A 68,006-nucleotide genomic window follows, 5' to 3' on the forward strand; every position below is an offset into this window, starting at 1 on the left:
AGCCGCAAAAAGGGGGCAGACTTATAGGTGTATGCGTGTAGTCCGTCTTAATCATTTGTTGTCTGTTTTGTTTCAGTTCCGTCAAGGCTTTGCCAATGTCCAACACCGAATGTTGTGTATGTGAAAAGCGACGCAGTCACCTGCCAGCCACGCCCCGAGCCTCCATGTGGTTGCCAAACCACACTAACAGCCATCACAACCACAATTTCATCACAACAATAGCACCGGACCAAAATCAACACACAAAACAATAGAACAGACATAACGATTACAACAACGATAGACATACCGACAAACAACACAGACATACTCCAACATCCAATACAACCGAGTATGCCCGGGATAAGGCAAATCGCAAGGAGGAAATGCCTTGTGACAATTGTTATTATCGCTCAACACAAGCGGTGTTGAAAATACGGCACTGCCGTCATACTATAAATTAAATAAAAAAAAATAAAAGGTGGCAAAATCTTTGAACCAAACCGACAAAACATACCCTTCTATAAAGCAGCTCAAGCTTGTCGTTCAATGGGAGGCAATTTGGCCACCATCGAGTCAGCGGATGAAAATTTAAGAGTGTTCAGACCCATAAAAAACATGACAGGACCCGAGATAAACTATTGGTGGTGGATCGGCGGAACGGATGACGGTCATGAAGGAAAATTCGAGTGGTACCCATTGCAAAAGCCACTTTCGTATACAAATTACGCCGCAGGTGAACCCAATAACTCAGGCGGCAATGAAAACTGTTTAGTAATTAACGGTTTAACCGGTAAGTGGAACAATGTACCTTGTAATTTTCCTGTGCAAGGTTTCATTTGTTCGTTTGCAGTCTGATAAAACTCTCAAAGACTTGCCATGCTTTTATCGAAATATAACATAAATGCGCTTTAAGGAAAGCTATAGCTTTAAGAAAAAAACGAACAATCCTCTATATTACAGCCAAGTGTTCCAAGAAAGAAAAAAAAACATGTGTGTCGATATCATAATGAGAAACAGTCGTCTTATATTCGCGGTACCGCACAAATAACAAATAAAACAAAAAGAATTAGAAGTTTTTTTGTACATTTGATAAAATAAAATTATCAAAGTCTTATAAAATGAAACAAAAGCTGATCGGATGGCTTTTGGAGGGAGTGTGAAAGGAAAAAGGAGCGGTCCGTTCATACTTCTGATGTTTGTTCTCTTTAATGTTCAAATAGCTCTCAGACGACAACGGCGACAATGGAAGCGCAAGTAAAGGATTGTGTTTGAAACAGGTTCACAAGGGACTGGGCGTCTCCATAGGAAAAAAAATTATTATCCGTGATACGCGGATCAAGAGTTCCGAAGAAATATTAAACATATCGCTTATATGTTGTATTAAGAGACCGAATACTTCTTTCTCTGGTTCAAGGCACATACATAGATAATTGATATTTCTACGTTTATTAAGAGAATTACAGTAAAATTTTATGTACAGTAATTTTTGTACTAATGAAATGAAAAATGAAACATCTTTTTCAGGTCATATGACGTTAAACTTCTGAAAATTTAAAAAAAACTGATTTCTATAATCAAAAACCAAGCGAAATCTCGAAATTTATAAAATCCACGTATCACTTAATCCGCGTAAGTCGAGAAACGCATAGATCGCGTATTTACTGTAGAGTTAGATATATATTTTTTCGATTTTATTGTTCATTTGGTGCTGTACATGAACATGAAACATGCACCTGAAGCCAAATCAATAACTCGAAGTAGAAAATGAATTTTGTGTCTAGAGTGTCTATTATAATCTTCAGACAGACTTAATTTCAAGAGATTAGACGCTATAAAACATAGCAAATCGTTGTGTTTCAATCGTAAACAACTGATTGTATACACAATTTGGTTTAAAAATGAATGAACCACGACAAATTGGAGCTAGTAGACAACAGAAAAACTGGAAATCTATGTAGAAGGTCCTCTTTAAACACGGCAAAATAAAGATACTGATGTTGCTGACCGTGGAACCGTGTGCGGTTTATAATAGTAAGATGAAAAATTGTTTACGTTTATTTAGGATGTTTCGATGTAGATCAAAGATGTACGCGTACAAAGATGTTGGAATAGTGGAATGGTAGTTGGAGCACAATACTAAAAGGATGTTCGCCGTGCTTTAAGGGGCCTCACACGAATAGAGTCGAATACAAAGACTTTTTACACTCTAGCTATCTTTGCAGTCCCCCTTAATGACGGAGCTTTAAGTAACACTACATCGAATACCGTAGAATCCGCCAATGGTTGTTTGTTAATTTGTCACTTGAAGTTCAGCCCTATAAGAGACCGCTTAGCCCGCTCTTCGGAAGATCTGCCTCTACGTAGCAACATCTTTGTATGTACGATAAACTCAAACAATTTTCCATCTAACTGCCAAAAACCTTCCATCGACTATTTGTCATTTTTCTCTATATGCATTCACCTGTATCCTATACAGCCTTTGGTGTGTAGGTAGACACATAGTAGACAAGGCAATCGATAACTCAAGTGATCAAACAAACCTTCATTCTGTATATATATATCTCTATCCGCAGAATTCGATGGAAGAAGTAGGGATCTCTTCGTTTTGATCGTCTTCGCTAGATAGTGAAGACCGGAACACCTGAGCCAACATCAGTATTAGAGTATAAAACAGTTGAGTACAGCATTATGGAGTACAACAGTTTATTTCGCAACGCATTACTGGAACTACAGTCAAAACAATGACATTCAAAAATTTGTGTCTATTACTGTGTTTGGCGTTGTACGCGATGGAAGCACATGGTCAGGACACTTCACCGCCGTTTTGTTGCGTGCACAACTAAGCTTGTTTTTTTTTATTTATTCCCCTGTACAGGTGGCAGATTGTATGTACAATACCGTCGAAACACACCCTTCTTTCAAGCCGTTCAAGCTTGTCGTTCAATGAATGGCCATTTGGCTCCCATCGAGTCATCCGAGGAAAATTTACGAGCACATAACAGCATAAAAAACCTGTCAGGAGTCGGGAATAACCCGTGGTGGTGGATCGGCGGATCGGATGAAGGCTATGAAGGACACTTCTCGTGGTACTCTTTGCAACAGCCATTGGAATACACAAATTACGCCGCAGGTGAACCCAATAATGCAGGCGGTAATGAAAATTGTTTAGTAATTAACAGTGTGACTGGTAAATGGAACGACGTACCTTGTAATTTTCCTGTGCAAGGTTACATTTGTGCATATGTTTAGCTTGCTAAAGACAGTTGTTTTGCGTAGTGTAAGTAGCATATCAGTCATGCAAACATAATGAATTTGAATTTGTTGAATTTTATGATTACAGTACAGCCACACCTATTTTACCGGAATAAAACATTAATGCAAAAACTCACATTTGTAATATAAATTAAACTTCGTTACTGTCGCCATGTAATATGATCGCTCTGAAAACGCCCTTACTGGAACGTTGGAGACATTGTTGCCTTACCACGGGTAGAGCGGACTTTCAAGGTTCTTGAAATGAAACTAGACGAATAGTTATGATAGATAAACTCTAGTCCTCACACTCGATCGACAACTTCTGGTCTGATTGAATGATCGTCCGAGTCTCTATGCCACGTGTCGGCCGCACCGCTTTATTTATACCATTTCTGATAGGTACTATTTTGTATAATTGCTTAACGTTTGTATAACTTTTGTAAATAAGTGCTTTCGCTAATTGTGTTATAGTTATGATGATTACTACACTATGTTTTATTGTTTGGTTTCGTACAATTTCTGGGTTCTCTTTCTCAATTATTGGTTAATCATTGGTTTGGTCCCTAGTCAAAATAATTTGATGTAAAACTAGCAACAATAATACACACAGGGAAAATAAATTTTACTATAAAACAGCCCTAGTATTCATGATTCATTATACGCTTATTATTACCCAGTTATCCGGTAACCGTCGAGTCCCAATGAGCATCGGATAATCGGCGCTCAGTCGGAGTCTGTATTTCTAATATTTTTTTTCAAAAATATGAAGATTATTAATTGGACTACAATTTTCTGCATTTACAGCGTCAGGGAAAGACTCTTTGAATTGGAATCACTTTTGATAACTTTCATACACTAGAGAAAACGCCATTTTCAAAAGAATACGCGATTTTTGGAAATTTGACAGCTGAGTTAATTTGAAGCACAAAATCTTAATAAAAAGGCGCAAACTGGTCAAAAATATCTTCCTTTATCATATAAAACAATTGTTTTTAATTTATTCCCCTTAATTAGTGGAGGGAGGCAGAGCACGACGAAATTCCAAAGTAGGAAGCACAATAATTTGGCACCGAATACCACAAGGGTGGTGAAGACGTAGTAATACGACCAAGTGGTCGCCTAACGCCCAGTACGCATATAAAGATTTTGCAGCCTTTCAATTAGAGGAATCATATCAGATCCAACTGAGTACCACACAACACTAGGATATTCCAAGATAGGACGCATAAGCCCACAGTATTTCGTTTTTAGGCACGCCGATTCAGACATCTCAGAGGTAAGACGTTTATCGAGCCAAACGTCCTGAATGCAGAAATTAACAGCTTCCAGTTGTGATCATTGAAAATCATTCGAGTATCCAACGACACACGAAGATCAACAATCGAAGACACACGATTGATACTAAGGCCATTTATGAAGTAATTGCCATGAACAGGAAGGACAAAGCGGAAGGAACGGGAGTCTAAAAGAAATTGGAGTAAGAAACAATCAAAAAAGTATTGGGATGGGAAAAGAAATTTGAGATCATCAGCATACAGCAAATGGCCATCGATTGGGAGGATAGTTGGTACATCATTCACAAGCAGAAGGAATAGTAGAACATAATATCCTGAAGAGCAAGAAAAACTGGAAATCAGAAATCTTTTCACGGCGGCTAGCCAGGTAGGAATATAACCATCTAATAGAGACATTGGAAAACCAGAGCTTCGACAGCTTAGCCAGAAGAAGGTTAGCACAGACACTGTCAAAAGCAGCTTGGAAGTCTGTGACGATCACGTCAAACCGACTTCCATAGCTGCTTTACTATGAAAGAGGCAAACGTGATAAGATTCGTCGAGGTAGATCTACCAGATATGAAACCTGATTAGGAAGGTCTAAACCATGATTTGTACGAGAACGAGGTCGGAGGAGAGATCACTAATTCAAAACGTTTAGCACTAGCGCAGACAGATAAAATACCACGATAATTTGAAATTATACTACTAGTCCCTTTGTTTAAAAAGGCACTAACCAACTCACTTTCTTGTTTGATTGCTCGTTGACCATCGTTTGATATCCAAGTGTTTTGTTTGACCATGGGGGTTTAAGAGGCAAAGCACAAGCAAAGCGTTAATAAGCGGAGAACGGACCAGAGTGACCTAGGCAGTAAAATACTCGTCTACTCCACTCCAAATATTGTAGCTTCACAAGCCTAGTCAGTCCTTTTAAAGTGAAGAACATTCGACGAAATAACCTTACGCTAAAAGGTGGTTGATGCGTGTCGATCAATATGACCGGTGAAACAACAGACCAGGATAAAAAAAAGTGCCCGAGGATGCTAACGCCAAATCCAGACAACGATTGGAACAATTCGTTGCAACAGTCCACTGAAATCCATAACATTAGTAACATTATTACCGAGGGCATTGTATGAAATCATTCCATGAGTTCAAAATTTTCTATCGGGCCGGACGAAATCTATAGACCTGCGGACACCGTGAGAGACAAAACCCGTTTGGCCATCCGTCGGCTCAAGAATAATGAGCCAAACTGATCAAAAGTAGAGGTGTAGCACTAATAAGAAATCCATCGAATTTTTATTGAGGTATGGGATAGTGAATCGATGCATTGCGATTGGAATCTAGGTATCATCTACTCCATATACAAGAAGGGGGACAAGCTAGAGTGCAGCAATTAGAGAGGTATTACGGTTTGGGCACTTTCAAAATATTCTCCCTTGTACTACGATATTCGTATTTCCCCATTGGTAGCAGAGATAATTGGAAACTATCACACGGTATTCCGAAATGGAAATCTCCCACTGATCAGATGTTCATCAGGCGGCAAATCTTGCAGCAGATGGCGGAGTAGCAGCTACACTCTTTCATTGACTTCAATGCCGCATACGATACAACAGGAAATGCAACAGCGAAGTCGAACACGGCTCACTATGAAGAACCTCCATCTTCAAGACATTTCCACAGTTAGGGAATGAGATGAGCCCTGCGACGGCGCGGTAAAGACGGTGATAACTTGCACACCAGACACACTCCTGCAAGGAATACTCAGGAGTACGCTTCTCAGCGCATTGGCAGGGTTTTATCAGATCGAGGAGTGGTTTAGTGAGGTTGTGCCAGGACGCTATTTCCTTTCCATCCGGAACTAGCGGACCTGGATGTCGCCTCTCCCGCACTGTTCCCTGGCCGGTAGCTTACAAACGCCGAAGGCAACCGTATCCTTCCTCCTCTTGCATTTTCACCCATTCGTCTTATAGAAATTCATTCCCTGTTGAAACATACAACTAAACAAAAAATAGTGTCTGTGTCTATCTGTAACAGATTTCTTGTACAGTAAACTTACATTCAGCTTAGCAAATAAGCTGGTGTCTCTCGTCTGGTAACTGTTCTACCAAACTGTTCTGGGTAAACGTACTATGCAAAATCCAGTTTCTGGGAGTATGCAGAATTCAGTAGAAATTTAAGCCATTTTTGGTGTTTATTTTTCTTTTAGCTGTTCTAGTCGAAAACGTAAGCGTTTGACGAAAAAATGAAATAGCTTTTATTTACTCAACTGCAAAAGGAATCGAACTGGAAATACTGAAAATGGTTTCATCGGGAATAACAATTTAAGGTGGAATTTGGGCGTATTTTGTTGTGTTGGTTTTACTTTTGCTCGATACTGAGGCAACCCAAATGTGCACTTAGAGAGAAAAAAAACCCCAACTTGATTACTCAGCTGCTTTATAAATTTACGTGTGCTATGTAAATCTGTTATACTGAGAAATGAATGTTTTGTTTTGGTTCAAAAATGCGCAATTTCAGCCAGACGTATAAAGTAAAGAAATGAAGCAGTTTTGTATTAAAAAATAGAAATATTAGTTCTGCTAACTTTTACACAATAAAAAAATGCCACATAAATATTACATCAGCAATAAGCCGACGTCGTATAAGTAGCTTTACGCTGGTTGCAAATTTTCGCGTTATAATAGTAACGTTATTTGCATAACTCTTGAACACGCTGGATAATTTTAAGATGGGGTTTGATGTGCTGTATACGTTAGTTAGATAGTCGTTTGCCTGTTGTATGCAAACGTATTCCGACTATGATTTTTCGAAGTTACTTCAACACGCTTACCTGGACCTGGGCTGCTCTTATTAGATCGGAGATTGCTTTTACTACGCTACTAAGTCACTGCTTGGCGAAATTGATAGAGCATCCCGAAAAGCCCAATTCTTGACTTTAGAAAATCTAACTTATACCAACTTCCACCGGGCTTCCATCGAGTCTGCCGCGGAAAATTCTCAACTACATAACATCATAAAAAACAGGAGCCGGGAATAACTTTTGGTGGTGGATCGATGGAACGGATGATGGCCATGAAGGATACTTCTCGTGGTACTCTTTGCAACAGCCATTGGAATACACAAATTACGTCTCAGATGTACCCATTAACGCAGGCGTTAATGAAAATTGCTTAGTTATTATCGGTTTATCCGGTAAGTGGAACGACGTATCTTGCGATTTTACCTACAAGGATTGATTTGTACGTTTGTATAATAATAAAGCTCTCAAAGATATTTTCTCTCCGTGTTGTGTGTAGCACAGCATCCGTGCAAACATTTTTGCACTTTTTTGTTCAATTTATTGAGCGTGTGGATGTACATTTCTTTTACTTTAATAAAATATTGGGCAAATGCCAACAGTGCTAATTGAGATATCCGCATCGTTTTGTTCATTGCGTTATGGGAAAACACGAGTTATGTATAGAGTAGGCGGTGCCATAGCAAGAAATTATAGCAATAGTGGGCTCATATTCCATGCTGAACGAAATATACTCGTTCTAAAATTAAGTACACTTTAATATCATTAAATATTATCTTCTTAGTATTTAACTAGGCTAGCTTAAGGTATTCATTTTGATGACAGATTTTACTAAACGAAATTTTAAAAAACTTAACAATTACGAGGACGAATCCGTGGAGTTATGATGGTCATTGCAGAGTGCATTACATCTTATAAACGGCGGGGAGCTCAAGACCTAAAAGCCGGCAACGAGCACCATAACACGGAAGGTTGACGCTATATCGCCAGGGTTGGAAGCATACCGTAAGCGATATCGGCTCGAAAAACCAACAAAACAGAACACCAACGATCAATGTTAGAATCAGTTCAAGTGAAGCTGAAGTGTTAGCAGTGGCAGATCAATCCCCTTGCAGGCCCTCGGTGGAATGATAGTTGGACGTTGAACCCTCCGTAATTTTAAAAAGGGGGATGGGAGTGGTATGATCGAATTTAAGAAATTGATAGCGGAGATGGGGGGGGGGGGGTTGCTCAAATCAAGCCCCTCAAATGTTAAAACCTTTCGTTGATGAAAAATATATTTGTCGAAAATGGATAAGATGTATTTAAAACGTAGAGGACTGAAGGGATATCACGAAAATCTACAGACTTTACAATTTAGTATGGTTATTCATTTTATTTGCTTTCCAACGGTTAGTATTACAAACTCGAACGAAACGGACGAATACTACGGAAAAATAGCACAAAAAAACATATACGTTTGATAAATTTGACATCGAAAACTAAAAGTTGCACGAACATTCACCATTAACAAGTTGTGGAATTATGATGTTCGTTTCTGTATTCGAGTAAGCCTTTACAACTTCTACAAGCAACGAAACGAATAATTTCGTTTTGCGCAGGCTGGTGATTTTACAGTTGAGCTACCAAGTTTGTAAATTAAGTTTGCTTCGTAAGAAACTGGAAAGTTCCGTAAGTAGTCACAAACCTACTACACGTAACTCGAATTTTCATATAAGTCAAATTGGGAAGGGAGGACACTCAAAACTCTTGAAATGAGAAGACATATAGTTTGGATGAGTAGTGTTCAGCTCAGACGCTATAAACGATACCAAAGCGTACAAGCTAATGTATCTTTATTAATATTCAGTCATTTTTGTTACATTTAAAACTGCTTTTTGCCGTATTATCAACCATACATTGACTGAGGACAGTAGAAATGTCTAAAGTCATTTCCTCCTTATCTTTTTCCTTATTCGGGGCATTCTCGGTTGAACACTCAATATTAAATAGTGGTTATACTCTATTTCTTCAACTCTGTTAAAAAGCCAGTAAACCAATCGGACTGTTTACAAAGAATCGGATTAAATATGCCGAACTCATGTGTTAGCATGTGTTATCACCTTTAGTGTATGATATTTACAAACAACCAGGCGTCCGCTTCAACGTGTCCAACAGGCAAACACATACACAGCAATCTGTAACCTTGTTTCTCACACAAATCGTAAGGACACACAGTGTGAGTGAGCTCCAAACGAAAATAGGGAATTCCCCAGACTGCGAGAGCCCGATGACTCATCTAAACAAATAAACAAAACATAACTAAAGCACCGCCACCCGCTTGATTCGACTTCGGAAACCAAATGCATGCGGTTGGGCAACCAAAGTAAACAATAGTAACATACCTCGAACAACAAATAAAGTCTATCTTTTTCGATGCGGAAATGCTGAGCGTGCCGGCAATCGTTGACTGTTTAGCAGGTGGTCGCCCACTGTGTTCCCCAACGCTGCACACGACCGGAAAGCATTATGACACACACTCTACTACAGGGTTGCTAGTGCTAGTGAGAGGTCGGTCAAAACTGTCCGCCGGTGTTAGTTGTGCCCGTCGAAAACGCTTTCATTCGTCTGTCGGCAACGCAACCGATCGCGTGGTGCATACAAAAAGGAAAAAGTACGGTTTCGTCAGTGGGAAAACGTGAACTTTAATCACTGTTGGCCAACAAATCGCGACTTTCGGAACAGTTGTGAGAGATCGTAATACTGTTGTGGGGGTGTTTGGGTGTGTTTTGTTTGTTCATTTGGTACAATACTAAGCGAACACTCCATTTCAGTTCAGTGAAACTTGTTGGTGCAGTGCATCAATTGAATCTCAACACCATCACTGGGGCGCTACGTTCATTGCACAGCTGCAGACAAATAAATGCGTTCCTGTCTCTTTCCCCCTCTCTCTCTCTCGCTTGTTTGCTATATTTCTTTCACGCACATGCATCAATATTATCATTCTCGCTTTGTTGCTTATTGTCAAACGATAGAAGAAAAAAAGTTTGCTACTTTGCACCGGTGACTCAGCGCTCCGAACGTCTGTCTGTCCCCATACAGTGGTGTCGTGCGTGATGTCACTTCCTTATCAAACATTTCAACGGGTTCTTCTTTTAGTGTAACCGTTTGGCAAAAAAAAATATGCAAAAGTGTTAATATTACGCGACTGAACAGTCATAAGCAAGCCGGTGTAGACGCACAACGCGATGTCTCAACATTATGTGACAAGTGTATTCCGGTAAAATTGGGAAAGTAAGCAATAAAAGCATTTTCAATCAACCGGCAGCTGTACACTATTCCGGCAAGAGAACTATTCACGCTGACCGCTGAATGTTTCGAAAAATGTCCCGAACAGACTATGTGATTGTGAAGGTAAGTCTGTCTACGCGTTAATACCTTCCTTGATTTATAGAACCAACGATTGCAAGCGTTCCAAGGGATTTGCACTGAAAGCCCGAAATGAATTATGAACCTTGCTAGACACCGAACCCTCCCAAACCGTTCGAAGGATTACACTGGACTAAAGTGCTCAACGAATACATACGGTGCTTGGTGTTATTTTCAAGTTAATTTTCCACACAATAATACCGTAATATTTTAGGGTTTCGATTGCTCCACTTTTTTAGTAAGAAATTTTATACTTTTTTCGGTTCTTTAAGTAAATAATTATCATTCAAGTAAATTAAGATACATTGCATAGCGTAATGCAATGGTGTTTCTTTCGCTTTACTGATTTATTTGATGGAAGTAAAATAAAATAATCTTTTCCACATCTACAATTTGCATAACCCCATATAATATTTTAGTTTGTTTAGCAAATTTTTACCTTTGCGATAGAATTACAGTTTAGAATAAATATTTGAAATTTAATATTCTGTTTCGATATTGTTATTCGTTTTACATACACATATTCGTTTCAAAGTGTACTTGGTGTTTGGCAGTTGTTTTTTTTCATAAGGCATCAGCACAAAGCTCGAGCAGATCAAGAGATTATCCTCTTATGGCACGAGAATTAAGAATTCATTTTTTCGAAAGAGAAACTGTTATCGATGTAGCAGTCACAATATGTGTAACATGGCCAGGAACAGAGTCTAACATGGTATCCCAAATGCTTCGTCCGTGATGATTTGTTACGCAATCTCCAAACGTGGACACCTCTATTCATATTCTTTGAAAAGCATCATCGCGCCGTACTTTTACACTTAGTTTTTAGTGTAGTTCATTGTCTCAAACCATCAAACTTGAAGCTCGGTGAATCTCGTGTAGTAATACACAGAACGGGTTTTTTGTCCAAAGATATATTGTGCACTGCTAGACATAACTATATACACAAATGTTTTTCGAAATTTATTTAAAATCTTTAAAATTCTTAAATCCTAGATGAAAACAATGTTAGAAAAACTTTTTCGAAATTTTATTCTAATGTGCTAAAAAATACTTTGAGTTAAGATTCATATCAATATTTGTTAAACAAGCCACTGGTATTTTTTTCAGAGTTTTAAACCCATAAATCGTTCAATAATTATCAGAAAACTAATAAAACAATACGGAACGACGAAAAATATAATATCAAACAAGTTTTTTTTAAAACCAGCATTCATGTAGTTGTGTTAATTAGTGTATAAGCACCAACGGTATCGGTATCGTGTGAAAATCGTTTAATTTTTTTTTGTTCAACGTATTAAGAAAGTGATTGAATTGTTTTTCTTTCTAAAACTACGGTTGTAATTCTTTATTACTTGAAATTTTTGAATTTTGTTCACTTTTGAGTTGCTAAGCCATAAGCCGAATAAGAAAAAAAACATTGTACAAATTTAGTAGTACATTGTAAGTTAAAGTTACTGGTTTATGAAATTAATATTAAATGTCCCCCATCTGCTGTAGTTTGATTACACTTTTACGGAATCCACTCAAAAGATGGACTCATCTGGATCACCTCGAGCAGGACTTGCGATGATCGCCCATAAACTCTACGATATCCAACGGTGTAGCTAACTAGTAAATCATATTTATTTTTAACGGTATCGTTGAGCTTTCGATCGATCGATTAGCCTTTCACTTGTCACTATGAACGGTTGGAAGAGAATTTTAGAAAACGCTTTTCTTGCTTCTCACATTAAGTTATTTCACGGAAATGCCTGGAATATTTCATTCGTTTGACGGACATTACAAATATTATTAGCCACTTAATCATACTTTGGGAAGTATCAAACCCGTTTTCTAACTTTTATGCAGTTTACTAACGTGTTTTGCTTACCTATCTCTATTGAGGTAATTTGCTATCCATCACAGTTCTATTGCATGGATGCTGAGTGTTTGCAAGGTTTCAAAAATAAATGCAATTTACAAACTCATCATTGGTATAGGGCTACGTTCGTAAATTACGGAAAGGAAGGAACGGAACGGAGCAACGTTTAATTATTCCAAACACAAACAAATTACAACATTGTTTAGAATTAAATTGAAGATTGTTTAGAAGGTTGGAAGACTTAATTGAAAGATGTTTAAAAAACATATACGGGTTTCCTTTATTTTTGTAAAATGAATGTACTAGTACGATCATTAGTGACCCGAGAGACCCTATTATAGCGGACCGCAATCACACATAAACAATCCGGGATAAAATGATTGCTAGTACAGGCAGTCATTTTTTCCAAAAAAGCAAAACTGTCATTTTGAACTGTGATGATAAAAACGAACCCACATGAGGAACTTTCAACACTTCATTATAAACCCCTTGCATCAACACACAAACAAAGAAATTTCCCATCACCCTCAAATGTCATCCAACAAAACATCTCGATCAGTTCGGGGAAAAAGTAATAAATAATATAAACACTAAGTAAATAGCGCTTGCGAAATTGGATGTTGTGCGTATAGTGGTGTTCTAGCTGCTTACTTTTTGCCTTCCATTGAAATCAAACTAACGCAATCCCGAAGCTAGGTGGCAATGGGCTGTGATTGAATCCGATTGTGCATGCGCGTTACAGGAGTACAGATAGATAGTCGTGGATGGATCGCGAATGCCAGATGTACAAATTCCTTTCTGGAATGCGCATTGTTGTGTTGTTGTGAATGAGATCACGAGCCAATAGTTTGATTAAAACAAATAGGTAGGCACGATTCCTTCGTTTCAGTCTGTACTTGCATTAAAATAAAGATGATGATAATGAAACAAGGGTTACAATAGAAGAAGTTTGCTGCGCATGGATCAAACGTCAATTATGTCCAATAAGGGTGAACCATTCTTGTGATAAAAACCGTATCAACCCAAGGGAATCGTCCGTGGTGTAAAGAACAACCTGTTTTACTGCACCTTTCCTGGCTGATGCTTACATTCTTAGTTCGATACTCCGCACTACCAAGAACGACAACAATTGAGTTTCATGAATGTGCCATTTTTAATTTATAGACCAAATCCTACATCCTAAGGATGAATCGGGAGGAGAATCTGTGCTGGTTTCATGGAAAAATATCCCGTGAAGATGCAGAAGACATTTTACGTCGAGGTAAATGCTTTCAAATGTATGTCCGACCGAAACGGACTCATTCGTTCGATATCTTTTTGCTTTGCGATTTTGTAGAAGGAAGCGATGGGGTGTTTTTGGTGCGCGAAAGTTCCACCTCTGAAGGTGATTACGTGCTGTCGGTGCTGTTCAAGGGCGAGGTGGTACACTACGCAATCCGACGGCACGGGGATGATGCATTCTTTTCCATCCACGATCATACACCGATTCACGGGCTGGATTCGCTGATCGAGCACTACCAGAAAGATAAGGGCAATCTGGTGACTCGATTGCAGGTAATTTGTCGCAGTGATCCACCACCGCACGATGTACGCAGCCATGGGACCACGAACCTATTACACCGGGCCACAAAAGAAAGTAATTACACCGTCGTATCGGAGCTGCTCAAGTGTGGTTACAGGAACATTGATTCCAAAAATCAAGACGGCCAGACGGCAGTCCATCTGGCGTGCTTGCACGCGGACGATAAGATTCTATTGAAGTTAATTGAACGTGGTGCTAATATAAATAGCCGCGATGCCAAAGGCAACACGCCACTGCACGTAAGTGAAATCGTGATCGATTGTATTCAAGTTAATACTAAATCTTTACATTTAATTTACTTCCCCTGTTCACTTTTAGTATGCTTGCGCCAAACGGAACGGGTTGGAGATGGTAAGGATGCTCATAAAAGCATCCGCTAGTCTGCAGGCTCGGAACAGCGATACTGGTTGGGTGCCATTGCACGAAGCAGCAGATAATGGAAATATGGATGCGATCCAGGAGCTACTACAACACCGAGTTCCACATCGACCACGAACAAATTTTGGTGAAATCCCGTCGGATTTAGCACGCCATCGCGGTCACTATCAGGTGGTCGAGTTTCTGAATGCCTATGAACCATCTCGACCGCAGACTCATCGTGACCTCTGGTACCATGGAACGCTAGAGCGTACTACGGCAGTGGATTATCTGAAGGACTTTGCAGCCAAATTGTTACCGAATCTAGCTCACAGGCAGCAGCAGGAGCGCGACAACAACAAGGAGAACAACGAGTGTCTAGATGGACTGGAACAGTCCACCTCCGGCACGTACCTGGTGCGCTACTCGGCCAAGCAGAACGTAGACGTACTGACGATGCTGTACGACAACGAACCGAAACATTTTATCATCCAGCGGCAACAGGAGTGGTTGTACATTGACGAAGGTCCTTATATGAATTCCCTCGAACATTTAATCGAACACTATACGCGCTTCTCGGACGGGTTACCGATAAATCTACGCTTTCCTGTCACACCCGGACCAAAGCCGCCGATACCGGCGTTCGAAACCATACCGAAATCAAAGCATCGCATGCAACGCTCCACTACATACGGCGCTGCTGCCGGTACAACATCCGCTCAATCCTACCTTGGATCGTCCCACCACAGTATGAACGGTTCCACGCTAGCGGCCGGGTTGACAAGCATGTTTCGCAAATCGAGCGAAAATCACACCACAAGCACCACCTTGCCATCGAAGGGACTACCCACGAGAAACCTGTCCGTCCCGAACGATGCAATGCTGCAAATGAACCAAGTTGGTCTGTTCGATCGCAGCCCGGATCGCTGTGCACCGGATGCTCCTCGCTGGTCAGGGCCAGTATCGCCCAATGCAGATGAACCAAAAACTAAACCAACCAGCAGCAGTAACGCTTCGCCAACGTTCAAGAAAACGTTAATGGATGGGATGAAAAGTTTGCGGAAGAGCAAACAGAAGCTAAAACCAGCTGCCGGCGAAGCTGACGGAGGTACGGCCGTCGAATCGATTTCCACCATCACCGGAGCATCCATCGAGCCCACCGTGAGCCATTCGAAGCTGCTGCAGCAGTTAAAGTTTTCGTCCGATTTTAATCTTGTCGCGAGCTGTGCCGCGTCAGACGATATCTATAAAATTCCCACCAACAACTGTGCCATCGTTGATATCGACATTGGAGAACCGCCGGTTGTTGTTGGTCCGGTAATGTCTTCCACTCTACCACTGGATAGAGACGAATCCGAGATACCGCCAGCGATCCCTCCGAAGCTATCCTCACCAGCGCTCGATACCGTAAACAACAACGAACCAGCGGCGTTAGATTACTTCGTCCAAAGCGATAATCCGCTCCGATCCGACAAGTTTCCGGATGACGAAAGTGAAGAGATTTATTTTGTGGAAGTCCCAATTCCACCACCGGCGAGAACGTGCAATGAAACACCATTCGGTGTAACTGCAGTCAACAATAATGTTCCTACGGACGGTGGGTTGCCGATCGATGGTCAAGCGACACGCAGTACCATGCCGACCAACTACATCATGACAAAAACCGTCCCGATCTTTAGCAGTGTTTCGGTGGAGGAATGTCAAACCCCGACCAGCCCCACAGGTCAAATGCGTGCCAGCAAGTTGTTCGAACGGCTCGACTCGAACCAATCCTCGTTCAGTCGTACCAGTGTGCTGAGCGGGGAGAGCGTTTTCTTCGCCATGTTTCAACAACAACAAAATCAAACGAACTCTTCGTCGCCATCGGACGGTCCAAACTACTTCATACCGAAGGAATGTATCCACGCCGAATCGGTTCTGGGGCGGGGTGAGTTTGGCTACGTATATCAAGGTTTCTTAGAACCTTGGCCACTGTTGGAGCTTGGAAGCTATGCGAGTGGAAGCGGGGGTACTTTGAAACCAGCTGCCGGGCCGCCTGTAATGGGTCGCGTTCCGGTGGCCATTAAAAAGGTGATGGAGAGCCAGGAGCGTCGTGAACGGACAGATTTTCTCCGCGAAGCGAGTGTTATGATACGGTTGCGGCATAACTGCATCGTGCGATTGATCGGTATCTGCAAAGGACCTCCGTTAATTATGGTGCAGGAGCTGATCGCACTCGGGTCGATGCTGGTGTACATTACTAGAAACAAAACCACCATCAATCCGCAGCAAGAGATGATGATTTGGGCAGCACAAATTGCCAGTGGTAAGTAAGATAGAAATTATAGCAAATTTATATGTTGTTTATTATATATAACATGAACATGTTTCAAGCATCGCATTGAGCTATATTGTAACCACTGCGTTTTGGTTATAGTGATATGATCTTACGATTGTGCTAATATTATAAACAACGCCTCGTTCATTATAACGTTTATGTTTTGAGATGAATGTGAATCTAGAGAGCCAATACATTTCTATTATTCCTTCGTGAGGAACGTCGTATCCGCCAGATAATAATGCTCATCTAGTATCTATAATACATTCGTCCATCAGAAGCAGAACCGAAGTCCCGTACCATGGCTACTCTGAAGATGAAGATATTACGCCAAAATGAATAATCTTCCTTCATTCTTCCTGCATGTTGAAACAATTGCCTAAGTACTAAAAAAATATCTCGACAAGAAAGACTTTGTTACGCGGAATTGCCAGTTGAGTCCAGTCGCCTTGAGGCAACTGGCGATCTGTCAGAAGGATAGAAGATTCGGACGCTACATTTCCTTATGATCGTTTATCAAGAGAACATTTTCGTCGACGATCGTCAATGCTCCCAATGGAGTATAGACGTGAAAATAGACTTTTATTGAACAAACCTCAACCGGTGATTCAAATCGAATAATTTCGAGTCTAAAACGGGAGTTGCAGTTGATCCCTAAGGTCACGAAAACGAAATTCAAGATCTGACACACACTTTTGTGTCGACCTTTGCTAAGGTTCCGATTGAAAGTTGTGTAGAGCGGTCTATTTTGTCTTATCCGAAGTTTAGCCTATATTAATAAGAATAAGTAAAGAATTAATAAGATCAATAGATTAATAAGACCTGATTTTTGGCAACTTATCAAAGGGTGCTCTAAAAAAGTTGTTAATGAATTATTTTGTTGATTTATGTGAGTCGCCCCAGGAATATATCTTTTGGCCATTTAATTGACCGTGCAATATAAACCTCCTTAATTTCCTTTGCGAAGAACTGCACTGAACTTAGCGCCATGTTTCAATATTTGCAAATCTTGCACTAAATCAAATTGCTTATCATTGAACTTAAATTAAAGTGTCTTGTATTTTTCTTTTTCTCAGGCATGCAATATCTAGAGGAGAAACATTTCGTTCATCGGGACCTTGCCGCGCGTAACATTTTGCTGGCGAACAAGTATCAGGCCAAAATATCTGATTTTGGTTTGTCGCGTGCAATCGGTGCCGGTCAGGAGTACTATCGCGCTAGTCAGGGTGGCAAGTGGCCCATCAAATGGTTAGTATGCAATACATTTTCGTTTAATTGCTCCCTCCACTAAATTGCTAATCAAACAATATATTTTACAGGTATGCCCCGGAGAGCTTTAACTACGGCACATTCTCCCATGCGAGTGACGTCTGGTCATTCGGTGTAACGCTGTGGGAAATGTTTTCGTACGGTGCACCACCCTACCACGATATGAAGGGTGCCGATGTGATCAAGCTGATAGAGGAAGATCAGCGGCTGTCGCAACCGGACACCTGCCCGGACAAGGTGTTCGAGGTGATGCGCAACTGCTGGCAGTACAATCCAAAATTGCGTCCCACGTTCCGCTTCCTGCACCGTTTCTTTTCCGACGATATCGAGTACCAGAATCTTCAGGAACTGGTCGGTACGGGCTTTGAGATCAATGCTAACACGACGACGGTATCAGCTGGTGGAACGAGCATCCCGGTTGCCACCACTATCAACCCAATTTTTAGTACGGTGGATGCGACTATCCCGGAGCCAGCCAGCGATAGTTTAGCTGCACAGGTGCCCTACTGAACGCGGCATTGTATAATAAGAAAGTCTTTCCGCAACTATAACCGTATTACTCTTCCACGAGAGCTTCTATTTGCAACGATTATCCTAGTATTGTCGATTATATTGAAAACACGTTCATCAGCGTTGTTGTCAGCGGTTGTGCTTTCCGTTTTTATATAATTTATGCACACTCTATTTATTTCCTCTCCAAACCATTCCGTTTTTTTATTCGTTTACGTTATTACGTTTCTGCAGTTTAAAATTTGTTTATGTTAACATTTTCACTTATTATATTATACTTTTTTTTGTCTTCATTGTTAGTTCCAGCGAGTGCAATGCTAAATTTGCCACAAAATGAAACATTTGTTTCGGAATTTATTGTGACCCATTCGAACAGCAGGTTAATAGTTAAGCAAGTGTTTGTAAAACATTACACACAACACAAACTACACTCGACGCTCGATGTTCAGGTATAAGTGAATTAGTCATTTTTTGTATTTAATCTTAGTCTTACTTGTTCTTAGATGTAATTCTTTCTGCACAACGGATGATAGCTTCACCTTGTAGATTATGTGTACCGGAGTACGAATTTGTGGAATAATTCTTCTCGCCATCAAATAGAAATATCGTGAATGGATGCTGTATATCACAGCCGATTAGAAAAGGCAGGAAGCTTCGTATTAAACCACAGTGGCATAGTGCAACCTATTGGTGCCATGGATAAGGATTGTCGTTTCCAGAAACTGGATGCTTTTATATCATCATTTGAGAAGACATGTGTAAATAAAGGTGTGCCACGTGAAATGAAGCAAAAATTGTTAACAAAGTGCTGTAATAGTAGAATAATTCGGACACCGTCGCTAAAACGCGCAAGTAAGCAATTGCAGACGTAATAAATACGTAATTCGAGCAAGAAAACCTATACCCCCTTTCCCAGCAGCTTCCTAATTTCGCATCCTCATCAAAAGCGATTCACCAGTAGGAGAATCTTAAAAATATGCTCACAATCTGAATTAACAAGAGTTTAGATCAAGCAACAACATTGAACTTCTTTAATGCTCTGATACAAACTGTTTTTTTAAAGATCATTCTGTACTCCAACACGCATATGTTGTGCCCCCGACGGGAACTTCCCTTGTATACATATAAAAAATACATAAAAAAGCACACTCCGGAACGGAATAAATTGCTTATGAATGGTATTATGAAATGATATTAGAAGAAATCATTTATTTGTACCGCATAGATCAGTTTGGTGAAATAAATATAAAATTTTTAAAGAAACAGTGGTTCACTAATAGCCGTTTTTTATCCTAATGCAAGTAGTTGCATCCGTCGCGAAAGAAACTTTGATCAATTTTGACGTTATTTACAAGCTTCGGATGCTGGTTCCGGTGCACTAAATCACGTAAACTAAACGACATACAAGACAACAGCGACCTACAATAGCTTTATTACAATGCACGTTATTTTCTTAATAGTGGGACAGAAACCCATTCGCGAAAGGTCCTCCTCGCTTGCAAACAAATAGCTACATGATCACGAATGAATGAACTAAATCTTAACAGTGAAAAAATGCAAACAGCGCACAGATTAGTTTTAAAATGAGAAGCTAAACTCATCATAAGTTGCTTCCTTCTACCAATACGTGACCCAAATCGACCAGCCACTGTTGAGCTCTCTAAGCAATCTGAACACCACTCTGCGCACAGTACTTTTGCAGCGCTTCCTGGTGATCGGCCGGCAATGCAGCTATCAGTGTACCTACCTTACCCGCGTTCGATTGCGCCAAGTTGCCGATATTCTGTACCAGATATTGGCGCACATTTCCCACATCCTGCAGCGGATCGACCGGTTTCGATTGGGCAAAGTTTAGCTGCGAGTAAGCGGCCTGATAACCGGGCACATCTTCAATCTCGATAAAGTTCTCCCCGTCGATGGCTGACTCGTCGGGGGGTAGCTCAAAGATCTGTACCACCGTCTGTAGCAGCTTTGGCCAGAACACGACATACGGTTCGGCAAGCATTTCCGGACATTCGCACAACAGCTTCGTTATGCCAACGGAAACGATCTTCTGCTCGAGCTCTCCCGAAACTTTGTTGATATCTGGAATGAACACGCGCTCGACCACCATGCCGAACATTCTGCAATGATCCAAAAACAACCGTAGTTAATCAAATATTCTTAGTGAAGCAGATCATTCAATACTCACTGTGCTTGAATGCTTTCTATCATCTGCATCAGCGCCTGGGGACCAACGCGGGCAGAGTAAAGGCAGAGAAAAACAATGAAACTTCGTACAAACTTGGTCGTTTTGGAGGAACTAAGCCGCTGAAACAGTAAGGAAAATATCTGACGCATACTTCGGCCAAGCTCCTCGCTAGAAAGATAAAACAATTTTTTGTTGATATTGTCCCCATCGTGTTGCAATCGATGCACGGATGCCTTACGGTGGATAGTAGAGGAGCAAGTTTTGCAACAGATAGAACCCTTCATGATCGTTATTCTTCGAGGCAATCATCTTCTGGAACACACCCAGCACACCATTCAGTTTGTCATCGGCCGAAATTTGCGCGGACGCTTGTCTCACAAACGCGCACAGCAATCGTATCAGTGGCGTCACGTTGCCGGGACGCTCCCATAGAGCTGGCGTAAGCAGACAGGGAAACAATGCCAGATACGTTTCAGGAATGTTGCTTTTTCCCTCGCGTATTTCCAAAAAGAGTGATAACATCTGGAACACGTACGGCATAAATTCTGGAAACAATAGATGAAAAATTACATCGTTGCTTGGAAAAATGAGAAGACCTCCTTCGTGTACCCACCCAGCACGTCCTGTTGCAATATGCCTTGGAAAACGGGAAATAGGGCCTCCTCGAACGAACTTACAGCATTTGGATCGGCTTTACAGACGAGTCTAAAGGATTGAAAAGAGTACACCATGTGTTAATAAGAAAAATGTGAATTTAGAAGACTTCAACTTACTTCACAGAGAGAGAAAGTGTCTCGAACAGATAGTGATTAAAGTGAGGTTTCGATGGGTTCTTCGCAACGGTGGACAGTATATCGGTAAGACGTGGCAATACCACAATCATGAACGGTAGCGATGCTTCCTGCAGCGTGTTTAGCACACGCATGATGCACTTCATGATGTACTCGTTCTCGTTCGAGCCCTGTACAGTGATCGCCGCAAACAGACCCGCTATCAGTTCTGCACTGAGCGGCGACAGGATCTCCTTCGTCACGATCGGTTGCTTATCCGGGCCGCGCATCGTGAGAATTTTGTCAATCGTGCAAGCTGCGTACGTGTGCACCACAACGCTTGCCGCGCCTAGATGTTTCGCAACAAGTGGCATCGTGGCGACGATAATTTGTGGACCCAAAATCGTACGGAATGTCATAATGAATTTAAGTGCATCCGCTTTCAGTACCGGCAGCTGATTGACGTCAGCTCGCTCCAGCTCGGGAATAATCTGCTGCTGGGTGAACTGCGGCAGCGGGACCAGCTCGGACGTTTGCGTAACGCCATGCTTCTGCGTTTGACCTTTCGCTGCCATTGAGGTGACCAAATAGATGGCGGTATCTTTCGCCTTCCAGTTGTTGGCCGTATTTTCGGCATACTTCGCCAGCAGGACCTGTAGATATTGGCCAAAAATTTCCACTATCTTTGCTTCGAACTTTTGCAACAGTGACTTCACCAGATCGCAGGCAGCCCGTCGCCGTGTCTCCACATCCGAACCCTCGATATCCCGCCGGATGTACTCCTCCGGGTTGTCCTCGAACAGTTCCTCGTCCGACACACGAAAGTCCATGTTTGGTATGATCACCTTCTCGCAGATACTGGCCAGCACATTCGGATCCTCGAACAGATGGCGATAGTGGCTCCGTTCCGCGACAGTGCTCAAAAACCTGAGCGCATTCGAAACGAGCGAATCGTACTTTGTGTGGATGCGGGTGTTCACAAGCAACTCCCAGACGGCGGTCACGAACTGCGGCATGTACGGTCCAAACTCTTCGTCGTACTTGAGCGCGTACATGCACAGGTTTTCACAGATTTGCGACCGCAGATGTTCGAGTACGCCAGCGTCCTCATCATCGTCCGTCTTCAGGCACGGTACGTCCACCGTCAGCAGCCCATGGAACGCTTTCATCCACGTTTCCATGTTATCCTCGAAGAACTCGGGCAAATCCTGCGAGTTGAGCGAAAAGAACACCTTGCACACGAGCACAAGCGAGTTGTAGATGACCATAAGCGCTTCCTTATTGCCAGCGTGTGCCTCGGCCAATCCAAGCGTGGCCTGCAACAGATCGGTGAGCGGTTTGGCCATCTTATCCAGCACGTACTTAATCTCTTCCCACAGCTCCTGCGATTTGAACTCGTACCGGTAGCGTTTGAACAGTGAGTGGGCTGTTTGCAGCACCCCGTTAATGATGTGAAAATCCCCAGTGGCAAACTTTTCAATCATCTCGTCCATCAGCTCCGGCCACTTGGTCGGGAAGTCGTACTTTCCTATGATACTGACCGCATCGCTCAGTTGCTTCTGTATAGCGGCTGGGGACTTGAGCATCATCGGCACAATCAAACTCTTGATGCCGCTCCGATCCGACTCGCTCACCTTGTTTGGGCCGTCATTGTCCAGATGGAAGCCCCAGTTGCGCTTGACGAAATTCTTGAACGCGATTGCGGCCGCCACACGGATCGTCATGTCCACCTGGGGCCGATCGATTAGATGCAAACATAGCAACGGATAGTTCTGGCTAACTTCGATGCTTTCAATGAACCGTTCCGCTGGTGGAAGAAAGATGTAATCGGATCGTTAATAAAACAATCAGCTACCTTCTCACAACAACAATAGTAGCAACCACACAAGGAGGAACCACATGCTAACCTTTTCTGCGGGGCCTAACCCTAAACCTTCGACAATCCTTCTCTCTACCTACCTGGACGGCGCACTTCCGGATCCGGATTGAGTGTTTGCTGCAGGTAGTTGCCCAATCGTTCGAAATTATTCTCATTGATCTCCATTTTCCTCTGTAGAAACCCGCCTCACTATCGTCCTACGTAATGACGCGTTTTCTTACAACCGCAACAGCACAGTTAATATGTACAACGTAACTTTTTCCTACTTTACGAACTTTCGCAAGATAGTTAATATTGTTTGTGCAAAACGCAGTGATGAGTAAAATATATTGCTTTGCGTAGCGCCTGAAATATGAAGCGGCAAACAGTGGCGGCCGGCGGTTTAGTGTTTTTTTTTCTTTTTGCCATAATTCTGAAGTTTGACAAGCGATCCCATATTCACCACGCAGTATGCACGCATTCCGTTACAATTTAAAATTGACGAGTTCCGTTTAAAATTTAATCCATTTTCCGAAAAGTTTTGTTGCAGTTGTACTAGTTTATATGAGAAAAAATCCAATTTAGTTGTATTAAGATGTATTAATTAGAGTCACGGATAAATACTGCAAGTTTAATCACATCTTTAGCTGAATATCTACCAGACCCTGTACAGGCGATAGATTTGTTTCGTTCTACTCCAAACATTAAACTACGCTACAAAGAAAAACGACAAATTCACAAGAAAGAGTAAAAGCTGCCTGCTTAGAAAAAGGGAATCAAATGAATTAAAACTGTATCTTTCGGTTCCAGGAAGGCAAACGAATTCGTTTGTCTCGAAGCAAAGCGATTGTACCGACAAGATGACGTTTGATGGGTGAATATAGACTTCATGGTGAATATAGGTCCTGTCAGATTGCCTCGATGGCGTCAGAAAACGCGGTTTTCTGCTGGCGTTCTTAATTTGTTGTTACTGATAAGCTCGGCACGGCAATTCGAGAAAACCAACAGTTGCCCACTTTTGGAAGGACTTGTTCGCACTGTTGCCATCTTCAAAAGTTCCGAATTGGTTCCGCTAAACGCTGACATGCTGAAAACAAGCACCACATCGAACGATAACGGCACAAACAAGGTTAGCGAATGTAATGTTGTCGATGAATCACCGTCTCAACGTCAACGCGAAGGTCAGCAACCACCAGTACCACCAACCGAACAAAGCACGGGCGACGAAATATGTTACGATCTGGCCCACTTTCGTACCGTGCGCGTGCTGAACAATAACAGTACGCACAAGTGTGTCGCCCTGCTGGGGCATTTCAGCAATCTTTCGCCAGACAAGCAGGCCGTCGTCGTGCTCGAGAAGCGAGCCTTCACCGAGGCCGAGATTACGACAGTGCCACCTAGCACCACTCCAACGCAGCGTGAAGAAAACGTAGACAGTGAAAGTGAATCCGCGCGTAGTAACGTGGGCGAGAAAACCGATTCATCTAATAACGGGAGGACGTTTTTCACGACGTCATCACGTTTGCACAAGGAGTTCGTTAATGATGTGTATGGGAACTTCCTTGCCTCGGTGGATCCCGAGCTGAATCGTACGTACGAATTGAACGACCGTACAGACCAAGTTCAAGGTGATAATAGAATTTGCTTTCCTTTTAAGGTATAAAAGTGTCCATCATCTATCCTGCTTCGGAGAAACATATCGTCAAACATTGTGCCCAACTTCGGTACATGGTCGATGAGACGATCGAACAGTACAAGAGTATTACATTACCACATCTGGAACGAGAGCAACTAAGCCTAGAGGTACGGATGTTCTATGGCGTTACGGTCCTCTTTGTTTCTTTTGCGTAACTGTCCTTTTTTTCGCAGTGGCTTTACAACGTACTTGAACATCGCAAAGAGAAGGAACGTATCCTGTACGAGGATCCTTGCGACGAAAACGGATTCATCCTGCTACCCGATCTAAAATGGGATGGTAAAACGGTCGAACAGCTGTACCTGTTAGCCTTGGTTCGTCGTCGTGATATTCTTTCGCTTCGCGATCTAACTCCGGCCCATTTGCCACTGCTACGCAACGTACAGTCGCGTGGAATTGCCGCGATCGAGAAGCGGTACGGCATCGGTGCGTCGCAACTGCGCATCTATCTACACTACCAGCCCACATTCTACCATTTGCATATGCACTTCACCTACCTGCGGTACGATCCACCAGGCACGGGCTGTGAAAAGGCGCATCTCTTATCGACAGTGATCAACAACATTGAGCTGGTGGGTGATTATTATCAGCGGGCAACGCTCTCCTATTCCTTGAAGGAAACTGACAAGCTGTACGCAAAGTTTCTCGCTGCTGCAAGCGAAGAGCCTGCAACAAAGCGCGCCAAAACGAATCTTGATCCATCTCAGTAAACTGGCAGCTTGCTACAAAACACGCCTCGCTCACTATCGATCTAATATCGTGAACAAACAGTGTCAAGGTTTGGTAAATATTTGTTTGTACGTTAATTATCGTCGACTGGGAAGTAAAACCAACAACATGATCCCGTCCACGGGGAAGATTGATCGGTTGCTGGTCGAGCTACGGCCACGGCTACAGTGTGCCAACTTTTTCATATCGTTCCCACGAAAGTTTGCCGACATCGAATCCACCACTATCGAGCTGGCCACCGATCGGATAACGATCGTGATGAAAGGTGAACGAGAGCGATACGAAATACGTACCGGCGACTACTTCCAGCTACACACCCAAACGCTCAGCTCACTGGTGATTAAGAATCGGTACATTTGCTTCCGGGTTAACACCAACGAAAGTGTGTTCGGTTCCGAACGACTATGCACCGGTCAGGCAATGCAAGATAGCATCCCGGATGAAGAGCCTTTCCGGTTAGCTTGCAATATTGAGGCTGGCAAACCGTATCGTGTGCTTTGCAACAACTGTGGCGGACCATTGATTCAGTCGACAACCGATCAAAACGAACCAGAAGTTTCGTTCAATCGCGTACTGGAATTACCCTCCGAGCAGCTAGATACAGACGACTGGTTCTGTCACCGGCACGATCACTCTCATGATGGACAACAACAGGGAGATAGTGGTCATACGCACGGTGAATCCTCCAACACTACCCTGAGCACGAAGTTCGAACCACAGCAGCACGATCTTTTCTACGGTACCTACTACGCGCTAATGCATCGTTCCCTCTTGCAGCGAGTTCATGTACGTAAGGAACGTTTCGTGTACTGCAAGCGATGCCTGCAGTATCTGGGATCGACGCGAAAGAATCGCACTTCGGTGAAGCTTTGGTACGAAAATGTTCGCTTTCAACTGGATCGCTCGATACCGCTTGCACTCTTCCGGACGGATGATGCATTGGAGTTGTTTCACCATCTCGTCCGAAAGACAGTGCGGGAGTTCAATTTCGTCACACACCTCGGTCTACCGCCATCGATAAAGCTGATGTTTGAGCTACGTCGCCCCGGAATGGAAGGCGATGTGTTTTATTTGCTGATGCAAATCATGGATTGTAAGCTGAGCATATTTCGTGCAAAACAGAAACGGACCGGTTCCGGTTCATCTGAATCGTGCTCGGACGATGTCGACGATGACCGAGGCAAGACGAGCGCACCGGAACTGGACGCGCATCACAGGGAAGGTGGGAATGATAAGACCGCGGAAGAAGATGACGACGACGATGATGATGATGTGTTTATAGACAGTTCGTACCGAAAGCATACGATCAAGCTGGAACGCCACCGTGCAATGAAGCTGATGTATCGGTACGAAAAGTACGAAGAGCAACCGTTGTTCGTGTTCTGGCGGGAGGACAGTAATGTGGTCAATCTGGAGCTGTCCGAGCCAATGTTTAGCGCAGCAATCCGCTATCTGGATGCGAACTCGAGCTACGTGCCTGAGTGTTATCGTGTAAATCTTGGATTTAGTATGAGCTATCTGGATATTTCCTAGACCAGGGTATGTGTACAAACTGACCAACTTGACGAATACACCAAAATCTGTTAATGTGCCGGTAGTAGTCTATGGAGAGCGGGCATGTTTGTTTTTTAATAAATATTAATAGATGTATAACGACTGTCTTTAATTTCATTTCTGAGAAAACATCAGCGATGTTCTATTTTTGATCGTGTAACACACAAAGATGGTCACGTTTCTTATCGGAAAGAGGAATTATTTGTATCCTCAACAAACACCAGACCGAAGCGGACCAATCTACAGTAAAACCAACCGACTGAAGAGTCCCTGAGACCTTTTTCAATGCTGGCTCAAGTCACTACCTCTCCACTATAAACAGATCCCACCTGACAAATCAGCAACTGAAAGTCATCAACAAAAGTGCAGTGGTGAGGGAAGGGATATCGTCGTATTTCTTGTGTCCGTACTTCGCGATTTCGTGTCTGGTGGTGGTGCGTTACTGCTGTTAAATAATCGTAATCAACGTCGAAACACCGTAAGGTCGTCCACACTTTCTCCCAGATAACGGGCTTGTGCTAGACGGAAGTGCCACGGATTAACAGCAAATATGGAGGTACGCTTGAGCTTTCCATCGAACTGAACTCATCCTACCGGGACTTTACATAGGAGATTGGGAATCGATTGGAAAGGTATTCATTTCGTTTTGTTTTGTAGGTCGAATTTTTGGATGCTAAATCATCGAAATCGCTCGGCAAGTGTCGCGTTTCTAGCGACACCACACTGCAAGCACTTAAAACCGAGGTGCAAAAGCTGAAACCTACCCTGACCGTGCACCGCCAGTCGCTCCGGCTGGAACCACGCGGCAAAGCACCGAAGGAAAGCGAAACGCTGAAAACGCTTAATGTGGCCTCGGGTGGAAAAATTTACGTCCGCGATCTTGGGCCACAGATCAGCTGGAAGGGTGTGTTTCTGGCGGAATATGCGGGACCAATATTTGTCTACATGATCTTCTACCAGAGACCATCGCTGATCTACGCAAATGCCGACAATCCGATGAGTCTTACCGCCAAGTAAGTAACGCGAAACCGCGGAATATTAACCTTGATGTGAAGTGTATCGCTAATCTTCCCGATCGTTTGCGGATTCCAAAGAGAAATAGGTTTTTTGTATCTGTGCGGTTGAAACAGTGTTACTTCATCGTTAACAAGAAGAAGTGGTACGAAGTCCACATAGTGCGGCGCTGATACGATAATGAAACTAACGCGACCGTTAATGAATGCACATACATTGCCCCTATCACAAGACCCAGGTGATATGTGCCGCAAAACATGCATTGGAACAAACCCACCACCACCCAATCTCTTACCACAAATCCAGCTCTGTGAATTTATGTTTCGAATCCTATGAAACAACCTCTTGTCGAACCGATCCATCTTTCTATGATGCTTTTCAACAAGAAGAGCAAAAAATAGAAAGTTTTACACCCAAGATCACTTTGCGTCTTCAGTTACGGTAATGCCCTTGCAGTAAAGCCTGTTAAGTCATAGTTACAAGGTTTTTTTTTGCTGCATAAAATCTTTCCTTCATTCGTGCTTTGCCGCGTCATTCAGCATTATTTAAACAGAAGATGGCAAAAAACGAACTGGCTTGCGCAGATTACTTGCCTGTTATAAACACGAACAAATAGTTGACCGTTCATTCAAAAGCTCCGCATTGATCGCAGCAGGTGAAGCTTATTGCTGCAGTTTGTTCTGGCTAGTGACGCACGCAAAGCATGTGTGTTACCGCAACGGTTTGTTTTTGCTATTGGCAAGTTCAAGGTCGCAAAAAGCATACCGGCACGAATACCGTGAAACCTGGAACTATCGAGTGTCGCAATGGAAGTAGTTGGTCTCGATGACATAAATACGTTCCGTGCATAAAAGTTACCTTGGAAATCTGTTTTATCCCATTTTCATACGTTTTATTTCCGTGCTCTGCCGTTTCTAATCTTATTAATTTTTTACACACAAGGATTGCGGCGGCATGCTGGGTTGGACATTACACTAAGCGTCTGCTGGAAACACTGTTCGTACACCGGTTCTCCCATGCGACAATGCCGTTGAGGAATCTGTTTAAAAACTGCTCCTATTACTGGGCGTTCGCGGGGTACGTGGCCTACCACGTTAACCATCCACTATTCACGGAACCTTGCGCCGCGCTGGTATATGCTGGATTGGCCACTTTTGTGGTAAGTACATTCTATTGCAATACACTCTTTCCGATAATTTCAAGCACACATTAATTATATCATAACCAACCGTACCCCCGCAGGTCAGTGAGCTGGGCAATTTCTCCATCCATCTTTTGCTGCGCAACTTGCGACCGGCTGGTTCGAACGTGAGAAAAATCCCCGTACCGGATGCTAATCCACTTACGCAACTGTTCAAGTAAGTGTGGAGTCCACGCACAAAATGTCATGAGTCTAAAAATTGATTCTTGTTTTAGCTTTGTCTCGTGCCCGAACTACACGTACGAGTTCTTCTCGTGGGTCGGTTACACTTTGATGACGTCCTGCATTCCGGCCGGTCTGTTTGCTGTTGCTGGCATGTACCAGATGAGCGTGTGGGCAGTCGGCAAGCACCGTAACTACAAGAAAGAGTTCAAAGACTATCCGAAAAATCGCAAAGCTATCCTTCCATTTGTGCTGTAAAGCTACCAAATGACAACAAACAAGTTGGCACGTACGTGACCCGCGTGTCGGTAAGAGATTACGTTTTGGTATTTTTTTTTACGTTTAAAAAGGGATTGTGGGATGTGTTTGAGCTATTACTGTAAAACACTAGTTGACACTAGTTTGCCGTTTTCTTACAGCTAAGTTTTTTTTTTGTTTCTCCTATGGTTGAGGTTATGTTTCCTTGTTTTGGTGGAAAACGGTTGCACAGAGTTTGAAACCCGTTAATTTCTTATCACTAATGTTCATTATTTAAGATCATTTTTCAATGACAGACATACAGAACAATTAGCGCTTGTTAAGAATTCATTCGGACACATCGAAAGGATGCATTTATTTGTTAAGCGAAACTAACATGTTCACAGCATGCGTTTGCTAAAATAGCAAAATGTCGTTGCTTTTCCTAAAAACAGCATTCCTTACACAGCGCATCTTCAACCACCACACTTGCGAACAACACTTAAAAGTCAAAGCTAGTTAATAGGCAGAATTCAGGGAATTCGTAGAAATGAACAGAATACATTAAATAAAAAAAAAACAAAACACTATTACGTTAACGTTTAGTAATTTCGCACGGCAAAGAAATATTACCATTCATACCTTCTATTGATGACACAATCCATCGTATCGCAAAATTAGAGACAACAAAGTTCGCAATTAACTATACCAATTTTGCAAGCAACATGTATGTAATGTATGTATGTATGTATGTATGTAAGGATATTGGGATATTGGATTGATAGACAAAGACATGCGACTAAAGGACTCCTGCAGCAAGACCAGGTTAAGGTAGTAGTGCCGGCGTAAGTAGGATTCATCTACTCACCAGAAAGGTCAGATTTGGCGAATAGCAGCCGATGGCGCTTTACCATCCGCTATTAAAGCGACTTTAAGGCAGCCTACAATGTGACGTACAAACTTGATAAGCAATATGAAAAATAAACTGAAATTCAAACGATGTCACCACAAACTGCAAGCAGAGCATAAAAAGAAGAAACTCGGAACATTCGGGTTAGTATATATTCATTTATACTCAAGCAAAACGACAATTCAAAAGCATATTATCCATTACACTATCTTGTTTCCCTAGAATCAGTGAAGCAAATACATTCGTTTACATTTTCTCCGATGCAATTAGGTTAATGATTAGGCCTAGCACTGATTATACGATGTGTTTTCGAACACCTTTCTCTCCATTGTTTCATCAATTAGTGGATGCATCAAAATATAAAACGTTACACTAGTAAATATAAAACTTTCCCAAACGAAATAAAATACTATTCCGCACAGCACTGCGAAAGTAATACTTAGTAATTTACATACGAACTTCAAATGTGCGCGGTCATAAGTGTGCTGTCGCGAATTCGATGGCATAAGAATTCAAACTCTAATGCTTTACATAAAAACATAAAACAAACATCATCCAGCTAATTAGCTACTGGCGATGTTACTCGAACCCCACGCTTTTAACAGTGCCAACGTTTTGTTCAGATGGGCACACCATTCGTCTCGTTCCTCTTTCGAATCCGCCGAAAGCAGATACCTGCAGCAAAAAAAGGGAAATTAAATTAATTAGTTTATTCTTGTTCAAAGATTAATAAAGCACATCCTACCTTTCAACAGTGGTTTTGCCTTGGCGAACGATTTTCAGCGACTCAACGTCGTTGTCCCGGGCGGGGCGTGCAAACTCCAGCATCAACGTGTTCAACCGCGAACAGATATCGCGCGGTGCAACACCGACACGCTGCGTGCTGCAGCCCTGCAGATCAATACTGCCAATCGGTGCCTTCCGCTTCTCGTCGTCCGGATACCTCCAGTAGTTGATCATGTGGCGTTGCAGTCGACACCAGCGCCGATGCCAAGCGCCCAGTCCTGACACGTCCTCGTACATTGTCAAAAAGCCGTGATAGTCCACCGTGACCGCAAGCTCGCAGTTAACACGCATATTTACGGTACCATCCAACGGGCTGGCACAGCCCGAGATGGGATTAAGCGTCCAGCTCGTACGTTGAATTTCTTTTAGCGAGAAAATGATTAATCCGTACATTGTAAGCGACGGTGACCGAACGGCTTGCGGACCGGCCGGCGATTGTACGGGAGGCATTATGAGTCGCGAGTTGCTTTTCAATCCCTTCGGTGTATGGAGTAGTTTGCTCGATCCGCTACCACCTTTCTTTTTGCCCAACGCAATATGGTACTTAATCTCGTGTGGCAGAACCTCGCGACCAGCGGGCATGCCGTAAATTTCCATCGTTATCTAATCGGGTGTAGATATAGTCAGTAAAAGAACGCTGTAGCGCTATACAATTTATCGTAATACAGTGTTGTTCCGAACTTACTTTAAAATCAGCAAACACATTGCTCAGCTGCAGCACATCGGGAAACCGTACGGATAGCAGTCCCGGCAATGTGGGTGCCGTCTGTGTGGCCAACACCGTTTCATTATACTTCAGCAGACAGACCAAATTATGGCCACTGATTTGATCCGAAGCCAGCTTACGCATGTACTCCTGTTTGAGGGGCAGCGTGATATCCTTCACCGTCAGCCGACCCTTTTCCGTGGGCGCACCCAGCGGCCGCAGACAGCCTTCTACGCGGAGACGTTGCACCTCGTCCAAAATGGCTTGACGGCGATGGGCTGGAATGGAAGGAAAGAAGCAAACATAACGACAATATTAGGTTCGGGTTTGAAAATGGTGACAGGTTCTTCTTTCGCATATTTTTGCTACTTACTCGCAACGAGCAGATGGCGTTCGCCTTCGGCCGATTCCGTTGAGCCAGAAAATTCGATTGTGGCAGCGCAAAGGTTCAACGCCTGGCTAGCCTGTGCAATAATCGTCTGCTGTTTGCAAACTTCGTCCAATAGTTTTTTCACCTTTTCCTGTACCAAAAATTCACCTTCCTCCGTGCCGGTCGAGGTAGACTCTGCCGTACTAGATACATCGTCTTCGTCCGAATCGAATCCGGTTGTGGAATCAACCGTACCCGCTCGGTTCGCCGGTGAGGAGCTTGTTGCCTTCGATGTTACCGGTGTACGTGCGATTTTTCGTGGAGTGATCGAATTCTGTTGCTGCTGCTGTTGACGACGATAGAAACTGACGGTGTGCACCAATGTGACCATATCGTCGTCGTCTTTAGAAGGTTTCACCTGCAGTTCCGCACGTACCGGACTGCTATAGTCAACGGAACCAGCAGCCTGCGGATGGCCACCTTGACTCTTGCGGGGTGTGCCGGATTTACGCTTGGAAGCACCACCACCGTTGGCCACCTTTTCGGAGTGCTCTTCATTGATCGTAGCACAACGATCGCGCGCTGAGTGTTTCTGGTAGGAGAAACTGTTAGACGACACAGAAGATTTACGCTGCGGAATAGGACATTGTAAAGCGAAATTAGTTATTTAAATTGAACATAAGGAACCGAAAAATATTAGCCATTCCGAAAATTAAGATTAATAAAATGCAATAAAATAATTTTGATTTAAATGACCTCTCATGCTAATGTAAACCGTTCCCACTCTGCACCTTTATTACGTGGTTCCATTTAACATTTAGTAAAACAAAAACAGAAAACTAAATTTAACAACAAATAGATTAAAGTTGGTTATACACATGCATATCAAAAACAAAAAAGTAAAGAGTTCACAAACTTCATGCGTTGAGTTAGTGTGTTAGCCTACATTCGCCAGTCCACATCCAAATCTAATGTTTAGTTCCTTACAGGTGTATCAATCGTTTCACTGTCTTCGCCGTCTTCGTCAACAAATGCTTCCTCGAGGCAGGCATCGACCAGATCGCTGTCCTCGAGCTGATCCGTACCATCGCTGGCAGTGGAACGATTCAGGCTGAATGACACACCTTTCGGTATGTGCGTCTGAGCAACCTTTTCTTCCCCGTGCTACAAATCCAAAAGATACGGTTTCAAATCGAATCGCAAATGTGTACAGTGAAAAATATTCAAACGGTTTCGACAAGTGGATCAAAATTGTTGATTTCGAAATAAAATTTAATAAAGGAAGAAAAAACGGTTGTAATGATGCATCAAAATTATACTATACAATACAGAATATGCAACTCACAAAATACAATATTCTAAATACACACGACTACAATAAGTGATTACTCACGTTCCAGTCTTGGCTTTGACGTCGACCACGACTAGTGCGACGATCGTTAAGTTTGACCGCCTGTAGAATTTCGCGTCCCAGGCTTACGTTGGCGATGTTAGCCTCTTCGTCATCGTCGGAGTACATGAAGCTGTGAGTTATGGAGAAATTAAAAACAAAACATTACTTTCATGATAAATTACGTTGGCGGAATTAAACACACTTTCTCAAAACCTTAAAGATGAGGAATGAAATGATTGGAATCCCATGACCAGTGTACATGAACTTATGATGAGATGATTGTGTTTATTATTATGTTTGCAATCATGACACAATTGCTTTGGTTTGATTGTAACACCACTATATGAGAGTGAAATTGTTAAATATAATGATATTGTAATAGTAAAATTCCACAATTTAATACTTTTTCTTAAATTAAAACTTCATGATAAAATTACCTGCATGTAACTCGTAATTTGTAAAAACTTTGTTCTGTTAACATTTTATGTTCTACAAATGGCATAACGCGTGGCTGATATTCATCCAGTGAATAAAACAGATATAGGCGTTAGAAATTAAAATGTGATAGAAGCACATGCAATCAATTGCTATTAACAGTTTCATTTAAAGATTTAAGAATATAAAACCACGAAAAGCAAAAAAAGTAGAAGGATGCAAAGTATGTGAGGCAGCAAGAGAATAATTAGTGCAAGCATTAAATGTTAGCGCAGCAAAAACACTGCAAAAGATCAACAATAAGTTCCCACCTGTCGTCGTCCTCATCCACTTCGTACTGATGCCGTTCATTATCATCATCCTCTTCGTCGTAATCCTCCTCCTGTACGGCATGTTCATCGTCCCCAACATCTCCGTAGCATGTCCGGTAGGCACGCTCGGACACTTCCGAGCCGGACACGGTGGCGGTAGTATAATCATCACCGGCCGCCCCTTCATCACCAGATTCGGTCGCGGTCGTTTCAATATCGCTCAGTGCCGGATACATGCGTCCATCTTTCGCCGTCGAAGCTACCCGTATACGTTTCACATCATCCAAAGCGGCGATCACGCCCGGACTATCGTTGGCACCATCTGAAAGCAAGAAGAGAAATGCATTCAATGACCACAGAAATTGAAACCATTACGTTCTCAAACTTACCACTGCGGCGTTTGGCTGGATGGTTATTGTGACCTTCCAACGATTGCTTATTTTTCTTCCTGCCGCTAGCCGTCAGATAACCATCCGGGGGCATCGGTGGAGCGGATGGAATGGGCTGTGAATCGTACGACATCGTATCCGACGACATGTCCACTGGTTTTGTAAAACGATTAAGCAACATGTCCATCTCCTGCTGACGCATACGACGGATTTCTTCCGATATTTCCGACTGCGAAATCGTGCTCGTGTCCGACATCAGAGCTTCAACAGTGTTGCGAATAGCGGAACCAGTTGCTTTCGTTTCAATTTTCTGTGCCAATTTACCGTGATCAGCCTTTGGTTTGCTCTGCGGAGATGCTGGAGCAACGGGTCGTGCTTGCTGTGTTATACTCCCGAAGCCAGACCCCTGAATGGCAGCACAGGACATTGGTCCCGTTCCGGACGAGGATGGTTTTCCGCCGTCCTTCTCACCGGTGATCTGCCGTATCGAAGGGCTTATGCCGAATGCTGCCTTTGGTACCAGAGCGGCACCCTTATTCTTCTCGAAAATAGCCATACGTTCCTTGAGCGACATTTCGGCCGGATCTTTTTGACCTGATTTCAAGATTGACTGTCGCCGTCCGGATGATTTTTCAAACATTGCTGCCCGTCCAGATACCAACCCACCGCCCGTGGACTTGGGCACAATCGACGTTCCGATCGTTTTTTTCTGCTGAGTAACAGCCACAGACCTTTTGGCTTCCTCTGCTTGGTCCACCTGTGTAGTAGTCCGTTCGCGTGATGTTGAATTAGCGGTTGATACCGATGCTGGTACCCGATAGGTTTCGGGTTTTTTGCCATTCTTATCCTCCTTGTAATCGTACACCAGTTTGGAAGTGGTTGATTCGCGTCTCTGAAAACCTTGCGATTCGAGCGTGTCCATTACCTTCTGATCCCATTTCAGTGATTTCGTTTGCCCTGGTTTACCTGTCACCCCAGAGGGCTCACCACCGTTACTACCCGGCTTCTGTGGGCTTAGGATCGATTTCGGTGGATTTGGTGCAGGGTACTTCTTGGGAGTTGCACCCGTACATGTTGCAGAAGACGAAGCACCACCAACACGCTTCGGACTTTGCCGACGTGCGGTAGGCGATTTTTTCTCCCTACCCGGTACAATCGTCTCACGGTGATGCGTAATGTCCGGGTGCGACGTATCATCCTCCCAATTGTTAATCGAATCCGCCAGCATTGCTAACTTCGCCAGTTTAGACTTCGGTTTACTGCTTTGCTTCATATCTTCGTGAAACCGTGCCTCGGTCCGGTGCACCGGGGACGAAAGATCCTGCGTATCCGAGTAGAGCGTACCGAGTCGTTGCAGCTGATTCCGGCTCTGGTCTCGGATAAGACTTTTCGCCTCGGCGCTGTTCTCCTTCTCACCCTCAAGTGCACGTACAATGTTATGTTCCCATTGCTTTTTAACGCTGCCATCGTTTTCCAACTCTTTCACGCCCAGATCAACCTGCAGGTTAGCGCTTGTGGTGATGTTTATTTCCAGCGCCACATCACAGTTGTCTTGCCCGCCAATGTCCACCGTCGTGGTACGTTCGCCGTCCGTAGCCTTGCGCGTCGATACGGTCGTTGACGACGGCGGCTTCGGTGCGGAATGTTTCTTCGCGGCGGACTTTTTCTTCGGAGAAGCTCCAGCAGTGGTTTGCTTGTCCACTTCGTAGTTAAATTCCGACAGTGGGAACTTCGAAGTGTTCGTAATGCCGAGGGCGGCTGCACGTTTTTCAGCACGCTCGAGTATGTTCTGAAAATAGGAAGCATCACGAACGGTAACACAACACGGCACGCAGCATTAGCACAAGGACGCCATGGACTGGCGGTGGTCGCTTACCTGTGTGAATGGATCCATTATTGCATTTCCCACATAAAAATATGTACCAATAATAAAAATAGCACTAGTGTACACTCTCTTTCGTTATTATTTCACCGTTTTACACCTCTTTCGCGCCTATGTGCACTGTTTTTTGCAGCACTTTTACAGAACTAACAGGTATGCTTTGTTCTATGATAGCGTCGTCGTTGGGAGTCTGTTCGCGTTTGAAAAATTGCAACGGTTGCTCGCTTGCTTTCGCTGAAAAGACGGCTTGTCAAAACAAGCCGTTGAAAACCACTTACCGTTTATGCTGTCATATGGGATCGATAAGCAGATCGTTGGCAGACAAATTTCAAAGTGGTAGTTAAAAACTGATTGTAATTGTAATTTAGTTGGGGTTTACAGGATTTAAACAAATTTTATTTTGTTAGTACTTGAATTTTATACGCATTATTATTAAGAAATCATTGACTGTCAATAAAATCGGCAATCCTTTTACAAACATCAAACGCTGAAATGTAAAATGTACATTGAAATCTTCTATTTGCAGTGTATTTTGTGATGCTTTTCATGTCTCAAAAGCAATGTCTATGACCGTGTTTTTATGTTATTGCCAGCTTATCAGGATTCGCTGTGAACGTGTACACGCGGCTCTATATCCTTTTTTCTCTTATCGTGCTGTCACAGGAAATGACCGAAGGTTCGACATCGCACGTCACACGAACCTACACAAACAACTGCACGTCATTTTTTTGTGAGTCGATCATCTGGCGCGCTGCAACGCGAATTTCATCATCTTTCGCGTCTCGACGGGCGGAAGGGATAAAGTAGTCAGCAGTTTCTCCCTCCAGGCATTATCCACACGTGGACATCATTCGCCGGCGTCTTAAGGAACGTGCAAATTATCAGGTAGGTAATATTGCTAATAAAGCCAAACTGTCCGTAGGAAGTGTAGTACCGAAACTATCCTCGTGATGTAACGCATCTTGCTCTCATGCAAGGTGTGTGTGACCTTGAACTTCAGAGGAAGAGCTAGTGGCTGGACGGGGATATGAAAGCAGTGACTGGGACAAATCAAGACCTGGTTGTAGGCATTCCTGATGAGCTAAAATGGAGCTATAAATTAACGCTGCAATGCATTACTTTCTTCATATGAACAGAATGAGCAGGAAGGTTCCATCGTTCGACGAGACCCACTCGGATAAACTCGCCCGCAAGGCCCGAGAATCGCCCTTTATGCCGATCGGGATTGCCGGACTGGTAGCTGTGTGTGCCATCGGTGCATACAAATACAAGCACCGAGGAGGGATGTCCACGTCCGTGTTCCTAATGCAGTTGCGAGTAGCCGCCCAAGGTACCGTAGTTGCCGCTTTGTCCATTGGTCTTGGCTACACGATGGCAAACGAGTATATCTTTAACAAAAAAGATGATTAATTATGAGGCTATTAGGATACTCAAAGAAGTAAGTATGGAACGTGCATGCAGAAAAATGTTACCACCGTAATACTAATACTGCTTTCTGTTCCTTCTTCTCTTTCAACACCAGGTGTAAATAAGTATTAATGGATAAAACAAGACACTATTTATTCTCCGTTGAGTCCCACGGCCAAATCAACCGCCCCTATATTCAACCAACTCACCACGCAAGGAAAAAACCACATAACGACGCTAATGTTTCTGGTGCCAGGCACAAGAGAAAACTGTGATTGATAAGATGTTATCGCGATGACAAACGAAGCATATACGGATATTGTGTGTGAGTGCTAAAGATCCGTATTGCTTGCACTTGGATGCGCCGGATTGGTGTATATCTCATTTAGTGTACTGGAAGGGTTTTTCTGTCGCTTTAATATTTTCCCAAAACGATAGATTGCCTTCATCTCTCAACGATTTCGGACTAGATTGAAGAAACAAAAAAAACATACATAACCAACAGATTACTGTTATCGGATGATTGGAAAAGTATATTAGTTTAAATGAAGGATGCTTCAAACATATAGAACAATATAACCGTCTATTTTACCAAGTGCGAAAAATGTGTTTTCTAGTTTTTTTTTAAATTTTCCTTCCTTTAAGTAAACATGTGGTGATAGATTATCTAACAAAGATGAGAAAATTATCACGGCTTAGCGAAGCCGATCGGAAGTTTCGTCTTCTAGACATTTCACCAGTGGTTGTTTTAAGTGGTTGGAATGCTTAAGTATTAAAGCTGGTGCAATGATAACAAAAATCACCATAAATAACACTAGTCATATTTTTTTTACACTCTCGATGAAAATTCCCCTTCGTTGCATGTGATTCATGTTCGATGACGCGTCAACAGACAAACGTAGGCAAAAATTTATGACCAGAATGGAAGTTTATTTATTTTTAGTTCAGCCGTTTCGTTTGCAGGGCGATCTATTTCAGTGAATGAATGGTGTTTGTGCACATGGGCTGTATCACTTTATCTCATTAAGCCGAACAGAAAACAAGAGGTTTATTGAAACATATGATACCTCTTGACCTTCGACAATTGGACCTGAAGTGGGTAATTTATTTATCAAGTACCGTTACCGATGAGGTATTGTGTGAATATCGAAATATTACCATTATATAACAAATATTTGCATATAGTAAATCAATGTTTTTCAAGAGCCTTTTGCATTTTCCACCAATTGAGGATTAAATAGATACCTCCAATTTATCTCATGATTACACAGACTGATAAAAATCGTGCAATAGAGAGTAAATGATAATGCATTGCATATTTTGTGCACTGTAAATGTCCAACAATTGTTATGTGAAATTGATTCAGATTCATGAAACTGAATGAATCTACAGCCCAAATTAATAACAATGATTCTCTATTATAGCGATTCATGATTCTCAAAGATTTATCCAGCGGTCTTCACACGATAGGACCCAGTACTAAATTCCATCTAGACTTTAATCCATTTACAACTTCTTTACAAAGAAAAAAAGGTAGAAAGAGCAGGGCTGCACCTCACAAAACTGTGAAACTTTAAATTTTCTGCCATACGTGCAATTATTATTCTTCTCTTCTTCTTTGCCTCCCGCCATGGCTGTAAACGTGTAGTCGCGTAGACATTGCCAGATGGCCAATCCGCTTCCAGGAAACTCGTTCCAGGGCTGCATTCCTCCCCTCCACCTGATCCAACCAACGAACTCACTGTGCTCTCGTGGCGAACGGGTCGTTGACGAGCACCTTTCTGGTAAGGCATGTGTCCGGCATCCTCATCGCGTGCCCCAACCATCGTATCCTTCCGGCTTTGACTACCGTCAGAAGGGGGGTTAGAAAAGGGGTCGTTTTTCGGACCCTTTCCCTACATAATCCATAGAGTTTTTACTACTTTACAACTTTTTTCGAAGCCTCCACACGGCGAGGTAATAGGCGACTGTCTACTCCACCCTCCGTTAGATCCATCACTGGTCCTCCGCCGGCATGGTCCAGGACTCGTATCCGCGTAGAGAATTACCGGACGTATCAGTGTGCGACATGTGTGGGTGTTGCTGGAGTCTTCTGGATCGCAAGGAATTTCCCTGAACAATACGCCTTCGGATTTCACTGCTTAGGTTGTTATCCGAAGTTACTATCGTACCAAAGTAGCAGAACTCCTCTACCACCTCGAGATCGTCACCATCAACTGGTATACTGCTTCCGAGTCGGGCTCTATCACGATCAAACCCTCCGGCAAGCGTCGCATTGTTCCTCAATTCAATCCTTTCGGTCTCGCGTTTCAGTCAGTTGCACACCGCGCACACCGTCGCAGATGTCCGTTCGATGATGTCGATGTCATCAATCACATGATATTATTGCAATTAGTATTGTAGATGCTTTAAGTTACTAATCTCAATCCCATGAATCCCAAGAACCATGATCAGCCACTGGTCGAAGGAATCATAAATGTGTTGAGAGTCGATTCCTGATTTGAATGACTCCTCGCTAAAGATTCATTAAGCAGAACATTATTAATAATCTTTCACATATCTTAATGTTAGTGCAATTATCGGAGACTTTAAACCCAATTTGTGTTGATGATTTGGATGAAAGGCACCGTTCAATAGCTCCATTTTCGTCTACAAGCATAGACAATAAAATTAATTCTTCTGGACATCTTACGTAACTGTAAGGAACTTGATTGTTTCAGCGATTTTAAAAAGTATTTAGAGATCTTCGCGAATCCTTTAATTGCAGTATGCCATGATGGTGTAATATCGCCCCAGAAACAATTATAACAAAAAAGGAACAAATATCTGAATATTACCATTAGTTTTATTACAAGTAATTAGCTATTAGACAAACGATCATTACGACCAACCGACGTGCAATTTACATCGCTATGTGCTCTTGCTGATGGCGCTTCGTTTGATTTCGCGCTTTCTGGTCTGTCTTTTTAGCGAGCTTTTGCGGACGGGGCAGCACCTCCGTACTGCGATCCGTGTCCCGTTTGTACACCCGGTTGTCAACGGGAATCTGCACGTAGCCATAGTCTAATGCTTGCTGGGGTTGTGCGGGCTGCTGCTGGTAGATCGTTTGCTGCAGTGTGCCCTGGGGTGGGACACGCGCACCGTCAGCGTAAACCGTCGTACGACGACCGGCCGAAGCGAATGCTACGCCGATCGGCTGTACGGGTGGGGGCGGTGGTACGTTGATGTCACGGTACGCCGTGAGCGGAATCGCTGTGACGGGGACCGCGATCGTACCGGCACCACCACCACCATTCGATTGCAGCTGTACCGTTCCAATCGGTCCGTTTGTCGCGGATGTCGCAATGTAGGCCAGATTGCCGGCTGCCGGGAAAGTGGCCAGATAAGCACCAGACGCTGGGGTCGCTTGGGTTGTTGTCGAGGCAATCACCGCACCGGCATGCGGAGCCGTGTTGTAGCTGTGAATCTTCACGTCACTTGGACGCAATTGAGTTGGATAGAATGGGGCGGGAATTTGGTTCGGATTGGGTGCTGCGTAGTACAGCCGAGCTGGCCGAATCTGGGCGAGGTACTGCTGTTGCGGTTGTTGGACAGGAGTTTGTGCGTAGTACGTCTGGTAGGCTGCCGGATTCGGTGCTCCCGTAGCAACCGGTACAACCGGTCCAGCTGGCTGTGGGCTGGCTGGCCCTAAGCCTGCCGGTTCGTTTTCGTACGTAACATCCGCCCGGTAGCCATTATTGTCGGCGATATATTTGACGATCTGCATACGTCCATCCGGTAGCTGCACCTTGTAGCTGCCCTTGACTGCACCGTCCTGCTGCTGCTGCTGGGTATGCGAAAAATCATCACCCGAGGCCGTATCTTTGACGGCGTACGAAAAGACGTAGTTCTTTTTCAAGTTCGTAGAGGCTTCCTGGATGGATTGAAAGAGTAAGATTGACATTAAGTAAGCACTAGGTCTACTAAGGTTGTTACGGCCAACTGAAAATTCAAACTGACATAAGGCGTGTTAGGAGTGACAGTTGGTTTTAGTTAGTTGGGTATTTTGGAAATGGTCAACGGGAGAGTGTAGGAGAGTCAGTTGCGAATAGTTAGAGCAAGGAAGCGTCAGCTAGGCCAAGGAACTGGATTAATTTTTGAATCTATTCAAGTCTATTCAACTCTATTCAAGTCTATTCAATTCTATTATTCTGTTCTATTCATTTTTATATTACATCATTGTACTCTTTTCGTGGCAAAAATAAATTACAAGAATTCCTAAATCCGTGGTGCAACAAAGGCCATGCATGCCATTTCTGGCTTACTAGACTTATTTTACCACGTAGCCGGAGAGTCAGTCCTTGCTACGGGGGAATTGGGTTCGCATGGGATTTTGGTCCGGTCCGTTCGTGTGAAGACCGGCTCCGCTACCATCATCCCACCGGACCGCCACTGGGTACCTCACAAACTGCTTCTATTCGAACATTTTCATTGAAATGTGACGAATTCTGGACTTTATCAGTCATTTACCACTACTCACGTTATAGGTATCGATGTCCTCCACGGCATAGCTTTTCCCAAGTACCCGTGCAGCGTGTTTGGCCAACGCCTGGTAAGCCGGTTTCACCGCCTGGCTGTCGGCACCGGAAAACCGTACCATCTTATGCTGGCGCTCCTTGAGGGCCAACGTTTCGTACGGATAGGGCAGTGCGTTAACGGTGCTTCCTTCTCGCAACCGTGGGAACTGTATCGGACCTTGACTGTGGAGGACAGAACGCCGTTGATCGTGGGAGATTACCAGGTGTGACAATATGGAACATTATCATAGCACCGTAAGGCTGTTGGAGTTGGTTGCTGTCCGTCGCTCTATTGCGCTTCACTGCACCAGCCGCAGATTCGGTACTTACTTGAGAAGATTTTCGGTGAATTTCTCGCCATTGGTAATGAGGTTCCGGTCGAAGATGGCGATACCGTCGTAGGCATTCTGGTACGGGTGTGGATTTACATCCCGAGGTCGCAGCAGAGACGCCGGCTCGGGTGATTCTATCGCAACGGCGTTACATGCGGGGAGCGCTATCTTGGCCAACGACACCACCAGCCACCAGGTGAGCTGCAAGCGGAGCAGAGAGACAGAGAGCGGGCCAACGTGTTTCAGCTAACATTGTTCACCAGAAAACAAACGAAGACATCATGCGGCCTGCTGGCGAGATTGGCCTGCCGTAACAATGTCTTACCATTACTGTGTCTGCCTTACCTTCACTGCTGGCACACACCTTGACTGCATTTTCGGTTCCCACTGTCAGCGCGAAATTATTTAAACACATCAACCTCAGCGAACACCTCAAACCCGCTGCAACTGCACGTCTGGAAGGAAGCCAAACAGCCATTAGTATTTGAGCTGGTGTGGTTTGTTGCTGTATTTTATTACATGTAGTTTGGACGCATTCCACACAAATAATCTCTTCACACGCCAAAAATACGGCGCTCCAGCTTGAGCACCGCGTTGTTTTACTGGTGAGGTTAGCCGGTATGGGATCGATACTAGGCAATCGCCAGTGGCCTTCCATTGCCGTTGAATGACTAGCAAATTATAATTCGCACTGGGACGGCATGCCACAACCAGGGTGAAATATTGTGTTTGCCAAATATACGCTGGGTGGTTGTGGATTAATTTTAACAAACCGCCTGCTTTTGAATAACTGGAGTTAAAAGTAGCTAGTAATACCACCCTTTTCATACACGCACACTATCAATTCGTTCAAACTCATTACATAATGATGACCATCACAAGACAGGACCGGTCCAAAATCCCATCCGGACCAATCCACCGTACACAGGACTTTGACTATCCAGTTACGTTTAAATAAAGTCAAAGAAAGCCTGAAATAGCAGGCCTTGGATCTCTTGAGGTTTGTTGCGCCGATGTAGAAGAAAAAGATGTAAGTACAAGAATAGTGTGTTAGTTGAATCTGATTCAGATTCATGAATCTGAATGAATCTTTGAGTTGAAGGAATGAATCTGCATCTATACTTCCAAGAGGTTTGATCCGCCACTGCTATGAGGATTCAAGAATCTTATGAGAGTCGATTCGTGATTTGAATGACTCCTTACTAAACATTGAATAATTATGATTCTTCTCAAATGATTCATCGCTATACAAAAACTTAAAGCTTCGTAAACCAATTAAATTTATTTTAATTAGTTGCTAATTTTGTCACGTCTAATGGCACACCAGGAACATTATAACCAATAAATCTCGCAGTTTAACCTTCGAACTCATTTTAGATAATATTAAGTCCAATAAAACCACACGCTCGATTGCAACACAGTGGCGGCATAAGAACAGTTCTCCGAATCTTCCCGATCTGCTCGATCATCAAGTGTTTACCTTGACCGGCCGAAAACAAAAGCTAACCTTTATCGTACGCACATCATCCATGAACAGCGGTGGTCCATAAATGTGTATACATGTGCAACCTACTACGCACAGAACATCAGAACTTTGATTGGTCAGAGGTCAGAAAAAAAAAACGTCTGCAGATCAGCGTGCCGTGGAGCGGTGTTTGTTTAATTGGGACACGTTCCAGTGTAAGCATCTCAAATTCGATCAATAGCACCCCCGCATGCATGTCACGCACGCAACCATAATGTACGCCGCCACACGGCAGGAGGGCCCTAGCGTGCGCACCCGCACCCGACGGTGCTTACCGTGGGGGTGCAGTAGAAGAACTTGACCTACGCTTTTCATCCTAAAACGCCCCGTCAATATCGTGGCTCGCGCATCGTGCAGTCACGACGAAATAGGCAGTAAAAGCATCTCCAAATACGTTTGCGTCTGATCAAACACCGAACGAAAAGAAAAAGCTCAAAAATTGTGGTCAACAGGGTTGGAAGCGATGTTATTTAACGCTAATTAACATACCAATTAGTTGAACGATAGCACGCGAAGCTTTCGGGCATTGCGCAATGTGAGGATGATGGCAATACTATTTGCCGGGACATGCGAACGGATAAGAGGCTGACGGCAAAATTGACAATGTGAAGTCGCTTTGAAGAGTCTATTAATACGTTGTTCATTGGACATGAAAGTACTTTTCACCCGGTTGCCCTGTTGTAACCGCGATGGAGGCACAGCTTGCCTTTTTTGGAGGTAATTATTCGAACGTTATACGTAAAACGCAATACAGAATCAATTAATGCATTGAAGTATTATTGTAAAAGAAAAATATGGAATTCTACCATATATACCATCACATTCGATCGTTTTGATGCCCAGGATTCTGGTAAATTCTCACTGAACAATCTCTTTGCTTACAGTTCGTGGTGTACTCTATTTTCCTCTACATTGTTTGGTTCATTTTAATATTTTATAAAAAGCATAAGATCTTTCAACAAATAACGAATAATTTGACGGACGAAGATCATGACTTCCAGCGCAGTTTAGAGAAGGACGAGGGCATTAGACAAAAAAGGCAGGTATAAATATTTAACAAAAACGACAAGTTGCCTCTGAAGATCCCAAAGCTATTTATTTTCTATGTACTTCAATGGAACATCTACATTCCATACGTCTGTCTCACGTAGTCTCTTTCTAGTAACTTTTTTTTAATTATCTTCACTTTTGGGTTCTAACAAACATTGAACACTTATTTTCTGAGCTCAGATATCTGAAGAACCAACTATCTGAATAATGTATTACAACACTGAACTCCACCTTTGTGAAGCAACGAGAGCTCCTGGTTCTTGCTGTCCTATAGTTTGGCACTATTAGTGCATTTCCTTTCGTTTAACCAAATTCTTGTGTGAGAGGTAAGAGATCAAACGGCCTTCGATGAAATTGTATGTAAAAGATGTCTTAGGGTCACCCACTATTGAAACACTCAACATCATTACCGAAAAAGTAGTTCGCATTGCCTTTTTCTACATTCTTTATAGAGTGTAGTGAGCTTCAGTTGTCAGGAACACAATTGTTGCATAAAAATCAAAGTGTGGTCTAATTTTGTTTGTTTTTTTTAGAATGGCCGGACCCGTATCATCGACTTATTTTTACCACGTAGCCGGATAGGCAGTCCCTTTCTACAGTGGTTTGGCCGAGATGGGATATTTTACTCGGTTCTGTCGTGTGAAGATCGCCGCTGCTACGAATACACCACCGGACCCGCGCCTAGTGTGGCCCAATTAATAGCTGATAAAGTTGTATCTTATCATTATAGTCAATATCGCTTCTCAGATTACAAACAACACCCGCTATTTCTAGCAATTTTCCTTATAACATTGTCACCACAAAATCTAAATTATAGTTCATTCAATATTTAATACTTAGTTTGCCTTAATGTCGGCATGGTTCGTCCGATGAAAGTATAAGACATTGCGTTAATGTACTATGATTACACCGATGACTTAAAGAAATTCTGATGGAAATGTTTGTATGCCTCAGTTAACGATATAATCACAAGATTTCTCACAATTTTGTTCATATCAATAGTCGATAAACTTTTTAAACACAATGACCGGGCCTGCAGAACCCTGTAATCAATTATTCTTTTATTTAGAATAGATAAAGTTCTACTTGTTGGTATGCCTAAAAACCCATTATGAGTCGTGTCTCCTATTCAATATAGATTTATTCTCTACATGTGAACGAAAATCCAAACATTGTTATGAAAATTCGACAAATATAGAAGATATACGATCAAAAGTCCTTGAGGTGTTCTACGGGGAACCAAGGTATCCCTGCATCTGATAATCTATACATGGTTCATAACTGAAGATCTGAATAAACTTCGACTGAAACAAAATAAGTTGAATAACCTTGTTTGCTGGTCAAGAACAAAATGTTATGATCGTCATAGATAAAAAATAATTTATTTCAAAAATTAATGTAGCAAAAAGCTTTTATTATGAAAATTGCTTCTCATTTCATTTACAATTTATAAAAAATTCTTTTATAAAATTTGAAAATTATTAGTTCACATTGTTGGAACAATAATTTTTGTTTGTTTGTTAAATAGTAGTAGTATTATTTACGTTCATTTATTATTGAAAAATAATAAAACAAAATTGCTGTTATTCGTTCGGTGCGGGGAAAGGAGGCAACCATCATTTCACGAAACCAAAAGTTACTTCATAATACTTCCTACTCTAGATCTTTCACCACACGAAACGTACAAAACCCGAAGCAAATCGATCCAGCAAAGCAAATATGCAGCTCACGTCGGACGGATATTCGGTCCCGTCGACCGGCTGGTGACAAAACGGATCAGTTCACACCATGTCCGACACACTACCCGTGAATCGTTTCTTCGCCACGGAACTACAGCCCACACATACACAACACACATGGCCGCACCAGCATTAGCATTCCATCGGTGCTGCACGGCAACTGCACTAGTCCCTGGTACACGCGTTACACATTGCATTGACACGGAAGCTTCTTAATACCGCGCCAACACTACTCAATAATCCGTACCGGGGTGGAGCTTTTTGCGTGGTGTCGTACCGTATCTTTCCCAACCCGAAAGTCGTCGAAAACGAAAAGGCTACCGCTTGCACCATCGCCCAAACACGGCGCGCACAGTTTGCTGTCGTACGACGGAAAGGGGCCTCCTAATTGGCAACATTGTTCGCGCATCGATGATGGCAATTAATCCTTTGCGGTGGTACAACCATGGCGGACTTTTGGCACAGAGGTTTTTACACGAATTTACACGACACCACGGTGTACCCTGGACGGGTCAAACCGATTAGTGATAGATCGGTTTTTTTTGCCCCGCAACATCGATCGATCTTGTGAAATGTTGGTGGTGAAAGAATAGCGATCGTGATCTAATGTAACGTTCCAGTTCGTTTTCTATTTGCATATTTTTACACCAAACACCGAGTAGAGTCTTTAATGTCTAGACATCGCGATGTATCATGTGATGTGTCCACGGTGTGTTACACAAAACGCTTCGATACCCAGTATGATAAGAACTTTTGGTACACTCAATAAATTGAAATTCAACTTACATTGAATTAATATAGATACAACGCTAAAACTGGAAGCAATCTGACTGTTACTGATGCACACCGGCACACCGGATACGATACGCGGAACAAGTGACTTATGAGTTTAAACAGACCGCACGATAAAAAATATACCGCGTCCGACGATGTTGGGCTCCCGCTGGGCACTGAATGTCCACAGATCGATATGCGTACGGTAGAGGGCCCCATTCGTGCTTCTTGGTAGGTCTGAACGCTGGCCACCGTAAAGGGTACCCCGTCCGAAAGCCGAAAAATACTCCCGCCGGTTTTTTTGTTGTTACTGCTGTTGCTATTGCGCGGGTGGGAGATCTGTGGCTGTAGTGTGGTCGTGCGAAATGGTTGAATTCGGTCCTCCGTGTAAGGTACTCGCGGGGTGCACTAGTCGATTCACTCACGATCAAGTGATCATTTTGCACGCAGCTGTGTGTCAGGCACGAAACTTTTTAATTCACACTGTGTACATCATGTTTAGAACATCAGAAAGAGTACAATTGTGTGGAAAGTGAACAGAACAAGCAAATGTGCAAATAAAACAATTCTAAAGTAAATTTCATTGATATAAGTAATAAAACCTGTCACGAAAACTAAAACTTCTTGTAAAAATATAACAAATTGTTGTGTTGTGCTTAATAAATCTTTTGCGAAGAGAAATTCATTTGAATCCTTAGCTAGGAGTCATTCAAATCATGAGTCGATTCTAAAAAGATTCATGAATCCTCGAGAATCATGAATCCTCAGAGATTCATGAAACATAGTTTTGCGTGTTTTTTTAATGATTTTCGCGTCTAAAATAAGATGTTTTATACAAATCTGCACTGTTAACTGCAAAGTTAACAAATTCTGAAATTCCGAAATTCTGTTGCTTTGTTCAATTGATTAGAATTGTTATTTTTTAATAATATATATGGTTCTATTACGAAAATACTCGTAGAGCATATGTATAGCCAACAGTTAAACATTATGTATGTTTTAGATAAATATATTTTAAAAAATATAGTTTGAAACAATGATTGCTTAATTTCATTACGCAGAACAATTGGAAAACTTATAGCTTTCAAATTGGTTGTGTTAATAATACTGGGTATCTGAGTTCATGTTCATTTCGATTCATGTTCGATGTTCATTCTTTAAATTATTTAAATATTTAAATATAGTATAAGTTCTATCACTGAGAAGTCGTTTTATGTAAATGATAGAAGAACTTTAATTCCTTATTCGATTTATATCAGCCAAAATCGAGCTTATTCAAACTTTTGTTATAAAACTTATAGTAAGAGCAAGAACAAGATAAACATCGTTTAAACTGTTTAACAGTACGTGCCGCATGAATCTAATCAGCAATAAAAGCTGATTTATTATCGTTAGAATCGCATCGCCACCTCCAAATAGTTCCCATAATTCTTCACTTAATTAAAACATCTAAACTGTTCATCTGAACTCTTTGGCTGGGCGACTTTGCATATCGGCTATCAGTTGAAGCTTCGGAGGGCAGCCCAAGCACCTCGCAGCGTGGCAAAATGGCACTTGGCACACACCTCCAGCGCGGATTTTGCCCATGTCCCCTCCTTCAATGGTGATGGGTGCAATATGCCGCATTCGTCCATCCGTCGTCGTATTGCACCTCATCAACCCTGCTTAGCTACAATCGCCCGCTGAAATCTTGTTCACATTCGAATAATTGTTTTTGTTTTCTTTCTAAAGCTTCTAATCGCTGGGAAGCAAAACTGCAGCAATGAATGTGTGTTTTGCTCTCACCTACTAATTGGGGGGGTCTAACAGGGTCTCTTGAGGTTGCGTCCCTTCTGTTGTACTGCAAGTGGGTAAGCTTGTGGAAATTCGTATGATTGTGTTAAAATATTCATGGTGGAAATTGGTACTTAAGTATGCGTTCAATTTGATCGAAACTGCTGGAAGCTGCATTTTTAACTGCCACGTTGAATTCTTTGCCGTTGGATTTCTTCATTCATTGATTAGAACCACGGCTACCAACCTGGAAGGCAATGTCTAGAAATAAATATCTAACATAGTTAAGTGAATAGTAATTTTTTACCACATGTTAACGTTATACAAATGAAAACTAAATTATCAAAAATAAACATTTCTAACAAAATGAAAAAGTTTTTCAAAATAGTTGAAAAGACAATTGAAAGATATCTAAAAATAACTTATTGACTGGTAGAACATTTAGAATTATAAAACAAACAAGCGAAACGATATTCTCAGGCCGCTTAGGCCATTTGCTCAAACAGTAACGAACATCAGCAAAATGTATTCATTGCTTGCAAAAGTAAAAGCTAAAAAAAGCTGCCAAACCGTCTGCCTAATCTAATCAATATTCCAATGTCTTCCAATCACTCAACCGATCAAAAAACACCCCGAACAACCGTGGATGAATAGGCACACTGTAAAACCGGCCGCCCAGTTTCAAAACCGATGGAGACACAAATAAAACCAAAAACCAAACAAACAAAAAAATAACTCGAGGAAACCTAAACTCTCCAAGCAAAAAAACCTTCTCCCCCTTGATGCAATCCGGAGCGCATTTTCATGCAAATTCCACGATCGATCATCATCGCTGCGCTGCCAACTAGTGCAACTTCTGGCTGTCGCGTTCGGGTTGTTTTTTTTTTGTTTCAAGTGTTTTTCACTCCAATGTGTGAAATGACGCCGCTTTTTGCCAGTGGTCCAATTCGGAGGGGGAAGATTGGCATCGAATGATCGTCGGTTTGCTATGCTAAATCCACGATCGCGATCACAACATGACAACGACCTAGACCACCGAAACCGAGCGAAACGACAAAGCAGTGGACCGGTTGAGCGTGGTGATACGGTGCACTGCCATTGATGGAACTGGTTTTTGGGAGGCACTTTAGGAAGATAAATGCATTTTCTCTGTTGCAGTAGGTCAGCAGATGTAGGAAGCGAAAATATAGCATGGTGATTTTATGAAATTTTATTCCCTTCGATCACGTGGCAAACAAACAATTTAAAGTCAAATAAAGAGAGTTAAAAGTGAATTAACTATATCATCTCGATTATTTAAATATTCTTTCTTATTTATTGGATTTCGGTATGCAAATTTGAAAAAAAAATAAATTCGTAATTCTAACTGGAAATGAAGCCAATCAAAGTAAAATATGTTATGTTGTGGTATCCGATAATTCCGATAATTAATCACAGCCTGCAATGCAACATCCCAAAGAAAATGAGAAGGGAACAATATTGTTAAAATAGAAGATGAAGGATTACATATATTCCATTTTTATCCCTTTCCCAATACAGTTTAATTCAAACAGAAGAAATTTAATTATATAATATAGGACCTTGACCAGCAAGGGGGCGGATGAAAACGTTTCAATGCTTTGCCTCTTATGGGGTTGAAATAACGCAATCGAGCCATTTCAACACTCTACGGCTGCCGGCATATCGTATTCTACCGGACCACCAGTCCGCCCATGAAAATTCTCCATCAAACCCCATGCGGCAATGCGTTCCACGTGCTCTCAAAAGTAAGTCAAAATCAGCCAAGATCTTACTCCCGCATGATGTATGCGACACGGCGTAAAAGGGAAAGAAGGGGAGTCCCACACGATGACAAACCATACCTGAGATAGTTCCGGGCATGGCTGCGCTGCCCGGGCGCGATATATTACTGTAGCCCTTGCCACAATTCTGCCAGCCGATCAGCCGGTTTCCATATTTCGCGTACACAAATTTCGCGACTTTACGCATTGCTCAACACGGGCCAATCCACGCTGCGATGTTGAATTAAGATATGTGCTGAGCGAGTGCATGTACGGTGCTGTAATGGTAAAAATCACATTACGGTTTGTTTGCGCTCACGATGTTCTTGTCAAGTGACCATGAAGATCGTGGAGCGTGTCGAAGTTATATTTGGTTCTTTACTGATATGGCGCAGAGCGTTGCACATGTTTCGGCAGTTACGTAACATAACAATATTTCTGTGCTCTAATTTGGCATATAAAAAAGCGTGTTTAAAATAAGACATGCATTACCATAATTGACATACTTGCCGCCGATGCTATTGGTAAATTGTATGTCAAATCAGGAGCTTAACAGTCAAAGGTACATTTTGCTTTAGAGTTGTATTATTGATTAATTAAATCATGTATTTGTTTAAACAAAAAACAATTCATATACTAGAAAAATTGATAAGATGATAAATAGATCAAAAAGCACGCTGGAATTAAAGAAAAGAAATCCAAAAGACATGCAAAGCAAAATAGAAAAATAGATAAAACAATACAAAACAATACAATACAAAACAACAACAACAACAAAATAGAAAAATAATAAATAGAACAATTAATAAGTAAATAATCATTTCAAGAAAGACATAAATACTAAATGAATAAAACAAATAGATAGATAAATAGAAAAATACACAAGATCAAAGAATTAATAATAAACTAATGTTTTGCAAAAATTCTTCGATATTACTATTGTTTAATCATTTGATATTTGATCTATTTAGTTAACTCAAGTTTGTTACTCGCTTTGGGTCTTTGTAAGGAGAATAGTCTAAAACATACATCTTCTTTCCTTTTCATTCTTATTTTATTCGGCCGTATTGTTTTAAATCTAATGTAATCTGAATGTAAAGTAGAATTCACATTAGTTTGGAGACATCCCAGGGGTACTCGGCGAACTTCTCTTTTCTACTCACTCTTTCGAATAATATTCCAGTACTATGTAAAGGAATACTTTAAAGTGTTAATTATTTTTGTTTGATGATATTTAAATACAATAGAGAAAAATCTACACTACAAAATATCTACACTTATCAAAACTCATAAGACAAGTTAAGGGCATAACTTTTATAATATTGCTAAAAGTCTAATAATTTCACACCGTATTCACACAGTTCGGAACTACTTGGTGTAATGTTTCGAACTGTTCCATTTACCTTTTAACCTACTTTTTGCGTGCCAAGACCCTTATTTCCCATTCTTTCCCATCCAGCACATGGGCTGGCTCCCATGGGTTTGTTTACTTTCGCCATTTACTTGTAGCTTATCCGTGTCCCTTCCTCGTGCAGAACGTCGTGATAGTTCCGATTCTTCAACTGTTTGAAGAATTGGGGAGATATTGAAAAAACTTTTGCCGACGACTTTGCGTAACCTTCAAATGGCGACGGGACGTTTTTTTACGCCTCCTAATGTCATTCCTTTCCCATCAACGGCCACTCCATTCCATGGTTGGGATCTTTGGAGCGACAGATACAATATGCCGGAATTGCGTGCATAGGGAAATCTTTTTTCAGCCACTGTTAAGGGACAAAAAGGTGAAATCGTTAAGACTACCTATGGTTGACCCAAAATCTGTACGGAAATCCTAACTGAACTGATCAATAGCACATACACACAAAAAAACAAACAAACTTCCTTCTTTCTTCAAACTTCTGAAGCGTTGGCGTCAGATCAGATTGATCCAGTCAAATAATACAATCCTAAAATTCCTTCCTTTCGTGCGATAGCAATGACAAAACGTGCCAGCATACGCACCACCGCGACAAGGCCAAAGAGACACCAAGCAATAATTTAAATTCCACCATATGCTTTACCGGATCAACAGTGAAAAAAAAGCAGCGTTAGCCTTATGATCGGGTGACTAATTTGGTGCAATATTTGCTGTGGCCTATGTCGGGGCGGGAACGTTTCTTTCTTCCGTTTTGCTAAGTTCGGTGGACTGGCGGACGATCGTAACTTTACTCAAGGGGGACCGCCGGCCGTGCTTGGTGGCGCCCAGTTACGGTACAATAAATGTCAAATTGGTTCGGTTCAATGGGGTTGTTCGCGGTGCCTGGCCTGGCCTATGCGTGCCGGTGGGCAATAATCGATCGTTTAAGCATGTGGTTAGTTTGTTGTGATTTTAACCGTACAGATAAGCCACGGTGCATTAGATGAGGTGATTGGACGCGAACATTAGATGCCGCAGCTGGGCGAAATAACGTTCAAAATAGACATAACAAATTTAGGATATTGGAGGTTTAAGATGTAACTATATTAATTTTAAATTGAAGGATTTGAAGATACGTTCTTTCAATACAGAATTCTCGTTTATGGCGAGCTGTTTTAATCGCGTAGTGAAACATCTGTACCAAACGTTTAATTTTTCAATGCCAAACTAATCGATATACTCAATCGCAGCACCAAACGTCCGACTGTTTACCCAAAATTCTGGTGTTCACTCGGACCGAAGCGGAACCGATCCGCTGTTCGATGATTGTTGACCGTGACCAAGCGCACCCGAACATGTCGACAATGCGTCAATTACATGGGTACCGTGGAAGCTCTTGATTCCGGCAGGCTATTACAGCCCGGCCCACCGGCTCCATTAGCGAAAGGTGCGTCCAGACATACCGCCGGACGCACTCAACACACGTTGACGCTGTAACACCGCTGTAACACATCTGGACAAAGGTGATTAATCACAATGCGTTACAAACGTTCCTTTGCGCGGTTGCATTATACTTGCCGTGCCGTGATTGTTATTTATTGGTTTTCGATTGTAACCACTGCTTGGGATCGCAACACACCATGTAGTCGCGGTTGGTGTACGCACTCTGTCCAGCTCTGTCAGCCATCCCGACCACAACCAGCCCGGAAAAAAAGGGCCCAAGAATGACTTGTGCACCAGCGAGAAAATCTTCCACAGTCACCATTGTGGCCGTACCGCACGGCTCACGATCGAAGGGCAAACCGTGAGGGCGCAGGCACACGTTCTTCAGACATTCGGTCGGCAATGGAATGGAGAAGTGTCGTAAAAATAAATATTTAAGCTAAAAGCCTATTGCCGTCGTCATCCGGTTCTATCCTAACCCCCGGTCCTAACCGCCGGCACCGTTATCAACACCGTCCCAGCGTTTAAAGCGTTCGAACCAATTAGAACGCCCACTCTTATTGGGCAGCGGCGTGCCAACATTAAACGGTTTCGCAATCCCCTTGCCACCATTGTCGAAATGGGCCGGCTGGTCACATAATTTTCGCTGTTAAAATTTAATTTCCCTTTCAAATTCTCCAACCCCCTTCGATGGGGTTCAAAAATGGAAAAGGAAGGGAATATTTTATTCGACACCACCCATCAACATTATTCACCGTTCTGGTATTGATCTCGAACGGTGAGCTCGATCATTTGCAAATGGCGCAATTTTATGTTGTGTGTTCGTCGGGAGCTGAGCTGAAGAAAAAATCACTTTTTTCGGCAATGTTTGTCGCTTTTATGACTTTATTACTTTCACAAACAGAAGGCGCCTGCATGAGAAATAATTTTTCTACATACACATGATGACGATATGCGGCTATCGGGACATACATCGTTGTTTATGGTTGATGTGGTCTCACCAATGTATAATAAAATAGAAGATATTGTGGGAAAAAAGGAGAGACTGGCTGCGATAATAAAATGGAAATTGTGACAAGCAAGCGTTTCCAGTCTACGTATGACATTGTCAAGTCTTTTTACCAACCTTTTTATTTATTAAAGATAGTGGTTTACTCTCTAATTGTCAGTATTCATTAAAAACTGTCATGGGAATCAAACATTTTTATACGGGTATGCCTATTCCCGTATCATTTCGTCATCAAATTACGCCACTTAATGCTGGCTGCAATGCTAAAATAGAAAAACCAAAACCGATGAAAATTCGCAATTTCCCATAAAATGTGCGCTTTTCACGATTCGTTTATCAGCAAAGGGAATGAAAATGACAAAGAAAAAAAAACACACACACAATAAAACATCAAATCGATGCAAACCACTTGACGACTGTACACGCGGTGAATTTCCGCAGGTTTACCCAACTCTAGGCGGGTGGTAGCGACATATAAATTTTGTGCCAAAATTTGTTTATCATAAAAGCTCCCGCCCGTATGCTGCCCGCTGCCCCGGGGGCCCGGAAACTTTTGCCCGCCGTACGGTTTATGCTAACCATGCACGCAACGATGATTAATCATGCCCCGCTAAAGCTTTTCCGCACGGCAAAGAACACGACCGAAAACGGGGGTCGATCGTCACCGTCCACCGTGTTAGCTTACCCAAGGTCTGAAGGAATTTTCCATCCTGGCATTCCAACAAATAGACCCATTCGGTACGAGATCGATCGGACACGATGAATGCTGTTCGGATTGTCTGTTGCTAGGTACTGTGTTGATTTGGGCATGGCATGTGGCAGGATGCGCTTGTGACGAGTATCCCGAAGAGTATCTCCGTCGGGGGTCGGGGTCGCTGCCTATAAAAGGCTGGCACGTCTTGTCCGCGGGTTCTTCAGTTCCGGTACGTCGCGAAGATTGTCTCGATAGGCACGGCTACCATTTTGCCGACGGTGATAAGGTTTCGTTTTAGTTCCGTTTGGTTGTGTGAATAGTTGTGATTTTTTAGTGAAGTCCTCAAAAGCGATCTGTACATAAGACACGCCATGAAAACTGGATACGGGTTAAATACAGCGGATTCGCTCGGATACTTGGGATATGGCTCGAAACCGTATTCCTCGCTCACCTACCTCGGCAGCAAAGGATACAGTGCTCCTGCCACGGGAATTCGGTCCAAAAGTGTGTTCGACAAGGATGTGATAATGTCCAAAGTGAAGAAACCAAAGCTAAGGCAAGGAGAATGATCGATATTTAAACGTGTACCTAATGCTCAATAATAGTGAACATTATTATGGACTGTAACGCTGTACGGAAAGGAATCTGTTGAAATTCCTGTTAAACGTGTATCCATCGTACTGACTGTTGAATAATTATAACTTCACTTGGGAATTGGGATTTTATTTTCATTCTGTACTAATTCTGTGTTAAGCACGTTGAATCGTCTTTTTCACCTAGAAGAATGTAGTGATCCTTATAGGAAGTGTAATTAATCAAATTTACGTCCAAGGGTCTAACTTGTTTTAATTGGTAATAGGTGATAATTGAAAAGCGCCGTCAGTTATACTAATAATCCATACCAGTAATACTTCTTGGGTCAATTTAATTATGGGCTGACTATGGGTTTTGTAGTATGCACAGTACGGATAAAATTGAGTTACAAATGCGAAGATTTTAATTGTTTTAAATATTGTTTCAAATTGTGATAAACTGATAACAGACAACCATAAGAATATCTTTTTGCACAGAATTCGAAGCAAGTAAGGAAAAATCATGATATTTAAGAAATAATTGAATTATTTTTCTTAAAGTATCTCGCTTCTCAAGATGTCTTAATGAAAATAATGTCCCAGTCACCTATTTTAAGATATTCTTAAATATCTGTGCTATTCCACTTGGAATAGGATTTCGTATTCCTGAGATATTATTGGTAAATAAGATAAAGTAGCAATTATGTGCGTTAGTATTAACAAAATAAATATCGAATGAGAATGTACTTGTATTCACAATCATTAATACGCCAATTTAGCAAAACGCTAGATACGAATCAGATACGAAACAATGTTTAAAAAAATATTAACTATTACAAACAGCATGTAAAATAGGAAGATCTTGATCATTACTGTACTTAATGATCTGTACTGTAAGACAAATTTACCATTCTTTATTCCGTTTCGAAAACATAATTAAAGTGAAAAGCTAGTTCTTAAATTCTACATACTAAAAACTTCATTAATTGCTACTATTTATGATTAATAAGGCATTGTACCCCACGCCACAGGGAAATTGTCAAGCTGTCCCATTTTGCAATGGGAGCTACCGTAACTTCTAAGGAAAACTAACAACATTATCATTTTGTCGCAATATGTTGCGCCTTTAATTGCGAAAATTTAGAAACGCGTCTACCAACTTGTCCGCACGTTCTACGGCCTGCAACAGTAACTTTCCCCCCCAATTAAAAAACGCTTGTGTGGTTCAGTGAGGATCGCGTGCTACGGAGTAACGACACCGTGCGCACGCGTGTACACTTGCGTTGCCAGGGACAACCAGCGCCATGGCGATCATTGTTTACGCTAACCAAACAGACGGCATTCATTTTCTTGCCAAAGTAAAGTGACACCCGTGCTGTGTGTATTGTTAAAAATGCTTAAAACAACGATAGATTTCACTTAAAATGTCGTAAAAAGTTAAGCAAGTGGTGTTGGTTAAAGTATTACACAACAAAACCATGGATACAGAGTAATATTTCGCACTACGGCAAAGATATTGAATGAATAAACGTCTTCAAACGTTTGTACACATAATATACATAACTTTTCCACGTTATTTTCCCCCACGCAACAGGAAAACGTCCACCGAGAAAATTGAGACACCGCTTTACAAGAAGAAAACATTCGATTTTACCGACTACGCGTACCGTGAGGCTGTGAATCGTTTGAAGTTCCTGCTGACGGAAGCTTACGAACCGACCAAGGCAGCCACATCCTTCTACTATCGTACCGTTGACGATGGCAAATCAGAAGCGTCCGACAGTCAGTCCGTCGTGGAACGTCCCTCTATCACGGAGGTGTCCAAGTACTTTCCATCGACTGCTGTTTCCCGCTACGGAAACACTCTGGGCCGTAGATATAGCTTTCTGAGCAAGGATACTGCAGCAGGACCGCTGAAATCGGCCCTATCTAGCTCCAGCTTACACCCAGCACCATCAGGTAGGTGAAGATGTGAAAGACGATCGATAAAATCGTTGATTGACGTGTGAATTTCTTTACAACAGTGCACGCTGCGCAAAGTCTTGAGGTGGCGCAACCACCACCCGAACTTTTGGGATTTATTGAAAAGCAAGAAGGTTACATTGAACAACTGGAACGCGAATCGCAGTACTGCAGGGTTGGTTTTCATTCTGAGAAGAAAATCAAATACCTGACTAACATTATTTGTCGTTTACAGGAAGAGCTTTCAACCTTACTGAAGAAGGTAAAGGAGGTTGTATCGGAGAACGAAGCCCTCACAAATCGATCCCGGTCCAAGGCTTTATATCAACTTGATTCCTCCGAAAGTGAGGATGTCGATTACGGGGACCGTGGTAAGAGTAAGGGACCGCTGTCTGGTCCAAGCATCGTGTTTGAGTCGCGCATCAGCGAGCTCGAGGCGCAGCTGGCACAGTCACAGATCGATCTGAAGAAACTGTTCAACGAGAACGAGGAGAACAAGCGCAAACTGTTGCACGGTGCAAGTGACATCGGTAATTCTGACGCTTACCGGAAGCAAGTGGAAAATCTTCAGCGGTAAGTGAAGTGTATTATGTATTCTCAGTTAGAACGAACTTCAGCAAGGAGCTTTATGTGTTTGTGCTGCTTTTTTTAGCGACAAACAAAACCTTGAAGAGACGGTCCGCAAGCTGCAACTTTCGATCGATCAGCTAAAGGATACGGAGGCGTGCAATTTCAGCAAATCGCAGCGAAGCCGCGACATGATCGAGCAGGTAGCATTCGAGCGCAATCAGGCAGAGATAGAAATTCGACGCTTAAAGGTATGATGTACTTGCTACTTATGCAACAGCTACAGTGCGCTAATCAGTATCTTGCGTTTTTTGCAGGATGAACTTGAACGCCAGCATGAGCGGGTGCGTGAAGTGCAGCACGAGATGGCAAAACGCATTGCGGATGAGCGTGCCAGTGCCGAACGGCGCTACACGTACCACGTGGATCAACTCGGTGGAGACCTTAGCAGTCAGTGGGAACACGCTACCAAGCTGCAGCTCGAGGTAGAGCGCATGAAACGTATCGAGTCCGACTATAAGCGCGAACTAAACCAAAAGAACTCCCAGATCGACGAGCTGAAGATGGAGCTGAAGAACAAGTCGGCCATCTTCATGTCGGACCTGAACCAGGGAAGCGCCGAAAAACAATCTCTGGAACAGGAGATCACTTCGCTGAGGTAAGGACTACGCGGTTTATTCGTGTACATCAGTATTCCAGTAACGTTTCCGTTGTACTATCTGCAAGACTCCAACTCGAGCGTACCGAGCGTCAAGCGAAGGTGGAAGTATCGCGTCTGAATGCCGAAATCACATCCCTTCGTCAGCGACTGGATCGTGCTGATGCGGACTTGCTGCACTCGAAGCGAGAGAATCTTAAGCTTGGCGATGAAGTAGCTTCGCTAGAGAAGGAAGTACGTTAAGGCACGCGAGCGTGATATCTAAATTTCGTCACAAAAACTATACGAGAATTCTAACATTTGTAGCTTACGCTTGGAGAACTCAACAGAGAGACGCGACCCTCGAAGGAGCTCGCTAAAATCATATCCGATATGGAGGCTAAACACAGTAAGTAACCACATGCCCATTTACACGTGTTGATAGTGCTCTAATGTGTCCACAATGCTGACTCAGAAACAATTAAACACGCTATGGGTAAGCTATTGAAACCCAAAACAAACAAACAAAAAATTCTAATCCAAAAACTCACACAATCCACACACTTCTGTTACAATATCGGTGCCGCCAAACCATCGATCATTGTTTCGCGTGTACATCTCTATTGTTTACGTTGTATCATTTGCGTTCCATACAAAACACCTTTCATTAGCCGTGTTAATGGTTAGTTGTTCTAGTGGAAATTGTTCCCCTGGTTCGCTCTGTGCGGATCTTCACGATTGGTTCACTGTTGTGTTTGTTCACAGTTAATTGGCTTAAGTTTTCCCTTCTTCTCTGTTATCCACATCTGGTGAAGATATAATTCTATGCCTGTGCACGCTATTCCCTTGCTTACTTATGATTTACCAGCAAAACTTCATCACGGCCTGCAAGTGTGAGTTCGAATTGTGGTCTATCAGTCTATCTTGACGTGAATGTTTGTATGTGCATAAACACCCTGGTACATTTAGACGATTGAGCGGGTCGTTCTCAATAGTTTATCCATGAGCTATTTTACATTTGCTAAAATAAAAGGGTAAAAGATTAGTATGGAAGCAAGATGCACGGTTTGCATCGTGTTCTCAAACCGTCCCGGTTTATATCCCGATTCATTCGCCCAACGTTGGTTCTGTTGGACCACACGATCTGCTCGCCGTTCTGCCTCCAAAACCGCCTCAAAAACCAAATGTTCTTCTTTCCGCTCTTTCTTTCCGGTACGCATTGCATCCAACCCGTTCCAGCCAACACCGTTTCCGAACTCGAGGGCATGATACAAGATCAAAAACAGCTCATGGAAAAACTAACTGCAGAATGCAAAAGCTTGACGCATAAGTTAGAGGACACCACACAGAAGCATAAGTACTTGAAAGATACCCTTGATTGCCCTTTCTTCTCATTGTGTGTTTACGTTTGGTTTGGTTTATTGTAATGTATTCGTTTGCGTAACCGAGCTTGTGTTTAATTTAGTTTCCAGTTAACCACACACATGTATGCTTTGTTAACGTTAGTGTTCCATTTTAGCGGAAATAGTGCAGAACTAGTGCTGCATTAGACAATCATTCATCACTGTACATATTGTACACCATGTGCGCATATCAGAATTGTACATGTTTAAACTTTGGCTGTGACGTAACAAGAACGTATTACTTAATTCTTCCGGAACTTCAGGAAGTTCGAGAGTTCGGTGCATCACCGAGCGTCTTTCATGTTTAATGCCTTTGTCTAAGTTCGTCTGCACTAGCGACTAGCTACTAACCGATTTACTAGGGTCGTGTTTTGGCAATTTTGTGTTGGTTTGTGCACGCGTTGACTTCCCCTTTTACTAACACCAGCTCCTCCATTGCTCCATGCCTCCCGTCATCTTCATCATCATCCCATTGAACTGTACGCTGCATCTCGGTCTGGGCCAAACTATGCGAGCGCCTCTTTGCTAGGCGCGAGCGAAGAAAACGGGTGCGTTTCACGGATACTAACGCCGGCTACGAACACTGCCAACAGCGCTGTCCTGGCTTCCTCCGAAAAGCTCCGGAAGATGAAGCAGGCACACAGCAACTACCAGAAGGTCGACAGCAAGAACCTCTTGGAGAACACCACAACGTCACGGAACATTCAACAGTTTGTGGCAAACTCCTGCAGCAGCAGCAGCACTACTCGCCCCTGCTCGCGTCCCTTTGTGAGGCAAACCGATGGCAAAGGGCACACGTTGAGCGACGGGCAGCAGCAGGTGCAGTGCGATCGACCCTCGCACCCTATTAAGATCGACGTCAATGTGCGCATTGGTCGCCGCGCTACCGCAAACGATAGCACCGGTGATGACCAGCGTGACGCGGTGTCTTAAATCCCATTAGAAGGGACAACAGTCACATTAACACACCTTCCAGCGCTTCATTCCCTAGTGTTGATTCTAGCGATCTTTGGAAGCGATAGTACGTATGCGTTTTTGTTAACAAGCTTCCGTGTACTCTTCATCATGCAGTTTATAGTCCTTTGCCGAGCACCTTTCCTCCTAGTTGAGTTCGTGTTTAAGTTTGTGTAAATATATCCACTTAAGAATCGGTTTAGCATTGGTTAGTTTGGTAGTCTCATCATCACTCATCATTTGGTCGCTTTATCGTTTCGTTTCATACTCCTTCCCTCATTTTATTTGGCCTCCGCCGTGTATGTATGTTCGAATCTTGAAACCGCCGTAAAAGGGAGGAAAAGCGGGAGCTACGCCAAACGAATTCCGAACTGATGGAACGATTGAAACAAATCTGGCACAACTATAAGCAGATCAGTCCCGCATTTCGGAAGTCTAGTGTGGCGAGTTCCGGTGGCGATCTTCGCGAACCGGTGAACGATGATTCAGCCGTGTCCCATCACGACCAGGTACGGTATTTCCGGAGCGGAAACTCATCTAACTTTCCGTTTCTCTTTCTCTCTTTCCTTTTTCTCTGCCCCACCACACTTCATTGTGCGATCCTGCGGTGGCGTCCACGCAGGCAGGAGATAGATTATCTGCAGGAAAATTTAGAATATCTCTCAAAACATATTAATACTACCAATCCTTCCGCTACTGCTACTAGCAACGACACTAATCAGTACGCTTCGACAAATCCCGCACTGGATGACAATCGCTATTCGAACGATCTGCAGGCAACTTTGTACAATCAGGCTGATAGTGGCGCCAGCTATCCGGGCGGTGTCGTTGCTTCTGGTGTGGTACCTGATGCAAGCGTAACCGCCGCATACGCTAGCCCTTCCCCGAACCGTGATGATGTGAACAGTTACGAAGGTACCGCACAGAAATTGTTAAACAAAGGCGCAAAACATCCGCCCGCGTAGGAAGTAGCGGACAAAAGTATGCTTCAGTTTGCATGGCTCAGACACTCGACACAAAAACATAGACACACACCCACGATTGCAGACAACTTCATTCTAGCCACCCAAGAAGTTCCCATTCTCACCTGCACTGCTATGGGAACAGCCGGCGCGGGGTGCTGGCAAACACCACGCTTGGTCGTAGCATCGCGTTTGCATTGGTTTTTTGCAAAAGCAAAATATATTAGCATAATTCTTACGCTTTGGGCCACTTATTGTTTGTCGAAAATTGTGCCCTAATCACCGGCGAACAAGCAATACTCGGTCTTCTATTGTGATTCTTGCACAAACTTTCAACCAGTTCTCACGCATTGAGGTGCCGCCGAAGGCGTTTCGTGGCACACAAATTTTCTCCTCACCTCTCCGCTGACCTCGCTTTTCATTGCACCCGTAGGGAAATGTGGTCGCCGGTGGTTCGAGAACGCCTCAGCCCAGCACCAACGCCTTTTTCATTTTGCTCGTTTTATGCGATCGATACCGATATCATGATCGTCACGACTTTCTAATGATTTCCCAAAATTTCCACAGCTGTCAACTCAGGATCACGACCCGGAAGCAATGCCGCCCGCTATGCACCACCGGTCAGCAATGGTAGAACCATGCCAGCCAACTCGGACACATTCGATGATGCAGCAACCGGTGCTGTCGGAGCTGGCCGGCAGTACGGAAACGCTGGCGGAAAGTCATCCCGACCCGAATCACGCACATCCGATCGACAGCAGTACGCCCCACCGAAACAGCCGCCCGAGCTGTCGCGAAACAATTCCGTCGCCGATTACGTTGACCCCAGTAAGCGCAGCGAATCGCGATTGTCCCGATCGTCGGTCACCAACGAAGAAGCCGTGCGGTCCGGAGGCATTCCAAAGGAGTCGGAGTATGGACGTGCTGTGGAACCGGAGCGTCTCGCACGAACCGGTGATTCCGCTAAACCGGACAGCGTCGGAGGTGGTGCAACATCGGGAAGCAGCGGACGATTGTCGCGCGAATCCGTGGCCGACCAGAGAGCCTCACGGCAGTCGATGCAATCAGTGGCAGGATCGCAGCCATACGGTACAGCGGACGCCGTTGATCCCGCCACAGCACAGCAATACTCAGCCCAGCAACAGTACGGCGAGTTCGCTTACCAGTCGGGAGAACAGCAACAGTACACGGCGCTGGACGATCAATCTGCAGCCGGATATGATCCCTCGCAACAGCAGTACACCGACCAGCAGCAGTACGAGGGCTACGCAGAGCAATACGATCAACAGCAGATCTACGATCAGCAGCAGTACCAGGGCTATCAGCAGCCATATGATGCACAGCAGTACGCCCCTGAGCAAGTTTATGATGAATCCAGCTACGCCACCGGAACCGGTGCACTACAACAGCCTGTCGCACCCGCACCTACAACAACAGCACCAGCAGCACCAACAACAGCAGCCGCTCCAGCACTTCCAGCACAATCTCCAACACAAGTGTCCGCCCCAGCAGCAGCCCCATCCGCACCATCCGCCTCCACGCCAGCAGCACCAGTTCCCTCCACCGCCGCCACCACTGGAGGCAGCAAACAACAGTCAGCAGGAAAATCTGCTGGCTCAGTGGAACAGAAGGAAAGTAACCGAACTGTGGGGAATACACGTTCCGGTGCATCATCCCGGGCAGGCGCTAACGGACAGCGATACAAGCAACCATCCGGCGCAGGACGATAAGCCACCAGCATTACATCCCTGTTGCAGTAACAGCTTACCCCGCCAGCAGCTACCGAAAACGTGCGGTTTCCAGCCGATCGACAGCTATCCGAAGCTGACCATCAGCAGTCCGAGTCTGTTCGGAAGCAGCCCAGATGTGAGTCAAACACCGTCACCAACATCGACCGTGTTGAAGAACTACGATGCTGCTAGTCCCAACCCGATGTAAGGAAATGACCCAACAGTTTGTTGGGAAGTGGTTCGTTTTGTAATGTGTGGCGTGCTGTTCTGGGTTTGACTGTGAAATTGTTTTCATATGTGTATAGCTACCTTTTTGTTTGAAGCCTCTGTTCCATCGGGCGTTTTGTAGTGATGATTGCCATGTTCTGAAAAACCGAATAAAACTCTATCAATAGATTTTGTTTTGTTTGTTAATTTGCTACTTTTATGTATACTGAAACCTTATGTTATTCATTTGCTGGTGGTTATGCAAAGAATTAATCAACTTACGTGTGGAAAATACAGTCAATCGCTCAAACTCCACACGACCAAAAGTATACAGGTGCTTGAAGTAGCCATTCGATTTCGAGCCTAGTACACAAACTTTCTTGCCGAACAATTTATGTAGTTAATTTTAACAAATACACCAGAAGTAATATATAGGTAAGTATCACTTAAATATTAAGATTTTACGGTATCGTTGTAGGTATATGTTATGAACAATCAATGCAAATGATAGTACATTCAATGCGAATGCAAGAATAAAATCGATTCTTCTGCGTGGCTTCAAATAGAAAACCTTACAATCCCCAGACGCTACAACTGTTGTAGGGTTTCGTCGTTGCTTGACGGCTGTGAGCTGTCAAAAAGATTTTTGTTTGTCATCATCGTCGTCTACAAACTCACCGCAAAGCAGGAACAGCTCAGTTTGTTTTCACAGCTTATTTCAGTGAAAAGTGTAGTAAAAATGGCTCTAGCAGAACTTTGCGGATTTTCCCCGCGCGGTCTTGATATGGGCAATGATATGTTTCATCGGGACATCGCCCTGAACACGCAAAATCTACAGAACAACATGTCGCTTGCTGTTCCACCGTTTCAAGATGTAGGGTTAAACCGCCGTGTGTGTGCATTTGTCTGTGACAAACAAATTTCTGTAACTCTGCTTTTCTTCTTTTCTACAGCCTGCGCTGAATCTGGCTAAACTTCAAGCTGCAGGTGAATCAAGTGGCATCAAGATGGATTTCGATCACGGTACCACCACACTGGGCTTCCGGTTCCAGGGTGGAGTAATTCTCGCTGTCGACTCTCGTGCCACCGGCGGCCAGTTCATTGGTTCGCAGACGATGAAGAAAATTGTAGAGATTAATGACTATCTGCTGGGCACGTTGGCTGGTGGTGCGGCCGATTGTGTGTACTGGGACCGCGTGCTGGCCAAGGAGTGTCGCATCTATGAGCTGCGCAACAAGGAACGTATTTCTGTGGCTGCTGCGAGTAAGATCATGTCCAACATAGTCTATTACTACAAGGGTATGGGACTTAGTATGGGCATGATGTTGGCCGGATACGACAAGCGGGTAAGATGCGATTGTGCTTGCGGTTGTAAACACTTTTGCTAATGTGATGTTGTATTCTCAGGGACCGCAACTGTACTACATCGATTCGGAAGGCACACGAACTCCCGGAAAGGTGTTCTCCGTTGGCAGTGGCTCGATCTACGCTTACGGTGTGCTCGATTCCGGCTATCACTGGGATTTGACCGACGAGGAAGCACAGGACCTTGGCAGACGTGCTATCTATCACGCCACCCACCGCGATGCTTATTCGGGCGGTATCGTGCGTGTGTACCACATCAAGCCGTCCGGCTGGGTTAACATCTCCAATCAGGACTGCATGGATCTGCACTTCCAGTTCAAGGACGAAAAGAATAAGAAGTTTGGCGTATCGGCATAGGAGTGTTTAGTTTTAACTGAGGGAACAAGTTTTCAAAATTGGTGAATAAAATTGAACACTGTTCAAAATATTGTAATCAATTGTTTTATTTAAAGTGGTATTTTGAGGGGTATTTAAATTATGAATTCATATGTAGCGAACTCCTTGCAACTACACTGTGTTACACCAAACGAACACCAATGTAATCTGTATCGATGGCCTCATAAAAAATGTACAGATATACAAGTAACAAGTTGTAAACCAAACGAGACCCATGCTTAGCCATTCAGTCAACGAATATTCGGATCTTTTTAAATTACCGTAAACATACTTAACCATTTCCACTCTGTGAGTTAAATACACAACGCCATAAAATATGACAGATCATATTCATTTCAACAAATACACAATAAATGTGCAATAAGGCAATTCCACACGATCCCAACCGTAATTTAAAATATTTGTTAGCCTTTCGATTTCGAACTCAGCTTCGAACTTCATCTCGCTTTGACTTTGACATTTGCTGCGATCTGCAGCGTTTATATTTGATTTGAAGAGTTAAATTCTTTGCCACATTTGTTGTGAATATTCCGGAGACTGCTCTTACTTTTTGTTGT

At 43.0% G+C, this 68,006-nt stretch overlaps 11 protein-coding genes across 13 annotated transcripts in view; 8 read left to right on the forward strand and 3 right to left on the reverse strand.

The window, feature by feature from the left end:
• The first annotated feature begins 10,680 nt into the window (after positions 1 to 10,680).
• Positions 10,681 to 18,823, forward strand: LOC128309516 (tyrosine-protein kinase Shark). 2 transcript variants are annotated; one of them, XM_053045926.1, is made up of 6 exons: positions 10,681 to 10,710; positions 13,751 to 13,847; positions 13,923 to 14,407; positions 14,487 to 16,830; positions 17,919 to 18,090; positions 18,162 to 18,823. In XM_053045926.1, exons 1-6 carry the CDS (start codon positions 10,681 to 10,683, stop codon positions 18,619 to 18,621), a joined length of 3,588 nt encoding a protein of 1,195 aa, XP_052901886.1. In that variant the 3' UTR covers positions 18,622 to 18,823. The 2 variants fall into 2 exon arrangements, with proteins under 2 accessions (XP_052901886.1, XP_052901887.1); XM_053045927.1 differs by lacking the exon at positions 10,681 to 10,710 and adding an exon at positions 13,346 to 13,451.
• Positions 18,824 to 20,029: 1,206 nt separating this feature from the next.
• LOC128310078 (exportin-2) lies at positions 20,030 to 23,794 on the reverse strand. The gene is made up of 6 exons (XM_053046622.1): positions 23,542 to 23,794; positions 21,586 to 23,389; positions 21,426 to 21,517; positions 21,051 to 21,357; positions 20,813 to 20,980; positions 20,030 to 20,744 (listed from the first exon to the last, which is right to left on the reverse strand). The coding sequence occupies exons 1-6, from the start codon at positions 23,624 to 23,626 to the stop codon at positions 20,282 to 20,284; spliced, it is 2,919 nt and encodes a 972-aa protein (XP_052902582.1). The 5' UTR covers positions 23,627 to 23,794; the 3' UTR covers positions 20,030 to 20,281.
• Positions 23,795 to 24,424: 630 nt separating this feature from the next.
• On the forward strand, positions 24,425 to 25,992 carry LOC128309614 (m7GpppX diphosphatase). Its single transcript, XM_053046048.1, has 3 exons — positions 24,425 to 25,029; positions 25,098 to 25,243; positions 25,310 to 25,992. Exons 1-3 carry the CDS (start codon positions 24,525 to 24,527, stop codon positions 25,844 to 25,846), a joined length of 1,188 nt encoding a protein of 395 aa, XP_052902008.1. The 5' UTR covers positions 24,425 to 24,524; the 3' UTR covers positions 25,847 to 25,992.
• LOC128309613 (uncharacterized) lies at positions 25,835 to 27,512 on the forward strand. Its single transcript, XM_053046047.1, has one exon. The coding sequence runs from the start codon at positions 25,974 to 25,976 to the stop codon at positions 27,396 to 27,398; it is 1,425 nt and encodes a 474-aa protein (XP_052902007.1). The 5' UTR covers positions 25,835 to 25,973; the 3' UTR covers positions 27,399 to 27,512.
• Positions 27,513 to 27,801: 289 nt separating this feature from the next.
• Positions 27,802 to 30,710, forward strand: LOC128310694 (probable very-long-chain enoyl-CoA reductase art-1). Its single transcript, XM_053047396.1, has 5 exons — positions 27,802 to 27,975; positions 28,077 to 28,432; positions 29,376 to 29,592; positions 29,676 to 29,791; positions 29,850 to 30,710. Exons 1-5 carry the CDS (start codon positions 27,970 to 27,972, stop codon positions 30,052 to 30,054), a joined length of 900 nt encoding a protein of 299 aa, XP_052903356.1. The 5' UTR covers positions 27,802 to 27,969; the 3' UTR covers positions 30,055 to 30,710.
• A 131-nt stretch (positions 30,711 to 30,841) lies between these two features.
• On the reverse strand, positions 30,842 to 37,227 carry LOC128309896 (anillin). The gene is made up of 9 exons (XM_053046394.1): positions 37,210 to 37,227; positions 35,334 to 37,122; positions 34,945 to 35,266; positions 34,199 to 34,328; positions 33,793 to 33,969; positions 32,809 to 33,436; positions 32,415 to 32,713; positions 31,689 to 32,332; positions 30,842 to 31,618 (listed from the first exon to the last, which is right to left on the reverse strand). Exons 1-9 carry the CDS (start codon positions 37,225 to 37,227, stop codon positions 31,507 to 31,509), a joined length of 4,119 nt encoding a protein of 1,372 aa, XP_052902354.1. The 3' UTR covers positions 30,842 to 31,506.
• A 730-nt stretch (positions 37,228 to 37,957) lies between these two features.
• Positions 37,958 to 39,161, forward strand: LOC128296880 (HIG1 domain family member 1A, mitochondrial-like). 2 transcript variants are annotated; one of them, XM_053032396.1, is made up of 3 exons: positions 37,958 to 38,100; positions 38,352 to 38,657; positions 38,738 to 39,161. In XM_053032396.1, the coding sequence occupies exon 2, from the start codon at positions 38,353 to 38,355 to the stop codon at positions 38,623 to 38,625; it is 273 nt and encodes a 90-aa protein (XP_052888356.1). In that variant the 5' UTR covers positions 37,958 to 38,100; position 38,352; the 3' UTR covers positions 38,626 to 38,657; positions 38,738 to 39,161. The 2 variants fall into 2 exon arrangements, with proteins under 2 accessions (XP_052888356.1, XP_052888355.1); XM_053032395.1 differs by having other exon boundaries at positions 38,352 to 38,653.
• Positions 39,162 to 41,524: 2,363 nt separating this feature from the next.
• On the reverse strand, positions 41,525 to 43,885 carry LOC128298386 (uncharacterized). Its single transcript, XM_053034137.1, has 4 exons — positions 43,856 to 43,885; positions 43,509 to 43,711; positions 43,142 to 43,361; positions 41,525 to 42,535 (listed from the first exon to the last, which is right to left on the reverse strand). Exons 1-4 carry the CDS (start codon positions 43,883 to 43,885, stop codon positions 41,525 to 41,527), a joined length of 1,464 nt encoding a protein of 487 aa, XP_052890097.1.
• A 13,180-nt stretch (positions 43,886 to 57,065) lies between these two features.
• Positions 57,066 to 65,850, forward strand: LOC128297434 (serine/arginine repetitive matrix protein 1). Its single transcript, XM_053033069.1, has 11 exons — positions 57,066 to 57,250; positions 58,861 to 59,225; positions 59,291 to 59,403; positions 59,464 to 59,801; positions 59,881 to 60,046; positions 60,113 to 60,453; positions 60,522 to 60,687; positions 60,760 to 60,841; positions 61,672 to 61,789; positions 63,124 to 63,298; positions 64,319 to 65,850. Exons 1-11 carry the CDS (start codon positions 57,066 to 57,068, stop codon positions 65,687 to 65,689), a joined length of 3,420 nt encoding a protein of 1,139 aa, XP_052889029.1. The 3' UTR covers positions 65,690 to 65,850.
• Positions 65,851 to 66,360: 510 nt separating this feature from the next.
• On the forward strand, positions 66,361 to 67,480 carry LOC128310653 (proteasome subunit beta type-5-like). Its single transcript, XM_053047351.1, has 3 exons — positions 66,361 to 66,562; positions 66,642 to 67,034; positions 67,096 to 67,480. The coding sequence occupies exons 1-3, from the start codon at positions 66,428 to 66,430 to the stop codon at positions 67,408 to 67,410; spliced, it is 843 nt and encodes a 280-aa protein (XP_052903311.1). The 5' UTR covers positions 66,361 to 66,427; the 3' UTR covers positions 67,411 to 67,480.
• Positions 67,481 to 67,963: 483 nt separating this feature from the next.
• The window catches only part of LOC128310224 (coatomer subunit delta), a 2,886-nt gene continuing 2,843 nt past the window's right edge, over positions 67,964 to 68,006 (forward strand). Inside the window, exon 1 of the mRNA XM_053046811.1 lies at positions 67,964 to 68,004. The gene's annotated coding sequence lies outside the window, so the exon portion shown is untranslated. The remainder of the gene's footprint in view (positions 68,005 to 68,006) is intronic.

The sequence above is a fragment of the Anopheles moucheti genome, chromosome 2 (genome assembly GCF_943734755.1).
Source record: "Anopheles moucheti chromosome 2, idAnoMoucSN_F20_07, whole genome shotgun sequence".
Taxonomy (NCBI): Eukaryota; Metazoa; Arthropoda; class Insecta; order Diptera; family Culicidae; genus Anopheles; species Anopheles moucheti.

Bases quoted from the DNA above. Each gene is read 5' to 3' on its own strand.
- LOC128309516 (XM_053045926.1), top strand. From the start codon at position 10,681: ATGTCCCGAACAGACTATGTGATTGTGAAG. The intron at 13,848-13,922 runs GTAAATGCTTTC...GCGATTTTGTAG, and splicing joins AGAAGACATTTTACGTCGAG to AAGGAAGCGATGGGGTGTTT. The intron at 16,831-17,918 runs GTAAGTAAGATA...TCTTTTTCTCAG, and splicing joins GGCAGCACAAATTGCCAGTG to GCATGCAATATCTAGAGGAG.
- LOC128310078 (XM_053046622.1), bottom strand. From the start codon at position 23,626: ATGGAGATCAATGAGAATAATTTCGAACGATTGGGCAACTACCTGCAG. The intron at 23,390-23,541 runs GTAGGTAGAGAG...TTCTTCCACCAG, and splicing joins TCCGGAAGTGCGCCGTCCAG to CGGAACGGTTCATTGAAAGC. The intron at 20,981-21,050 runs GTAAGGCATCCG...TTATCTTTCTAG, and splicing joins TTGCTCCTCTACTATCCACC to CGAGGAGCTTGGCCGAAGTA.
- LOC128309614 (XM_053046048.1), top strand. From the start codon at position 24,525: ATGCTGAAAACAAGCACCACATCGAACGATAACGGCACAAACAAGGTT. The intron at 25,030-25,097 runs GTACGTACGAAT...TTTCCTTTTAAG, and splicing joins GGTGGATCCCGAGCTGAATC to GTATAAAAGTGTCCATCATC. The intron at 25,244-25,309 runs GTACGGATGTTC...TTTTTTTCGCAG, and splicing joins GAGAGCAACTAAGCCTAGAG to TGGCTTTACAACGTACTTGA.
- LOC128309613 (XM_053046047.1), top strand. From the start codon at position 25,974: ATGATCCCGTCCACGGGGAAGATTGATCGGTTGCTGGTCGAGCTACGG.
- LOC128310694 (XM_053047396.1), top strand. The intron at 29,593-29,675 runs GTAAGTACATTC...GTACCCCCGCAG, and splicing joins CTGGATTGGCCACTTTTGTG to GTCAGTGAGCTGGGCAATTT. The intron at 29,792-29,849 runs GTAAGTGTGGAG...TTCTTGTTTTAG, and splicing joins CCACTTACGCAACTGTTCAA to CTTTGTCTCGTGCCCGAACT.
- LOC128309896 (XM_053046394.1), bottom strand. The intron at 32,333-32,414 runs GTAAGTTCGGAA...ACACCCGATTAG, and splicing joins ATGTGTTTGCTGATTTTAAA to ATAACGATGGAAATTTACGG. The intron at 31,619-31,688 runs GTAGGATGTGCT...TTTTTGCTGCAG, and splicing joins GGCAAAACCACTGTTGAAAG to GTATCTGCTTTCGGCGGATT.
- LOC128296880 (XM_053032396.1), top strand. From the start codon at position 38,353: ATGAGCAGGAAGGTTCCATCGTTCGACGAGACCCACTCGGATAAACTC.
- LOC128298386 (XM_053034137.1), bottom strand. From the start codon at position 43,885: ATGCAGTCAAGGTGTGTGCCAGCAGTGAAG. The intron at 43,362-43,508 runs GTAAGTACCGAA...TGTCCTCCACAG, and splicing joins TTCACCGAAAATCTTCTCAA to TCAAGGTCCGATACAGTTCC. The intron at 42,536-43,141 runs GTGAGTAGTGGT...CAATCCATCCAG, and splicing joins AGGACATCGATACCTATAAC to GAAGCCTCTACGAACTTGAA.
- LOC128297434 (XM_053033069.1), top strand. From the start codon at position 57,066: ATGAAAACTGGATACGGGTTAAATACAGCGGATTCGCTCGGATACTTG. The intron at 60,454-60,521 runs GTAAGGACTACG...ACTATCTGCAAG, and splicing joins CAGGAGATCACTTCGCTGAG to ACTCCAACTCGAGCGTACCG. The intron at 61,790-63,123 runs GTACTTGAAAGA...CCGCCGTAAAAG, and splicing joins GACACCACACAGAAGCATAA to GGAGGAAAAGCGGGAGCTAC.
- LOC128310653 (XM_053047351.1), top strand. From the start codon at position 66,428: ATGGCTCTAGCAGAACTTTGCGGATTTTCCCCGCGCGGTCTTGATATG. The intron at 66,563-66,641 runs GTAGGGTTAAAC...TCTTTTCTACAG, and splicing joins CTGTTCCACCGTTTCAAGAT to CCTGCGCTGAATCTGGCTAA. The intron at 67,035-67,095 runs GTAAGATGCGAT...TTGTATTCTCAG, and splicing joins TGGCCGGATACGACAAGCGG to GGACCGCAACTGTACTACAT.